General features: G+C 37.7%; 4 protein-coding genes and 2 pseudogenes across 4 annotated transcripts; 4 read left to right on the top strand and 2 right to left on the bottom strand.

Annotated features, from left to right (window-relative positions):
• The first annotated feature begins 724 nt into the window (after window positions 1-724).
• LOC150012896 (interferon omega-2-like) lies at window positions 725-1,312 on the top strand. Its single transcript, XM_090275808.1, has one exon. It carries the CDS (start codon window positions 725-727, stop codon window positions 1,310-1,312), a length of 588 nt encoding a protein of 195 aa, XP_090131934.1.
• A 10,445-nt stretch (window positions 1,313-11,757) lies between these two features.
• On the top strand, window positions 11,758-12,273 carry LOC150012895 (interferon omega-1-like). The gene has a single exon (XM_090275807.1). It carries the CDS (start codon window positions 11,758-11,760, stop codon window positions 12,271-12,273), a length of 516 nt encoding a protein of 171 aa, XP_090131933.1.
• Window positions 12,274-16,486: 4,213 nt separating this feature from the next.
• LOC150012894 (interferon alpha-1-like) lies at window positions 16,487-17,050 on the top strand. The gene has a single exon (XM_090275806.1). It carries the CDS (start codon window positions 16,487-16,489, stop codon window positions 17,048-17,050), a length of 564 nt encoding a protein of 187 aa, XP_090131932.1.
• Window positions 17,051-25,799: 8,749 nt separating this feature from the next.
• Window positions 25,800-26,361, top strand: LOC150012893 (interferon omega-1-like; annotated as a pseudogene).
• A 4,823-nt stretch (window positions 26,362-31,184) lies between these two features.
• LOC150012892 (cytochrome c oxidase subunit 7A2, mitochondrial pseudogene) lies at window positions 31,185-39,113 on the bottom strand (annotated as a pseudogene).
• A 5,176-nt stretch (window positions 39,114-44,289) lies between these two features.
• Window positions 44,290-44,871, bottom strand: IFNE (interferon epsilon). Its single transcript, XM_090275805.1, has one exon. It carries the CDS (start codon window positions 44,869-44,871, stop codon window positions 44,290-44,292), a length of 582 nt encoding a protein of 193 aa, XP_090131931.1.
• Between the last annotated feature and the right edge of the window lie 27,218 nt (window positions 44,872-72,089).

Raw genomic sequence — 72,089 nt, 5'->3', positions numbered from 1 at the left:
GGAGCCTGGGCCTCTATGTAAAATAAGAGGCTAAAAGTGTTGCTCGGAATCAAGGCCAAATTTTGTTTGTAATACAGAGAAGAGCAATATTTATGTAATAAAAAATATATGAACGTGCCTGTGTGACTATTGACATACCTACATATACTTCTGATTTTAGGATAATGAAGTTACTCATTTGACTGATAAGTATCCATTTGAACTAACACAACTCAAGTTTTTTGACTTTGTTTATTAATTTTCAGAAAGATTTTATTTACTTATTTTTGTTAGAGAGAGGGGAAGGGTGGGAGAAATAGCGTGAGAGAAACATCCATGTGAGAGATTAGTATCTATTGGTTGCCTCTCAGGAGCCCTGACCAGGGACTGAACCTGGAACCTAAGCATGTGCCCTGACTGGGAATCGAACCTGCAAACTTTCCCTCGCAGAACAACAACCAACCAACTCAGCCCACACTGGTCAGGGCAACACATCTGAAATAAGAGGGAAAATTAAACTCGCAAAATTAACAGTGTTGAGTGATGACATCTTAATCACATGGAGAACTCATAAATAAAAACCAAAAAAGGAAGTAAAAGTGTGAGGAATGGTTTAGAAAATGAAAACCATTCTGTTTCCCTATTTAATGGCCACGATTGGAAAGAGGGTGTGCAGAGAGCACAAGGTCCAAGGTTGTTCACCTGACGCCCAGCTCAGACAGGCCAGCAGCCTCCTCATTTGCCCATGGCCCTCCTGCTGCCTCTGCTCACGGCCCTGGTGCTGATCAGCTGTGGCCCCAGGGGATCGCTAGGCTGTGACCTACCTCAGAGCCATGTCCTGCTCAGCACGGAGAACTTGGCGCTTCTTGGACAAATGATGAGAATCTCCCCTTCCTCCTGCCTGAAACACGCAAAAGACTTCAGATTCCCCTGGGTGCTGGTCAAAGGCAGCCAGATCCAGAAGGCCCAGGCCATCTCTGTCCTCCACGAGATGCTCCGGCACATCTCCGACCTCTTGCTCAGCGAGCACGCCTCCGCTGCCTGGAACAACACCCTCCTGAACCAGCTGCGCTTGGGAATCCATCGGCAGCTGGACGACCTGGAAGCCTGTTTGGTGCAGGAGATGGAAGAGGAAGGAACTGCCCCGCCAGCTCAGGGAGCTCCACTGGCCGTGAGGAGGTACTTCGAGGGCATTTGTCTCTACCTGAAAGAGAAGAAATACAGTGACTGTGCCTGGGAGGTTGTCCGAGTGGAAATCTTGAGAGCCTTCTCTTCAATAAGAAGCTTGCAAGAAAAGTTAAGGAATAAGGACGGAGACCTGCGCGCACCTTGAAACCATTCTCACTGAGGACTGTGCGGTCACCCTTGCATGTAGCACTTAGGTCACATGAAAAGGCTCTTTTTTCTGCTTTAGTCACATAATTTATTGACTTCATGTGAGACAATCTTTTGTCAGACTGTTAAACAAGAACATGTTACAGAATTCAGCTCCTGGGACATCAGGTCCTAAGTGGTGACTGCCCTAGTGTTATTTATTTATTTATTGTTTGTGTGCTTATTCTTTATTTATTCCTTCACCTTACGATAGTTATAAATTTATATAACCAATGTTTACCCTTACCTTGTATTGCACTTTACAAAGCTTTTTTACTTTTTATGTTATTAATTATCATTTTCTTTTATTTATTAAATTATTATCAAAGAAAACTGCTTCAGTTCTCTTAATCTGAAAATGTAAGTACTTATTTTTCTCTATAAATTTATTTGAGAATAGTACCTGTCTATTAAGTCATATAGAATAGTTCCACAGCTAATCACAAATGCCTATCAAAAGGTGGAAATCTATGAACTTGAGAAGTGTCCTGGAAAATATTGAATTTTTTGTGTACTTTTGTCTGAGTTGTAATGGATTTACATTCAGTCAGTAAGTAGTGGTGGGTAGAAATATCTGAGAGGAGTGTTGTGTAGAGTGAAGTGGGAAAGACATATACTATTTATTGGCTGATCCTGGCACCTGGTGGTCTTGGTCCCACCCTCTCTGCAGTCCTGCTTTACTGATCGCATTCACTCCCTATACAATCCCTCTGCTGCCTCCACCTTGCTGCCCACCCCCATAGGCGCTCTGGTTCTGTTGTGAATTTAGCTTAGCACAACTTGAGTGGAAGCTCTTTGCTTTTCAAAACTGTTGTAGGCAGGTCTATCTGTCTGAGTGTCCTGATGTTTCTTTTCGGTCCCTGAGCTAATGCCATTGTTATCATGATGAAATAGGGGCTGACTTAAAAGGAATCAGCTGAATTCAGTTCACTGTGTCTGCGTTGTGCGAATTTCTCAGAAAGCAGGCCAGATATTGATGTGGGAGATTTTTTGAATCTTTGCCTCAGATGACCTAGCCCATGCTTTAGTTTAGTTAGAAATTGAACATAATATTGTAATGAATTTTTGTCCTTTCTCTTTCTCTTGTCTACTACTTCTTCATGGACCAGTTTAGCAGAAGGAGAAAGCCTGGCAATCTGGGCTTCTCTGTGTGTTTCTTTGATTGCCTAACACCTTTCAAATATTGTGATTCCTTATGTATGGGATCATACTCTATAAGGGAAATTTTGGTATACAGGTTCTTGGTTTTCAGATTGAATGGGTGTCAAGTATGTTAAATTTACGTTACAAATCTGTTATTTGTAAGGTCTGCCGGTTTAGACCTCAACCATGGGGGGGCTGCTACACTTAGGCTTCTCTACCTTCAGCTACATTTTAATGAAAATTTCAGAAGGGCTGGGTTTTGACCTAGACAAATTGATACATAAAATTAAACATCACAAAGACTTTCTTGGACAAAGAACGTTCAGTTTCTCAGCAGCTTCTTTGGTTCTTGTGAACAGCAAAATTGCTAGAATGTTAAGAGCTCAGATTATTCTTTCAGAAGGCCTAGGTTCTAAAATGTTGCTATGATCTGGTGAAAGTTAATGGTCCTGTGACTCTGTTTTCTTCTTTATAAAATAGGAATAATGTAAGAAACTACATCTCATTTTGTTAATTCATGTATAGTAAAGCAAGTAGAACAAGCCTGACTCAGGAAAGTGCTTGACAAACACTGTTTTTAAGATGCATGTGCTCTAAGGAGTGTTTAGAGGATTGAGTTGTGATTACCTAACGTGTTTAGCATAGTACCTAGACCATAGTAGGTGTTCAATAATGTCATTTTTATTATTCTCAGAATTTTCCAGTTGTATCATCTTTACTATTAATGACATGGGGGTAATTCAAGTTTTTGAATTGTTACATGAATCCTATGAAACGCACATTGAAAAAAATAACATTCCTTAGTTTGCCAGACAGAATTGCAAATTTGGTGATATTATGTAAAATAAGTCTTTTGTGAGTTGGTTGGTGTGATTCCACCTCAGTGTTCACAAATGATTCATTACACCTTGGGGGGAAAAGAAGAGAATAATCATGTGGCTGGTTTTGCAAAGCTGCAGATTGGCCATTGGACAAGAATTATTCTCCTTTAAGCCCCTGTCAGAGGATTCAGCTTGCATTCTTGTTATTTACTGTGCCCTTCATGCTGTGCTTTGCTGTAAGGCTTGTTGCAGTGAATTCAGCTAAATTATATTTTGTCATTTTGTCAGCCTTTTTGTTACATGAGGGCTACTCACATCAGGGAGGACAATTCGCTTACCCAGTCCATCCACTCATATGTCAGTCTCACCCCAAAGCACCCTCACAGACACACCCAGAACGTTTGACCAAGCATCTGGGCTCCTCATGGTCCAGTGAGACTGACACGTAAAATTAACCATCACAAGGACCTGATATAAAATATTTAAAGCCCAGTGGATTGCTAAACGTGTATTGCCATCATTGTTAAAGGGTATTTCTTAGATGTCCAGCCAGTAGGGTAATCAGCTGAACTTGGGTCCCGGACTCAGGACCCTCATGGTTGCATGCTTCAACCAAGCAGAACAAGGAACTTAACCTAACTGTTATTCCTCTGAGCAGTGACCTATTCCTTTGAACAATGACCTGGGGAATAGTGGAAAATTTTTGTCTATACAAGCTGTATTTCTGTCCAAGTTCCCACCTGCAGGAACAAGAATGCACCTGAAATGCTTTATAACCCCCCCAATCCTTAAGGTCGGGGCTGTCCATTTAAGTCCGGCTTGTCGATGGGTGGGCAGTCACTAGCCAGCTAATAAAGGCTCTTTAAATTTTAATTTGGTTGTCTCCGACCATTTGGTTCTCGCACTTGTTCCACAACAATCATTCCAGGCAGTGTGAATTGAATAACGTCATTTCAACCTGACATAAATCCATGTGTGAACATCTCTGGACACCACTGAGTGATTAAAGGGTTTAAAGTAAGTTTTGTTTTGCTCATAAGGTTTTTTCCCTTCTACAAAGATGAATAGCACAGTTTTGACACATAATTTTTTGACAGTTGACAACACCCAAGATACCTACATTATGTGAAATCATGTGAATCCATGTGGATACCATTTCCCCCTCCCTCAAGTTGGTTGTGTGTTGTCAGGACAGCCTCAAGTGCCCACAAATCACCCCACTGGAGTCCCCAAGTCATACAGAGCCTCTGCTCTGTTTACCATGAGCCTCACTCCTCCTCCCAATCTGCTTTATTTTTTCTAGAAAATAGGTCATAAATCTGCACCACAAGGACAATTCATACTCCAGGCTCCCCTCCCCCACATAATTTTATAGCTGTAGTAGCATCTAAACATTAACTCTGAAACATGGGCAGCTTGGACTTCTTTAAGCACTGAGCTAGGCCTGTGAGAGACAGGAGACTATAGCTCTTTCCACCCTCCTTGGCCTCAGGTTTGTTAGGTCCTGAGAAGAGGAGTGAAAAAGAATGGCTCCAAGTTTATTTTGTACTCAAATCTGACTCTTCCTTACCTGCCGTGGCCTTTGGACAAGTCTCTTCTATGAGACTCGGGTCTCTCCAATGTCTTTTGAGATACAATTTGGAAAACAAGGTATTTAAGAGTATGTATGAAACCAACTGAAAACTGCTCTGTGGAGGTTAGTGGTTATTCTTCAACACACCTAATTATGTTCAATTGGACTGCGCTTCCAGCTTGTATAGGGCACCCATCTCAAAATCAGCAAATGGAAAGTACATTCACTACTTAGTTGTGAAATTTTAATGCCATGATTCTATATTTCCTTTTATTTTCAAATTTGTGCAATGGCTGACATTGAATCAACAGCCATCACAAAATTTTCCAAGGAATCATGAGGAGAACTGAATGGCAACAATCCGTCGCAGTGTGCTATGGGTGTCCTTCATAGGCCTGGAAAGGGTCCTACTGGATTACTTTCTCTTAAAGCCCTATTTCCTCTGCCGGGATAATCCATGAAACAAGCTAATATCTTTATTGTTTTAACAATATATTCAGAAACACATGTATTTTTCAGAGAAGAGATACTTCAAAATATTTTATGAAACAATGAAATAAATAAAACATTTATATTCCTTTTGACTTTGAACACAGATTAAAGGTTTAAGGCCACTCTGTAACTCTTTAAATGGATGAGTAAGATCTAGGACAATACAAAGATTTTACACCCTCCAATGCAAATGAAAACAGAATGCAAAGTAGCCATAAATTAATATGAAGGATAAATTTTGTAAATATAACAATCATCATAGATAATTGAATTCTAGTGACTACAAATTAAAAATGCACTTTCTCTTGATTCAATATAGTTTCCTCTTTTCATTGAGAAACAGTCTGCCAAAAATGACTCAATACATTTTACAATGAATAAAATGTCTATGAATTGAGTGAATATTTACAAACTTGAGACTTATAAGCAGATAAGACATAAGTAGATAACATTGAATCCTGAAAATTGGGTCTAAGTCTCCTTTCCAACTTCCTGGGTTTTTGTGAGTTTGATGATACCGAGAAACCACTCATTAACTTTCATTTCTTTACTTCCAGTCTGATCATGTGACTGGCTCAGCAGATGTAGACTCTCTTTTCAGAGAGAGGCTGGCTCTTCAGATATACATCTTCACAGCCTGGCTGGTTCACTGACCAGGAAAAGAGTCTTTTCCTCCCCCACCTCCTGCACCCAACCGATCTCCAGATCTTCCCACCGCTGACCAGCTCCACTGAGGAGTTTCACACGTGTGTGCTGAAGAGGTTGAAGATCTTAAGGATCATCACACTCAGAAGGACACGGCCTGAGGTTTCTGGCACTGGCTACCTTCCAGCTGCCTCTGGGAGGACCTGAAATCATTCTTGTCCTCAAGGCAGAAAACTAAGTGCATTCTCCCTGCCTGGTGCAGAACCGTGAGGGCCTCCTGCTTTGGCAGGCGTGGTTCTGGACCAGGTCCTGGCTAAGGGCACACACAGAGCTGGAGAACGTCATTCCCTGTGCCATCAGTGAAGAGGTCGGCGGGCCCCTGAGTGAGACTGGCGATGCAGCTGTCTGCCTCTGGGAGCCTTTATCCAGCTGCTCTGAGCGCCTTCTCGCAAATGAGATTGCTGAATAAGCCACAATGATCGATCGTTTCCTGTCCTTATCCCAACTGTGTTCCCACTCCCCGCCCCTCATTTATCGGTTGTTTATGCACTTGTATAATGTCATAACTTCAATACTCTTTCATATCATTAGAGTGTAAAAGGACAGAAATCTCCTTCCATAAGATAGACTCACCTAAATGAGACGCAACGTTGAAATACCTGAACACTCCATCTCTCTCTCTCTCTCTCTCTCTCCTGCCATTCTATTAAGAGTACTTAGAGGCTTGATCTGGCCTCCATTTTAACACTTTTTAAATGGCACTGAAATAGAAGTTGCCTCACCTCTCCCCGTTTTCTGAATTGAAATTCTTCCACATTTTCTCACAGGAGCCACAGTTTATGTTACTGACAGTCTGCAGACAACAGCTGCATAAAACAAGCACCTAGGGTGAATTCATTAGTTCTCTCATTCTGTCACCCAAAATGTGGTGACTGCACACACGTGACACCCAATAGGGTTGGAATGTGGATTCAGGGAGTGTCAGACAGGCATGGAGACTGCCCTCAGGGAGCAGGGAGGACACACACTGAGGCGTGATGAGGATTCGCGAAGCACCCGCAGTCTCAGTACAGCTAGCGGCAAATACTAGGGACTGGGGATGGGGAGGAACTGGAAGGCAGTAGAAAGCTTCACTTTCTCACAAAGATCTGTCTGTGGCTCCTGAATTTAAATGACATCAGATTTTCATTCCTACTTCCAATAAGCTGAGACAATTTTAGTAGTGGTCACACAGGAAACCTTAAAGACTCAATAAAAGTTGCAAATGACAGACTGAGATCTGAACATGTGGAATGGTAGTTGCCATTAGTATCGATGTAACAAACAATACTCTTGTGTGGCCCCAGCATAGCCACGCCAAGAGAGGCTTCGATTGCAGCTTCTTTAACACTCTCTCGGTGGGTCCACGTTCAGGTCCTCCAGCAAATGGAAACTCTAGGAGAGGGGATTGTCTGGAGGATGTGAAGGACAGAGTTCCAATTTCCATCTACAATTCAGTGCCTGAACCATTGGCGAGAGAACTCACAGCTCACTTTGCAAGAATCAGCACAGAGGAAAGTTGTCTGACAAAAAATGCCTGTCTGTGAGTGATAGATGAGCTAAACACTCCCTTCTTTCATCATCAGGTCAGCCTACCTCTGGTGATATTATTTGAAGGCACAGAATAAATTAAAAAGTTTTAAGGATCAGGAAAAAGGAAAAAAATGGGGGGAGGGTGTGTAGGTCAATTGGAAATGAGACACCATAGACTTTCAGCATTTGGAGATCACAACACTAATTCAAAGATTATTTCTTGGGTTAGTGGTGAGGTAGAGTATTTCCCTCAAGCACAGAAGTCAAGAAGGCATCAAATCTAAGTAATCAAGATAAATAATACTTTCATCCATTAGTAAAAAATGAAAATTAGTGCCAAAACGTCCATGATGAACAAAATGTCAAAATGACTTTTCACTTGCAAGTCCCTGAGAGGCTTACAAAGGGAGAGGGCAGCAATCAAATGTAATTATTTAATATGATTTATTGTTTATGCTATTACAGTTGTCCCAATTTCTTTTCCCTTTGTTCCCCTCCACCCGGTGACACCTCTCCCTCCAATTGTCCCCCCTTAGTCCATGACCATTGGTTGTACATATAGTTCTTCTCAACATCTTTCTGTCTACTCCATTACCTCCTACTATGCTACTTAATTCCTGTACCATCTTCCTCCCTTTCCCCCTGTGCCCCTCCCCACTGACCTCCCCCCAAAATGTTCCCCATACCTATAATTCTTTTCCTACTCTCGTTGCCTACTTAGTCTGCCTTTGTTTTAATTTCCTAGCTTCTGTTGTTGGTTGTTGCAATACAGTTTTCATTTTAATGTTCATAGTTTTGATCCCCTTTCTCCTAAACAAGTCCCTTTAACATTTCATATAATGGTGGTTTGGATCTGATGAACTCCTTCAGTTTTACTTTGTCCTGGAAGCACTTTCTCCACCTTTCTATTCTGAATAACAGCTTCGCTGGATAGAGTAATCGTGGTTGTAGGTTTTTGCTTTTCAATTCTTTGAATAATTCTTGCCAGTCCCTTCTTGCCTGCAGTTTCTTTTGAGAAATCAGCTGATAGTTTTATTGGAACCCCTTTGTATGTAATTCTCTTCTCTCTTGCTGCTTTTAAGATTCTCTCTTTATCCTTTATTTTTGACATTTTGATTCTAATGTGTCTTGGTGTGGTTCTCCCTGAGTCCAGTTTTTTTGGAACTCTCTGTGCTTCCTAGACCTGTAAGTGTATTTCCTTCCCCAAGTCAGAGAAGTTCTGCTTCATTATTTTTTCACATAATTTTTCAGTTTCTAGTTCTTCTTCTTCACCTTCTGGCAGCCCTATGATTCGGATGTTAGCTTGCTTATTGCTGTCCAATAAGTTTCTGAGCCTTTCCTCATTTTCCTCACTTTTTGTTTCCTCTTTCTGCACTGGTTGACTGTTTGTTCCTTTTCTATTTTCTGACTTATTGATTTGATCCCTGGTTTTCTTTCCCTCACCACTAGTTTCACATGTGTTTTTGTTCATTTCAGCAGGACTAGCCTTTATTCCTTCACCATCTTGTTTAAGATCTGCTGATAGGTCCATAAGCATTTTTATAACCAAAGCTCTGAACTGATCCTCAGATAGATTTCCTATCTGCTGAGCCGTTAGATTAGATATTTGCTATCTGGTCAGCTGCGTCACCAGGATCTCTATCATGATCTGTGCCATCCTGACAGTTTTGTGTTTACCTTTGCTTCCTGGGCAGGACTGTCACACCTCCTATGCTATCGGGTGTGGAGCCCCACGCACTTGTCACAACCGGGCGACCTGTCTCACCATGCTGTGGTGTTTTCTGTGTGTGTAGGGGGGGTCCAAGGTGGATTCCTGCTGTTCACTCTCCGCTGAGAGGTCAGAAGCCTCCTCCTCCATCCCTACCCGCTCCAGGCCTCACAGTCCAAGGCAATGGAGGTCTGCCTTCCCCAGTTTTGGAATCGCAAGTTGATGGGTGTGGTCTGCAGCCACGGGTGCTCCCCAGGTGCTTCTCGCCTCTCCTTAAATACGGGTGTCTGTGTTTACCGCTGTCCTGCCTCCGTCGCTGCTGCTGCCATGGACAGCAGAGATTGAACTCTGCTCCCCAGCTTCACCCCTCCTACCTGTCCGGATGAGCACCACTTCTTTATAACTTCATATGTTGGACTTCCATTTTTTTTTTCTGGAACTTATGGTTATTTCTGGTTTTGCAGTAGTTGCAATCCTTCTTAGTTGTGGAGGGAGACAGAGCGTGTCAGTCTAGGCCTCCATCTTGGCCAGAAGTCTCCTGTGTTTGTTTTCTTCCATGTCCCAGGCAGAGCTGTCACTCCTACTATGTTGTAAGGGGCAGAGCCTTGGGTATTTTTTCCCGTAACGGGCGACCTGTTTCACCATGTTGTGGTGCTGGATGTGGGGGAGCAGTCTGAGAAGGAACAATGCCGCCTGCCCAGCACTCACCCCTTTTCCAAGCACCCATTCCACCTCCGCATTGGACCAGTGCCCCTCTAGCTGCTGCCCCGGTCATTGTTCCCAGAGTTGGTGGGTCTTTGGATGTTCCAGGTCCGTGGGGGCCCTTTAAACAAGCAGACTCTGCTGAGAGACTGGCAGCTTCTGCCTCCGTCCCAACCCCCACTGACTTGCACAGTCAAAAGCAACGAGGCTTGATTTTTTCTGGTGCTGGGACAGTGAGCTGCGCGGTCTGGTGAGGAGCTGGGAATGTTCCTCACATGTCCCTCCTGACCCTTTAAAACGTGTAACTGCGCTTTCTGCTAGCCTGCTGCTGTTGCTGCTGCTCCCACCACCACACCGTGTCCACTCCACCCCGGCTCCGCCCCTCCTACCTGTCTGGATGAGCATTTCTTCTTTATATCCTTGTTTGCCAGACTTCCACACACCTTGATCCTCTGGAACCTCTGGCCGTCCCCAGTTTTAAGGTAGTTGTATTCCTTCCTAGTTGTGGAGGGAGACACAGCATGTCTGTCTATGCTTCCATATTGGCCGGAAGTCTCTCAAATGTAATTTTGGTTAATTCCATAAGTCTACAAAATTCTAAGCTAAGAAAATTTAAAGGTCTAACCCTCTAAATGTCCTCAACTGCTTTTACACAACACTAATTTTTATTTTTAACACTACAGTCAAGGTGGAACCCTGTGAATACCTTTCAGTAATGTGAAGTTAAAGAAAAATTATTCACTCTTGTCATGGAGTCACAAGAAAGTGGTAATACTCTCATTTGATCCAAGAAAGTAACATTATATTAAATTCCCTTTTTGGCATAAATGAAATACAGTTTATAAAAGTTGAAATTCCATGTATGCCGTTTTAACAGAATGGATGTTAAAAATATTTAAATTTACATAGATATTTAATATTAACATATTTAAGTATTTTAGTGTTTAATAAAATGACATTTTAACGTTAAATTATTTTAAAATTATATTTGATATTTATATCTAATATTAAGATATTAATATTAGAAAATGCTGTTTTAATACTCCTATTTTTCAGTTTTCCTTCACTTTACTCCACTGATCTGTAATGTAGTAACATTGAAAAATCCCCGTAAAAGTCATGAAGGCAGTACAGTGGCCTCTTTTGGGTTCTGAACCCTCTGACGCTGCGCCCCGATTCACTTCCACATCGTCCCCAACACGGCCCAGTCGCGCACCATCCTTTACATGTTCTTGTCTCTGAACCAGCTCACATCTTGCGCAGAAACCATCTGGAATCTGTAAACACGGCCAAACAATCTCTGATTCCCATCCTCAAGTCTGTCACTAAATAGATTCTTTGTAAAAGAATCAGTGCGAAAGTAAAGCACAAAACTCGGGGGAAAGTGCGGAAAAGGCGAGGGTCTCTGCCAGGTACCTAAGAAAAATGTTCCCAGCAAGGCCTAGTCACTATCAGTCTTAAGCTGTCAGGGGTGCCGACAGGGAGGTTTTTTTCCTCACTATGAAATCAGCACGAAGTTGCTCTGTGGGGCCACGACGCCATGGTATTTTTGTGCTGTGACCCAATGGACTGAAAACTGAGGCTCTGAACTCTGCATTTTCCAAACTACAGCCTCAGAAAGCCACCTGCACGCCCTCGTGTAACCAGCTGGAGAAACATGCTTTCCAGGGAACTAATGAGGGAAACTTGGCGCTAATTGTGCCCGTGTTGCCCCCTGGCGTCCGTCCGCTGAATCACCGGAATTCTCAATGGCCCAGATCTGTTCCTGGCTAGTGGCAAGAGTGATGCTCTGCTCTCTCCCTGCTTGCTCTCTTCGAGGGGACGGACTTTGGATCCACAGCCCAGACAACCTCAAAATCTTGGCTCTTTTGAGACAGCTGAGCACTATCCCCACTCAGACATGCCCAAATGACAGAAACGACTTCAAATTTCCTTGGAAAAGAGGGACTACCACCCAAATGCAGAGGACGCAACGCACCCGCTTCCACCACCTCATGCTCCAGCAGATCTTCAAACTCTTCACAACAGAACTCAGCCTTGCGGCATGGAACCGCGCCGTCCTCTATCAACTACTCTCCAGCGTTCATCACGGCCTAGAACACCTGAAGCATACAGGCGAGGGACATCTGTCTTGTCCCGATTTGGGAATTCTTGTCCGGATTTACTTCCAAAGGATCCATAACTACCTGAAAGAAAAGAAATACAGCTTCTGTGCCTGGATGGTCGTCAGAGTTGAAATTGAAGTGCGCCTTCCCCTCATGTAACAATCCTCAAGGAAAAGTCAACAAATGAGGAAGAAATTGATACTCGTGAGTCTTTCTATTCAATTACATTGTTTGCTAAGCCTCAAATAATCTCCACTCACATTTCTGCACCAGCTGAGACATGCCTGAAACCAAAATCATAGGATCATTTAAAAAATATGTTGTACATGATGAATTTACAAAATTATGTTTAGGGAGAACAACATGATCTACTTTCATAAATAAATAATTTTATGACATATTTTTAAAAATCAGCTTATATTATTTTGGACAAGGGAGATGGGAGAAGCAGATCATAGTTTCTGTTTCCAAAGCATAAAGTTCCATTTTTGTGTGGAGAGGTTCTTCAGGATATTATTTTTAAAAGTGATTTGTCAATTAAATTAATGTTAGTTGTTCTAACTGATAAACCAAAAACAATTATACTTTGATCATTCTTAGAACTTTAACTTTGTATAAGAGCGCAATGCAAGCATTTCAGATTAGAAGACTTTTATTTGGCTCTTCTGCAGACAGTGACTGAGGTCATGGATGCCTTCTATTTTGTGACTTTGCCCTATTCAACATGTGACACCAAATTATATGAAGTGATTGAGTCTATTCCACTCAGTTGTAAAAGGAAAAGTTATGGTAGGTCACATGGATGTTTCAAAATCTGAATGTATACATTGCATTATCACTTATGCTCTCATTGGTTGGTCTGAATTTATTCTCATGGGATGCCTTAAGTTCAAAAAAGTTGGGAAATACACTCTAATCTGGTGATCAATAGAGGAGACAATTTTAATGAATATAACCAACCTTCATTTTTACCCTACTTGCACTAAAGATTTTTTGGTGAAAAAAGATAACCCATGTGTTTGCTGCAAACACTTTATCATAAACAACAACAACAAATGAAAGTTTGATTCCACAGGTGAAACTCTGGGGGAGAGAACATGAATGTCACTGGTTAGAGTTCATGGCATTATTGACTCTGAAAGAAGCATTCATGTTGATTCCCAGAGACAGGCTCAAAATGGAAAATGGCCACAAATGTTCGGTTGAGGTTTCAGATCACATTGCAAAGTTCAAGTTGTTTCCCGATCATCTGAGGAAGACAAGAAAATTATGATTTGGTAGCTCCTTGTAGGTACTTGAGGATCACTGAAGTAAAAGTGGAGATTGAGTCTTCCATTTATGACCAGGCCCATGATTCTTATTTTGACATTATAAATATTGAAAATACATACTTGAAGAAAATATCCTGGTAACCAATTTTTTAAAATACTACCTCACAGAATATTCAATTATAACTTTTCTTGTAAACCATGAAATACTTATAAAGTATCTTTAGCTCTATTGTGCTCTCTGTTCATATCTATGTAGTATATGTTGATATTATTCTTTCTCCTTTTAGTACCATGATCATGCTCCTTATGATTATTTACTGAGCTCCTGAAGTGACAGGGACTAGGCAAGACACATAGGAAACAAGGTTGGGTAAAATGATTTCTCTCTTCTTAAGTATTTTACAAAATCTTGCGAGGTGTCCTAAGAGAAAATAGGTCAGTCCATTTGGCTACGTGAACAAAAAGCATAGCCTAAGCAACTCATAAAGAACAGAAATATTTTGCTCACAGTTCTAGATGCTGAATTTAAATGAGGGCATCAAAAAGGTTGGGTTCTGATGAGAGCCTGTCTAGGCCGCACGTTGCTGACTTCTCCTTGTATCCTCATATGGCCGGATCGTGAGGGGTCTGTCTCAGGCCTCTTTTATGAGGGCTCTTATTCTGTTATTGAGGACTTTATTCTATGCCCTGAGTATTTCCGAAAGGCCCCACCATATAACACCATCACTTTGAGGATTAGGACTTCAGCATATGACTTTTCTGGGGACATAAACATTCAGACCATAGCAGGTAATGAAAGTCTACATGCTTGGCATGTAGAAGAGAGAATATAGCCATGTTTAGAAAATAAAGAAGAAAAATGAGCAGGTTAGGAGGCCAAACAGCAGTCGAGGGATTCAGTATCCAAACTCTTGCCTTTGCCCTGAAGTAGTGCTCCAATTATTACATGCCAAATGTTGCAAATCCAATGGAAACTGAATGACGATCCCTAGAAATGTATGGAGATCCAAGGAAGCACATGATCCGCCATCACTGTTTGTGAGGCATTGCCAGAGAAGTTCAGCATCATGGTAGGTGATTGCCACTTCGATAAGGATCCACCAAAAATAAGGTGGTAAATTGTCTGATTGCTGTAAGCTGTGTGAATCAAGGAGAGTTTCAGTTTAGATTTATGGTTCTGTATATGACACCAGGCTCCTTATTTCTCTATTATAATAAAGTAGAAAGCATACACATGAGTTTAATATAATGAAAGCAAAGGCTGAAAATTATTCTGTTGCTCTTGCAAGTTCAATGTCCAGAGCTGATGCACCTTAAAAAAATAATCCTAGTGATTTTAGCAATAAACTCAGTAGATGTTACTGACACCAGTATAATCCTAGTAAAATATGGCTGTGATGAAGCTAAATAACTTGGCCATTCATGGATGCCTTCCAGTAGGTGGAAAATATCTGAGAAACTGCTTCAGTAAAAATTACTTTAGGAATGATCACACTGGGTTTGGGGCTGAGGACAACACAGTAAGTAAGACAGAGTCCAGTTACTGAAGAGTTGATTTACCACGGATGTTCTATCTACCATTTAAAGAGTAGGATTCTGGAGAGATGAGGCAATATAAATTCTCAAGTCAAACAAAGAGAGTTTATGATCAAATCTGAGAGTTAATTCTTTATACACAAATAGTCAATAATAATTCAGTTCCATTTTTGCAAAGATAGTTTCCTTTTGTTTGAGAAGAATAAATTGATGGGAAACTCTGAAAATCCTTTGAGTATTTTGAGATATCATACAAAAATACAAAGGTGGATTAAAATTGATGTTGTTTAAATCATGTATCATCATTGTGGGTGATATTGCCCCCAAAGGTGTGCAAAAATTAGTTCTCATGAGTGTGGACACATCTCAGGCATTACAATAGTTTTTTGGTGCTCCAGAATTCAACTTTATCTAACAAAATCTCATTTCTTAGTGTTCATTTTTCTCTTTGACTTTTCTTGTGTATCAGATTTAAAGTTGGCCTTGAGTTTGGGAATGGTGCACAGAATACATGCAAGATCAGTGGTAGCTTGATGGCTCATTGGAAGACTGTCCTTCCTCCCTTTACTAGCTCTCACAGCCATATTCTGAGTGATGGCCTAGCCTTTGCTTACTCATGAGCTGCTGTCGACAGTCTTATGGGTGTTGCTTAGGTTTAAAGTTCAGTGTGACATAGGTTTTGAAAATTAAATGCAAATTATGGTATTATTTTAGTGATATTAAAGTTATTCAACAAATCAATAATTATGTCAAATGCTAAACAAAAAAATGTTGACAATATCTAGAAGTATATCTAGGAGCTGGTGAAGTTAAAAATTATTTTTTTGGTATGAAGCTAAATTAAAAATTAAGTACTGAAAAAATAAATGTTTAGAAAACAATTTAATTTTCAATGGTGTTTAGCAGCTTTTAATGATATAAAACTTTATCTATACATTGGTATTATTTAAAAGTTATATATATTTTTATTTGAACATATAATTGATACATTACTATTTATATAAATTAATAAATTACATTAAAATTTACTGTATAAAATTAGTTATAAAGTTACATTAAACTAACTTCAATTAAATTGAATAAAATGTCAATTAAGTTGACATTTTCATTTCATTAAATTAAGTGACAATAGCTTTTAAATGTAACTTGTATCATAACATTTATATTTATTCATCCTTAATCCTACACTGAATAAAATGAGTAAGCTTTACACCTTCTTCACTTATTTATAAAGCACTGATATAAATACACTACAGCTATATATGCTATATATCTGTGTTTTTAGTTTTCTTGGGGGGTTCAATGAGGAAAACATCTGAAAGTCTCTGTGGACGGGGGCAATAGTGAAAAAGAATATGGTCAAGAAACATTGATCACACTGCATGTAGAAAGTGCACAAAGGAAAACAAAAGCAGAAGTAGAAAGAAAAGGGAACATTCAGAAATTGAAAACTCATATGCTCTGTATATAAGACACCTGCACCAAGGAAGGTTTTACAGAGCCTAGAGCGCAAGATCAGACAGTCACTGAACTCAGCCAGGCCGGCAGCATCTGCAAGGTCCCCAATGGCCCTACCCTCCTCTTTCCTGGTGGCCTTGGTGGTCCTCAGCTGCAACTCCATCTGCTCTCTGGGCTGTGACCCACCTCAGCCCCTCACCCTGGTTAACAGGAGGGCCTTGATGCTCCTGGGGCAAATGAGAAGGACCGCCCCTTTCTTCTGCCTGAAGGACAGAAATGACTTTGGGTTTCCCCAGGAGGTGCTTAGGGGCAACCCGTTCCACAAGGCTGAAGCCATCTTTGTCATCCAGGAGATGGTCCGCCAGACCTTCCACCTCTTCAGCACAGAGGGCGCGTTTGCTGCTTGGGACAAGACCCTCCTAGACCAGTTCTGCAATGAACTTGATCAGCAGCTGAGTGAGCTGGAAGCCTGTCTGATGCAAGAGGAGGAAGTGGAAGAGACTCCCCTGATGGAATGGGACTCCTTCCTGGCTGTGAGGAAATACTTCCAGAGGATAACTCTCTACCTGCAAGAGAAGCAACACAGCCCTTGTGCCTGGGAGATTGTCAGAGTAGAAGTCATGCGGTCCTTGTCTTTATCAGCAAACTCGAAGGAGGACATTACACAGTAAATAATAACACCTGGCTCAACATGGACATGATTCTCACTGACTAATAATATCACACTTTTTCCTGTTCTGCCACGTCAAACTTCCTTTGGTTTCTTCTGTGATTGTGACATAAATGGAATTAATTTGTTAAAAGTTTTCAGGAATATTAAGTCAAATCCTTTTCAATCTTACAGACACCTGTGACCTACAGAGGCCCGTGTTGATACTTAATTTTTATTTATTTATTTATTTATTTATTACTTCCTTCCTTCATTTATTTAAATATTCAATTATTTATTTATTTGCAAGGTTTCAGTTGTTTTGGTTCATGTAGTATCAGTCATGTGCACCTTTATGTTGCATTATTATAATAAAATATATTCTTTATATATATTTGATTTATGATTATTTGTGTTTATTAAAATTTTACCATAGTAAACTTTTTGTATTTAATTATTAGAAAGGGAGCTACCAAACCAGATTCTGCAACTTGATTAAAAAATAGATGGCACAATTCTTTTTCCCATATTGTATTCAAATTGCAAGTACTTACTGACTTTTTGTAAGCCAGATTGTGTGTTGCCCTCAGGATAGACAGGTGATCATAACAAATACAGTTACTGTTCCCTTGAACTTTTGATTTTTGTTGGGAAGGAACACTAAACATGGTAATTAAAATTAATATCAGTTATGTTAAATGCTATATTGAGAAGAAGGAAAAACAAAGGAGTTCTCTCAAGAGCAACTAGAGTGGAGAATGCCAGGACATACAATTTAAAGCAGTAGATGTGGTCTTCAGTTGACTGGTAGACATCTAAGTGCAAATGTCCATTGTCAGTTGGAGATGAGCTTGCGATTCACAAGGGGTGTCATGGGTGGAGGTCCATGTGTGGCAAGCAGAAATTGGAAACATAGGTGTCATATGGGGAGACAGTGTAGAGTGGGAAAAATGCTTAACTAGATTCTGATGCCCTTCATCCTCTAATGGGAGAGGAGAGAAGAGCTACAAATAAAACAGAGGTACATTTGGCCATAGATTGGAAAGACAACAAGAGAGAAAGATGATAAGAGTGCATTTAAGAAAACAGATGTGCTTTCAAGAACATCAGTGGAATCATACTAGGAGAGGACTGAACTGCTCACTCCATCAGGAATAATAATGGCACCGGTGACATTCATGGTTAGGTGGAGTTAATAAGCAGAACCATATGAAAGTAGATGAAAGTGTAAATAAGAGAAGAGAAGCTAATGACTCTGAATTGGAGAAGGAAATACAATACTGTGGAATCAGGTAAAGAATATGGGTTAGTTTTTCTGTGAATAGTTTTTCTTTTTATGCAGTATAAACTTTTTCTGGATTATTTCATGTATTCAATGTAGTAGTAAATTACATTAATATGTGTCAGATCACATTTATTTTAAATCATGACTTATTTAATTATCTACAATAATTTCTCATGTCTTAGTAATACTAAGTTGTATATATATATTATATATATTTTATATATATATATTATATATATTTATATATATAAACTGCTCAGTTTTTGTTAACTTGTTAGGCAAGAATAAATAGCTAATTCAACCCTTCATCAAAATATCTAATTAGGACTGATAATCAAATGATTCCTGGAATATTGGCTTCATTAATTAAGTTAATTTACTCACATAATTGTCACACTGGTTTATAACACATTTCATTTTGTGGTAGAGTTAAATATGATATTTTTTAATATGATCCTTCTGTCATTTTTCTTAATTTTATGACTGTCACAATTGCATGTGAATCCCAATATAACAAAGCACCATGGGCATAAAAACTGACAGCTTCCTTCAAAAATGAAAGTGAGAAACTAGATTGTGCAATCTCTTTCTCAATACTGAGGGTTAATAAAAAGCTCAAACTCAGCTGAGAATATAATATGAACAGTCGCAATGCACAGAACAAGAGAAAGCTGTGTCTAATTCAAAAGCATAAAAAGATTGAACAATTATGGCAGAAATTCAGAATACAAAACTCACAAAAAGAATCATCCATAACTCACCATAAAGAATTTTGCATTGAAATTCCATTCTACTTGAACATTGTGTGATGATGAGCAACCCACTTTATTTATCTAGCCTCAGCTCTCCCGTGAATCAAATGAGTTCAAAATATTTATGTGTTTTGTGACTATTAGATGAACGTACCCATTTCAAGGCACTTAACATCATATCTTCCATGATATCAGAATTACAAATATGGTCGGTATTTTCCTGTTTTACTTGAGACTGCTGTGCATGAGATTATTTCTCTCCTTCTATAAAATTCTTAGGACCAGTGTCCTACCTTTCAGTAACTGACCTCCAAAGGAGGCAGCTAAAAAAATAGAATTCTGTTATTATCCTAGAGAATACTGAAAAACTGTCATTCCTCATTTCAGAGAGGTATCTTGTGGTTTAATGATGAGATGGTGGCTTGTATTGATATCAGAGGAAGGAGAGTAAACACCCAGATAAAAGGCAGAAGAATATAATATTTAGCAATTCTGGCACTTGCACATTACCCCCTCCCTCTCAGTATTTCAGAAGACTTGCTATCACACAAGTTTCCCTCCTCTCCGTGTAGAAATCCCCAGAGCACCCTTGTCATTCACTCTTTATCTCTCTACGCGATCACACAACTGCTTTCTGTTCCGTTGTGGTTTCAGCGTCAAGGTTTCCCTAAAGAGCAGCAGAACATCACAAGTAGAAAGCAAAAGTTAAATTACATTTCTAGGTTTGGCAGAAGCATCTGCAAGAGAGGCTTTTTTCAACGTCTGTCGAATATGATGTAGTAGTGCCTGAAGCTAAAAGGAAACAGAAAGCAAGATGCAGTTTGCGGGTGAGCAAATACAGCTCCCCAAAGGGAAGAGGGCCCCCTGGTGGTCAAGTGCAACAAGGGCAGCCACCAGAGGAGAGCAGACAAATTCTAAATGTCCCTAGGGATGTCCCTTCATGCTACAAAAGTACTAACTCTTGGAACAACAGATTTTAATGTCGTCACGAGCCTGTTTCGTTACCTTAGTTTACAAGACAAAGTCTCCAACTTCAGGCAGGGCATGGACTCTTGGGGACTGGGCAGTGAAAGAGAGAGAAAGATGTGTTCTCTGCCTACACCAATGTGCAGAACATAGCCTCCCTATGAAGTACCCTTCCACATACTATGGGACTCTAGGGGGTAAGTGGAGCTGCTAATTCAGGAAGGAACTCCATGGAAATCAGGAAAATCTCATTCAACATTAATTCAACAACTTTCAATAATGCAGTTTTAATTTCACAGATTTATTCCTAATATCAAGCAACAACTATTATTAAATCGAACATTTTTATAGTCACATTGAATAATGATCTTTCACGCAGTAGAAAATCTCTGCCCAGGTGCTGGAAGAATTTTCATATAAGCTAAAGAATGTAATTGAATAGTATCATTGCTACCTGGTGCTGGTGACATTTTATTTATTCAAATGTATCATGTTTGATATAACTTAAAGATTTTTTTTATTGTTGTTCTATTACAGTTGTCCCATTTTCCCCTGTTTCTCTCCCCTGCCCCTCCCACAGTCAATCCTCACCCTGCTGTCCATGTTCATGGGTTCCTTGACTAGACCCTTCTCCTTTCCCCCTTTCCCTCTCCCCTCTGGTCGCTGTCAGTTTGTTTCTTGTTTCCATGTCTCTGGTTCTATTTTGCTTGTTAGTTTATTTTGTTCATTAGATTCCTCTTGTAAATGAGATCATATGGTATTTATCTTTCACCGCCTGACTTATTTCACTAAGCATAACACTCTACAGTTCCATTCATGCTGTTGCAAAAGGTACTGTGTAGTACTCCACTGTGTAAATGTACTACAGTTTTTTTATCCATTCACCCACTGATGGGCACTTAGGCTGTTTCCAGCATTTGTCCATTGTAAATAGCACTGCTATGAACATAGGGGTACATAGGTTCTTTTGAATTGGTGTTCCAGGATTTTTCGTGTATAATTCCAGTAGTGGAATCGCTAGATCAAAAGGCAGCTCCATTTTTAGTTTTTTGAGGAGAAATTCCATACTGTTTTCCATAGTGGCTGCACCAGTCTGCATTCCTACCAACAGTGCACTAGGGTTCCCTTTTTTTCCACATCCTCATCTGCACTGTTGTTTGCTGATTTGTTCATGATGGCCATTCTGACCGGTGTGAGGTGGCATCTCATTGTGGTTTTAATTTGTATCTCTCTGATGGCTAGTGATGTTGAACATCCTTTCATATGCCTATGGGCCCTCTGTATCTCCTTCTTGGAGAAGTGTCTTTTCAGGTCCTTTGCCCACTTTTTAATTGATTGTCTTCCTGGTGTTGACTCATATAAGTTTTTTATATATTTTGGAGATCAAACTCTTGTCCAAAGTATCATTGGCAAATATGTTTTCCCACATGGTTGGTTCCCTTTTCATTTTGATGATGTTTTCTTTAGCTGAGGAGAAACTTTTTAGTTTGATGTAGTCCCATTTATTTATTCTTTCCTTTATTTCCCCAGCCTTAGTAGATATATCAGTAAAAATATCGCTGCATGGAATATCTGAAATTTTATTGTCTGTGTTTTCCTCTAGGACTTCTATGGTGTCACAGCTTACATTTAAGTCTTTGATCCATCTTGAGTTTTCTCAGGTGTATGGTCTAAGTTTGAAGTTTAGTTTCATTTTTTTTTGCATGTCCCTGTCGAGTTCTCCCAACACCATTTGTTGAAGAGGCTATTTTAACTCCATTTTATGCTCCTGCCCCCTTTTTCAAATATAGTTGACCACAGAGACCTGAGTTTATTTCTGGGCTCTCTATTCTGTTTCATTGATCTATATGTCTGTTCTTATGCCAGTACCAGACTGCTTCGGCGCGCTCTGCCTCCGGGATGCTGGTTGACCATCTTCTTCCGCTCCTTAGGCAAGGGTCCATAGTCTTTCCTGTGTCCTGAACATTGATGATTTTTTTTCTGATGCTTATGGGAAGTGTGAGTGTTCAAGGCCCTTTAAAAAAAGAATCCTCACCCAAGGGTATGTATTGACTTGAGAGAGAGAGAAACATGAATATAAGAATAAAAAACATAACTGTGGCCTCCCGTTGGTGACCTGAGGGGGATGGAACCTACGATGTAGGTATGTGCCTTGACCAGGGATTGATCCCATATCTTTTGGTGTAGGGTGGACACAGAATGCCCTGGCTGGTTTGGCTCAGTGGATTGAGCATCGGCCTGCGAGCTAAGTGTCGCTGGTTCAATCTTCCAGTCAGGGCACATCAGAGAAGGAAAACTCTGACTCCAAAAAACCTCCGCTGCCTTGCGGCATACCTCTTCAGGGGAAAGGCTAAGGGAGTAAACTCCGACAGAAAATCTGGAGCCGGAGTCCCTAAGGCGGTTTGACGTTGTAGTCAACACCGGCAACTCCTGCGGCGCACCTGAAGCCAAGCTGTATCGACTCCGTCTTTCCCTTGGACTCTTCAGCTGCGAAGAGAGGGGGGGTCTGCTGCATGGGCAACAGCAGACCCTCCATATTACCCTGCCCAGGCTCTGTAGCTTCAGCGTCATCACAAGATGTCGATTCAACACGGGAGGAGACAGATACCATGTCACTCCCGAGTCGGACTGCACAGCCATTCTCGGCGGTGCAGATAGACTCTTAAGGAGCTACACCATCGTCTCTCGAGACGGACGGCTGCCGACGATGACCAGACTGTTTTGATTACAGTGGCCTTGTAATATAGTTTAATATCAGGTATTGTGATTCCTCCTACTTTGTTCTTCTTTCTCAAATGGCTGAGGCTATTCAGGGTCATTTTTGGTTCCATATAAATTTTTGAAGTATTTGTTCTAGGTATGTGAAATATGCCATTGGTATTTTAATAAAGATTTCATTGAATTTATAAACTGCTTTGGGTAGTATGAATATTTTAATAATGTTAATTCTTATAATCCATGAACATGGTATATGCTTCCTTTCACTTGTATCTTCCAATTTTCTTTCTTCCGTGTTCTGCAGTTTTCTGAGTACAGGTCTTTTACCTCCTTGTTTAAGTTTATTCCTAATTACTTAATTTTTCTTGTTACTATAGTAAATGGGATTTTTTCTAGTTTCTATCTCTGATATTTCATTGCAGGTGTAGAGAAGTGCCTTTGATTTCTGAATATTGACTTTGTATATGCCTATTTTGCCGAATTCACTTATTCTGTTGAGTATTTTTTTGGTGGAGCCTATATGGTTTTCTATGTACACTATCATGTCATCTGCAAATAATGACAGTTTTACTTCCTCTTTTGAAGTTGGAAGACTTTTATTTCTTTTTCTTGTCTGATTGCTGTGGCTAGAACTTCCAAAACTATGTCGAACAGTAAAGGAGATTTCTTTAATCAGCAAAATATTTTCATTGCAAAGTTTCACCAGGAAGCATGTGTGAAATGCTAAGGTAGCAGAAAGGTCTTACAACTGTAGAGGTGTCTCGCATCTGTTCCTATGTAACATACTTAACATTTGGGTTTATTGCTCTTCATCTTGAGGTTGCCCAGGCCCTTGCTGTCTTGTACTATCATCTTCTGGAGGGGAGGACAGAAGAATTTAGGAAATGGACAATTCTTTGAAACAATCGGTGTCCCATACTATATTAGTCAACATTTTCCAAAAAGAGAGTCTAGAAGTTTGAAACCCTAGAAAGAGTTACATTTCAAGTCCAATGTCAGTCTGTTGGCAGAATTTCTTATTATCTTGGGAGGTCAGCCTTTTCCTGCTAAAGTTTTCAACAAATAGGATGGAGCCCACCTACATTATGAAGGGTAATATACTTTACTCAAAATCTACTCACTTAAAAGTTAATACCTTTAATCTCTTGCTAAACTTACCTTCACAGGAATATTTAGAATAATGTTTGTTCAAATATCTGCTGACTATGGCCTAGCTATGTTGACGTGTAAAATGAAGAATCATGCTGGTACTCCCTCACTGATGTCCTAACACTTTTCAAATGTCACTCCTCTTCCACTCTCTGATGGATGCTTATGTATTTTATATATTTTACTTAGTTTTCCTTATTTTGTTGGTCTGTGGGTGAGAAAATCCTGAGGCCAGGTTCCATTCAGCCACCTTGCCTGAGAAGTCTCTGTGGCTATGTCTTGTTTTATATGAAAAAGTTAGGATATTGTATAAGTTTAAAAATAATCAGCATTTCTTTTGTAGGTTAGCTATTTCTTCTGCACTTGCAATGTTACTCTGAGTCTCCCTTCTCTTTTTAAAATTCGAATCTTACTGTCAATTTTCCATTCCATCAAGATTTTTTTATGGTCTATTGTATAAAAGAAAATTTCACATAGATTTCTACTTAGATTGCTGATTATCCTAGAACTATTTAATAAAAACTTCTTTCCACCATATTAATATCATATATATTTTTTTCTTAAATCTAACTAATACAGATAATACAAATTTCAGAGATTATGTGCTTCAATAACTTGTTTCCTTATTTCTCCTTTTATCACACTGTTTTTAGTATCATTACTATAATCTCCCTTCATTTTCTAGATGAGATAGATATGCCAAGAATTTTTCTGTTCTTTAACATTATTTGCATTCTTCCTGATAAATTGATATTTCAGCTACAATATAGACAACATCAATTTCATGAAAATTACAAGCTTTTTGAGATGCACAGATAACTAAATTGCATTGAGTATGATAGCCTGGGACAATTCCATCATAAGGTTGAAAAATGAAAGTAAATCAAGGACTTATCTCTCACATATCTAAGGTAAAGAATAGGTAAAAGTCAGCAAAACAAAACAAAAACAATAGCATGTGCCAATAAAAGGAATACAAGGGAATTTATTTTGGGGATCAAAGCATATTTTAAAACTTAATGGAATTCTAAAATATGAAATGTTTCCATTGCCTATTTTATAAGTCCTGACCTAGTGGCCCCAGTGAAGGCTAACCACATGGACCTGTATGAATGGGTCAAGGAGGAGAAAACTCCCAGAACCTCATAGACTAAAAATCTCAGACTCTGCTGTGAATGAAACTATAAACAAAACTCAGTCCTTGGTTATAAAGAGCTTATTTACCGTACATGGTCTGGTAAGTACCTAACAAAATACATGAACCCACAGGGCTGAGGGAGTCTGGGCCCCTGTGTAAAGTAAGGAGGGCAAAATTGTTGTCCAGATTCAAGGCCAAATTTTGTTTCTAATATAGGGAAGAGCAATATTTATATAATAAAAAATGTATGTATGTTCTTGTGTGCTAGTACAGTCAAACCTCGGTTCTTGAATATCTCCAATCTTAAACAATTTGGTTCTCATCTAAGTTGTTCACAGAAAAAATGTCTTGATTGTCAAACAGAACCTTGGTTCTCAACCCCAGAACCCTCTGATGTTAATAATATTTACACACCTACGCACACTTCTAAGTTTAGAACAATATCATTTGTAATTTGACAGATGGGTGTCCATTTGGACTAACACATCTGAAGTTAATGAGACGATTAAAACTGCAAAATTAATAATGTAGATTAATGATATATTCTCAGACCACATGGAGAACTCACAAATGAAAGCAAAAAAGGAAGTAAAAGTATAAAGAAATGTTTAGATAATGAAAACTGTGTTCCTTATTTAATAGTCATGCTTAGAAAGAAGGTCATCAGAGAACATAGGATCCAAGGTTGTTCACCAGATACCCAGCTCAGCCAGGCCAGCAGCCCCCTCGTTTGCCTATGGCCCTCCCACTATCCTGACTTACATTCCTGGTGGTGATCAGCTGTGGCCCCAGTGGATCTCTGGGCTGAGGCCTACCTAAGAACCATGTCCTACTCAAAAGGGGAAACTTGGTGCTTCTGGATCAAATGAAGAGAATGTTCCCTATGTTCTGTCTGAAGGACAGAAAAGACTTCAGATTCCCCCAGGGGATGTTGGATTGCAGCCAGGCCCAGAAGGACCAGGCCATCTCTGTCCTCCACGAGATGCTCCGGCACATCTCTGACCTCTTGTTCACAGGGCACGCCTCTGCTGCCTGGAACATGACCCTCCTGAACCAGCTACACACGGGACTCTTTTGGCAGCTGGATGACCTGGAACCTCTTTGGTCCCAAAGATGGAAGGGGAAGGAACTGCACCTCCAATTCAAGGCCCTATACTGGCTGAAAAGAGATACTTTAAGGGCATTTGTCTCTGCCTGAAAGAGAAGAAATATAATGACTGTGCTTGGGAGGTTGTCAGAGTGGAAATCATGAGATCCTTGTCTTCAAAACAAGAACCTTGCAAGAAAAGCTAAAAAATAAGGACAGAGACCTGCAGTCACGTTGATACAATGTACATATGACTTAGGTCATATCAAAAAGCTCTTATTTCTGCTTTAGTCCTAGAATTTATTTAATTTAATTCAGTAAATCATTTTTCAGTACTGTTGAGCAAGATATGTTAAAAAATTCAGTTCCAGGTTAATCAGTGTCTAAGAGGTGACTGCCCTAGTGTTTGCTGTTTGTTTATCTATATATTGTTTGTTTATTTAACCTATTCCTTCTTGTACCTATCACATTTATAATATTTAAAAATCATATGTAATTACACATTCATTTTTACATTGTATCTAACTTTATAAAACATGTTTATCTTTCCATGTAATTAAGTTTGCTTTTTGTTTTATTCATTTAATTCTTAACAAAGAAAACTTCTTGATTTTATTATAAAATCAAAATCAAAACACTCATTGTGTAAATTATGTTGAAGAATGAATAGTAAGATTTATTTACTTATCATTCTATTTACATTTTATGCATAAATTGAGTATCTAAATGACATTGTGTAACTGCAGTCAAGAAGTATAGGTTAACAAAATAATATGTATAGTTCCTGTTATGTTGAAACTTTGTCTTACAGGAAAGGAGACATTAAAACAATACAAATGTCTGATTTATTTCTATTAAACACTACAAAGAGAAGGATAGGAGAGTGATGTTCTCATACCGTAAGTTTTAGATAAAAATTAGGCTGGAAAGAAAAAAATAATGTTAGATTTTGTTTCTAAAATGTCTGAGAAACATAGAAGTGTAGAAGACTTATTGGCAGGTGGAAAGTGGGTCTAGAATTTACAAAAATCCCACGGGGAGGTATTAAGTTGGGATTCCTTATTTCATATCTGGTAATAAGGGCATCGGAATGGATATGGTCACTTATGGAGTGAACAATGAGAAGGAGAGCTAAACCTCATCCGGAAACCCCTCAACATGTAAAGGTTGGGCAGAGGAGAGTCTGCAAAGGGCACTGAGGCAGAGTGTCCAGTGAAGTTAGAAGGATAAGTAGGGAAGAGTGGAAGAAGTGTGTTTAAAAGGCAGAATGTTGTTTGTAGGGCAGGTGTGGATGAACTATTCCTGTAGACCTGAAAGCAGATGCCATTGGTGATCTTAGGATAGTTTGGTTTAGTAGAATTAGTGGGACTTAGGTTAAAAAAGAAACACAAGAATGAGAATTAGAGAAATTGTGCATAGAAAATTATTTGTAATCTTGTTTGTAAAGTAGAGGAGTGAAATAGACAGTACCTGGAGGAGAATGTGGGTTAACATGCCCTTTCATATTTTCCTTCATATTTTCTGAGAATCATTTTCAAAGAATAGATGAACTGGCACAAAACATAAACATTTTTAATATTTGAGATATTTGATTTAAACATTGCTTATTTAGGTATTTTATTTAATACATTGCTTATTTGGCTAAAGAGTAATTTATCATTGTTCTAATTATTATCACTTTGTAGTGAATTTCAGTGGTAACCCATTTGCTCGCTAGCTGTAGATTCTTTCTTCAATCAACTTTTACAATCAAGATTCATTTTCTTTAATCTGATATTTCACTTACTCTAGTTTTATGTTTGTCATTTACATTATTTATCATTTTTTAATTTTTAATCTTTGATATGAACGTTTTCTATAAATTTTAGCCATATTCTTTTGATGTACACTTGTTTTTTAATTTCACCTATATATAAAGAGCTGGAAATTTCCTTATATATTTCTCCAAGGCATTAGGACATAGACCCAAGCCTCCTGCTAGTCACATTCTTCTTTTGATTTTACATATGTTCAAATCCCTTTCTTATTAATCCATTTTTACATTAAATTCAGTATTCCGTCAGTAGTTTTTAAATCTATGATATGAGATGATAATCTAAATTACTTTCTGTTAGAGTGCTAATTTTCCTTAAATGCAATATTGAAATGTTAATTCTTTCTTTATTGCAATACATACATTTTTACCTTAAATTGAATTAATTCTGATAATACAACTATTTTTAGATTGGTTGCTTTATTAATGTGGTTACTGAACTTTACTCATTGCTATACTTCTTTTACTATGGGTACTCAACTCATTTAAAGTGGAAGTAGCTAAGGTAAAAAATTCCTTTTTATTTATAATATTATTGTTTGCATTATTTCTTGTTTAACTTTAGAGTTGTTCTAAGGTCAAGAGCATTGGCTTCATAAAAACCATAAACATTTGTGAAACCCAAAATGTTATTTTTAACAAAGAATAATATCCAATAAAAATGAATGAAAGAAACTGTATCAGAGGTTCTTTCTCCCCCAAAACCAAAGGCAAAAAACAATTATTAAGTAACATTCAGAAAAAATTAACAATGTTAGCCACAAAAAAAAAAGAACATGGAGCAAGAGAGAGTTTAGTGATTGCATAAATTTAAAATTTAAAAATGTTGACAGAAATCCATAATATGAAACTTAGGGAGTCATTCATACTTCATAATATAGGACTTGGGATTTATTTACACATTGGACTATTGATATATACACACATGCTACACATAAACATTTTTCTTTTTGTTCATTTTGTTATTAACTTGTATGTTCCTAAGTGTTGGAGAACCAAGACGTGGGGCTGGCAAAGCAGGGCTGAAGATGAGTGAGCATTGCCGTTCTTAGCTATTGCCCAGTCACGCACAGGTCCTGGGTAGACTCTGGACTTTAGCTACCCAAGACACATGCAGTCATCTGGGGTAGAGAACTAAGGGAGACAGGGTTGTGTTGCAGTGTCATTGAGAGGTAGCTGAGTTTTGTTGGCTACAGGAGAGAGGGTATGAATGTTGCCAAGCCTGGGCCTTCCCCACCTGCCAAGCCCTCCTCTGCAGAGGTCAAAGTGCCCCGATATTCAGCCAGGCACAGAAACACAGCACCACCACTGCCCATACATCTATACTACATAAACTGATTAAGAATCCAGGCACTCATTGTAACTGTGTTTAGGTGCTTTTAAGTTCTGATTCCACCAGGACACTGCATTAGTCATATGATGCACATTTTCTCAATAAACAAAACATCAAAAACTTTGAGAAGGTTGTAAGACCCAGCAGCAGCTCAAGAATTTGAAATGTAAGAAACATGGCAAATTCTGGTATATCAAGCTCTTGATTGCAGGTTAAAATAGAAAATGTCAAGTTTTTTCACTTTAGTTGATTTGGTAAGTTGAAAGTCTGCTGTTCTACTCTGTGGAAGACCTTGGTGGGCTGTTATACTGATGGTTCTCTACTTCCAGCTACATTTTAAGGCAAGTTGCAAGATGGTTGGCTGTTGGAAGAGGCAATCAGAACTTCACATTGGAAATTCAATAAAGGCTGAAAATCATCACTTTATATAACACAACATGTATATACCACCTAAGTTCAATTCTTAGAAAACCTTTCCAGTCAAACTTAGAAGGAACCATCCTCAGGATGACAAGGCTGGTTTGTAACCAGTATAAGTAAAGTGATGACTAAATTAGTTGTATCATAAATTGTCACAAAGCAATTGTGCCTGTCATTACTGGGACAAATGGGAATTGGGGAGGAAAAATGTATTATTTATTTATTTAAGACTGTTCTGGAGACAAGATCAGATTCTTAGCAATCTCTGGTGCTTGTGGGCAGTAATATTTCCAATTGGTAAAGGATGTGCAGTCAGAGGGTCTGACTTCCAAATGAGGTCATGACCTTGGGAAAATTACTTAATCTCTCTGACTCTGTTTTCTTCTCTATAAAATGAGGAAAATGAAAGAACCTACATCAGCCTGTTCTGTCAACTGATACAAAAATATGAGAAGGTTGGGATCTAAAGACCATAGGAGAAGAGAACAACACATTTTAACACATTAATATTTTAGAAAGTCTGTCCAGCAAAAAAAAGTCATAAATTTTAAATTATGAGGTTAAAAAACTTTATAACATAATAGAATATTAAATTTTTCAAGAAAATTTAATAGTTCAATAAAATATGAGCAAAATAATATAATGAGACAATTTATAGAAGCAAAATAAACGAGCAGAAAATATGGATGTGTCAGATAATCAGTCTTCCTTGTGATCATGGATTTTGTGAATAATCAGCCTCCTTAGTGGATTTTGTAGACAAGTGAAATTTCAAATGACACAGTTAATAAACATAAAAAGCTTACTTATAGATAGCTGTACACTTACATAGACTTGGTAGAAGTGCAAAAATTTCAAACATTGGTGATTAGTAATATCTATCAAAAATTTTAAGTCATTAGACTCAGTGAATATAAGATTAGGTGTCTCTCTTACAGAAATACTAAATAATACTCAGATTTGATCATTGTGTATCATTATCTATATGAAACTTAACTGAAGTCAACTTAATGTTCCAGAGCAGGTGAATAGTTAAGTAAACTATGGTTCTTTTATATTATATTGTTCAACCACATTAAATTAAATGATGCAGATCAATATTCACCAGCATTCAAGGGTGATCATGTAATTATGAGTGTTTTATTGAGTAAAAAAGCAAGTTAAAGAAAAAGAATGATCACATTGGTGAAAATTGATATCTAATTATATCTAAATATTAAGATTTGAAGAAATAAGAGTAGAAATAGAATCATTTGACTTTCTTGTGTTTTTCTGGAACTTATTATAGAAATCTCTCTCTGTGTACTGTAAAAAGTGGCTATATGCTTATTTTTAAGTGTTTTTTATGATGAAGATTTTTTTTTTATTAGTGGCAGTTAGTACAAGTCAATAAATATTGATCCCCAGAGAAGAACTCAGTTATTTTTCAGCTTACTGGCTGATAGAGAGCTGAATGAAATTGAAACATTTTGATTGCTGAGAGCATAAACTGAAGTCAATTCCATTTCTTGGGAACTGAAGGCAGAGCCGGCTGATAGATTGCATATGCCAACTGTGAGAATCATGGCAGCTCTATACAGGAGGGCATAAGTACCCCCCACCTCCTCAGTTTAGTTGTGCTGGAATTCCATCATCCTCCACAAATAGATTTTGCTTCTCTGGAACTTTATTTTGAATCTGCCTGCATGAAGCAGTACTTACAGTCCTCTCTGCAATTTGCCGCAGAGCCAGAGGACTCTGTGGCACGTTGGCTCAGTACTGGCCACTAACCGCGACAACTTGGGAATGAATATCGCCACACCAGAACCAGAACTACAATCTCAAAAATTAGCTATATGGTTAAAACTGGTTTTTAAATATATTTCCAACATTTCTACTAGAGTGAAGCAAGGGATGTTCATCTTAGCTCAGTATTCCACATGTTTGGAACTGGGAAAAGAGCACCGTCTTTGTATCACCAGGAGAGAACTTGGGGAGGAATGTTTCACTGGACTTTTTGAGAGCTAGAGGTGGAGCAGACAGCATGGATCACTTAAAATTTTAGATAGCAGTCAGAATTTTCTACCAAAACAGAAATAAGAAAATGATAATAATATTTCTCATTTAATAAATAAAAATTTAAGATAACTTAATATAAAACTAATGTTTCAAAACCTGAAGTTTGTATCTTCTGTAATATAGGAGTTCTATTTGTAGTAGAATGAATAAAAAGCATATTTTTTTTCTCGACTCTTCTAGGTCTTGGAGCTATGTTACTACTCCTGTTAGTAATGATTTGTTTCCTTATAGAGCCTCAGTTTGCGCCAAACAGAATTCCTCTCATTCAATTTACTGTTCTGAATTTATCCTTGGCTGTTCCATCAGCTAAGAAATCCTTCACAGTCTCTAGTACAGTCAGGAAGGACACTCCTGGATGAAAATAACATGGATGGTGTGCTGGAACATGTTTTATGGAAGAAGGTATTGACAAGGTCTTCTGGTACAGATGTAGCAAAGATCTACTACCTGCAGAGAATATAAACTTAAATATAAATAATATATAGCCATAAAACCATTACAACAGTCAAGATAGTGAAGATACCTGCCACCCAACTTTCTTCATGCACCTTTGTATTCCCTTTTTCTGTCCCTATAGATGAGTTTGCATTTTCTAGAATTTTATGTGGGTGGGAAAATACAGTATGCACTTTTTTTCTTCTTCAATTCAGCTTCAAAGTATTAAGATCCATCTATATTTTATATTTCAAGAGTTGATTATTTAATTGCTGAATATATTCCATTTTATGGATCTATGATAATTTTCATTTCACTTGTTCATAAAGTTCTTTCCCCCCAGGGTTTTATAATACAAATAAAGTGACTCTAAGCATTTGAGTATGTCTTTATGAGGACATATGTTTTCATTTATCTTAGGTAAATATCTAAGGGTGGAATGGCTAAGTCATATTGAAGTTATATGTTTTGCATTTCAGGAAGCTGCCAAACCATTTTCCAAGTAGTTGTACCATTTGACATTTCCACCAGCAATGGAGAGTTTCAGTTGCCCTGTATTTTCTTTAGCACTACCTACGGGCAATTTTTAAATTTTAGCCATTCCCACATACAGAAAGTGGTATTTATTTATTTATTTTATTATTTTTTTCCAGGAGTCGAATCCACAAACCTTTTGGTTCGCAGGCCAGCACTCAACCCACTGAGCCATACCAGCCAGGGCTAAATGACTTCCTTTTTACATTTGCATGCAATAAGTTTCATACTTCATTCTGTAAATTCTATGGTTATTGACAAATGAATAGTCAGTTATCCACAATTATAGTATCACACAGAATAGTTTTAGTGGCCTAAATAATTCCCTGTGTTTCACCTCAGAAAGTGTCATTTAAATGTGCTTTAAATGTGCCTTTTCTTAATGACTAGTGTTGATAATCTTTTCATGTCTTTATTTGACATTCACATGTCTTCTTTGGTAAAGTGCTTGTACAAATCTATAAAATTTGTCCAAAAATATTTTACATAAAAAATTTAAAGAATTTAACTTTCATTGTCAGCCCCAATCTTTTCTGAGTTGTGATGGGCCTCAGATCATAATCTAGACAAGAGGCACATCTTAATGCTTCTCCAACAAAAAATAAATATTTCTAGGGGCTCCTGGCCAAGATGGAGGCCTAGACAGACATGCTGCATCTTCCTCCACAACTAAAAAGGGATACAACTACCTCAAAATTAGAGACAACAAGAAGTTCCAGAAAATTGAGCTGCATGTAAGTCTAATAAACAAAGATATAAAGAAGAAATACTCATCCAGACAGGAAGGAGGGGTGGAGATGGGTGGAGAGATCATAGTGCAGTGGCAGCAGTGGCTGTGGCAGCAGCAGTGGTGGTAGTAGCAGGCCAGCAGAAAGCGCAGCCATACATTTTAACCCTTTGAGTGCCAATGTTGCTGTGAACAATGTTGTCAAATTTTTCCAAAAGTGCCAGCGTTGTTCCCCAAGACTTTTTTTGATGGCTACAAATGTAAATAACAATGGAATAATTCATATTTTATGTTTTGTTCTCTTTTTTTGTACCTCAGGTTATATATTCACATAATGTTTTCTCATATTGATCCAAATTTTGAATTATGCATGACACTCAGAGGGTTAAAAAGTAGGGAGGGACACCTGGGGAGCACTCCCAGCACCACACCAGACCACAGAGTTCATGTTTCCAGCGCTGGGGAAAATAAAACCTCATTGCTTCTGACTGTGCAAACTAGTGGGGGTTGGGGCAGAGAAAGAAACTTCTGGTTTCTCAGTAGAGTCTGCTTGTTTAAAGGGCCCCCACGGTTCTAGAACATCTGCAGACCCACCCACTCTGGGAACAATAGCCAGAGCAACAGTCAGAGAAGGGCCAGTCCCATACAAAGTGGGAAAAGTGTCTGGAAAAGGCACGAGTGCTGAGCAAGCACCATTGTTCCCTCTCAGACCCCTCCCCGACATACAGCGCCACAACTTGGTGAAATGGGTCATCTGTACTAATACCTAAGGCTCCACCCCTTACAATGTAACAAGTGCGACAGCTCTATCTAAGACACAGAGGCAAACAAACACAGGGGCCTGTCAAGATGAGAAGACAGAGAAATATGGCCCAGAAGAGGGAACAAATCAAGGTTCCAGTGGGAGAACTAAGAGAGAAGGAGATAGCCAACCTAACAGATGTAGAGTTCAAAACACTGGTGATAAAGATGCTCACAGGTTTGACAGATATGCTTCAGTATGGCAAATACATAGGAAAAGAAGTGAAGGCTATGCTAAGTGAAACGAAAGAAAATCCACACAAAACCGATAGTGAAGGGAAGCACACTGAAGTTCAAATCAATGGTTTGGAACATAAGGAAGAAAAAAACAGTCAACCAGTACAGAATGAGGAAACAAGAATTGAAAAAAATGAGGAGAGTCTTAGGAACCTCTGGGAAAATTTTAAACATGTCAACATCCGAATAATAGGGGTGCCAGTAGGAGAAGAAGAAGGGCAAGAAATTGAAAGCTTATATAAAAAAATAATAAAGGAAAACGTTCCTAATTTGGCAAAAGAAATATATATGCATGTTCAGGAAGCACAGAGTCCCAAACAAGCTAGACCCAAAGTGGACCACACCAAGACACATCATAATTAAAATGCCAAAGGTTCAAGATAAAGAGAGAATCTTAAAAGCAGCAGGAGAAAAGCAGAGAGTTCCCTACAAAGGGGTGCCTCTAAGACTATCAGCTGATTTCTCAAAAGAAATTTTGCAGGCAAAAAGGGATTGGCAAGAAGTATTCAATGCGATGAAAAGCAAGGACCTACAACCAAGATTACTCTATCTCGCAAAGCTATCATTTAGAATGGAAGGGCAGATAAAGTCCTTCCCAGACAAGGTAAAGCTAAAGGAGTTCATCATCACCAAACCATTATTATATAAAATGTCAAGGGGGCTTACTTAAGAAAAATATCAAAATTATAAATACTAAAAGGAAAACAAACTCACAACTATCAACAAGTAAATCTAAAAAATAAAAACAAAATCCAACTAAACAAACCAGAATAGGAATAGAATCGTAGGTATGAGGATCATTTGGAGGGTTATCAGTTGGGAGGGGGAAGAACTCTGGAGAAATAGGGAAATGATGCAGGGACTAAGAAGCATAATTGGTTGGTAGAAAATAGGTAGGGTGAAGTTAGGAATAATATAGGAAAGGGTGAAGCCAAAGAACATATATGCATGACCCATGGATATGAACTAAGGGGTGTGGGATTGCTTGAGGGAAGGGGGATACTGGGTGGAGGGGAGCAAAAGGGGAAAATTGGGACTACTGTAACAACATAATCAATAAAATATACTTAAAAATAAATATTTCTCATCTGTCAACGTAGACTAGTCAATAACTAGAATCCCCTTCTTTCAGCCTCTTTGTTCATATCCCAATGCTGTTGACTGGTCCTAAAATAATTCTAAGAATGAAAAGCTTCCATGTTTATATTAACAGGTTTGAGGAATGAGCCTGTAAAGAGTTGGACATGCTTTTATGGACAAGAGCTAGGAACGGAGGTTATGTATAACATAACAGCAGGACTTGAGTTATAGACCTGGGGAGCTCTCACTGTTCTACATCACCCCTGTTTTAATATTGCTTCTTACTTAAAGTTATTTCTTTTGTTATATCTATAAAAGCAATATGGAACTATATTTAGACAAGCCGAAGTTTTAGGGAGAATCATTAAATAGCTCATGCATTTATAGCCACATTCATCCTAAGTAAAAAAATGCTTAGTGTAGGAAAATATCCATCAGAAAGAATGGGCTGGGGAATGGTATGTATTTCAACATGTGTGAGAACTGTGAGAATTTGGGATAGCTGGTCAAAAAACCATTCTGTATCACTCATACACAGGTGACTGTATGTGTGTGTTTTGGGGGTTCATGTGTATGTGCTTTGTTCTTGTGTGTGTGGGTGTGCATGTAGGTAAAAACTATTGGACTATTGCAGCAAAAATCCTAGTGCCTACACAGAAATAGTGTATTATAAAGCACTTAGAATATCAAGGCTTTGAAGCTTTACTTGTCTGAATATGTTGCATGTTTTCTGCCTTTGAAAAACATTACTTTAATGGGAAACCATTGTTGAACTCTACAGTTGGTTGTGAATGTTTAAAATCAAGTTGAAGTGCTGCAGTTTTGAAAGCTTTTGAATGATGTAATGGGCTAAACAATGTAAATCTGAAATATAAGAGGATCAAAATAATTTTGATTATTTAACGATGTATATGCATCGTTTTTCATGCTGTTTTATTTGTTTTTGAACTCTTTTTATAAAGATTTTACCTTAAAGCTATTTTTCCTGTAATATATCAAAGTGGGATTTCAGTTTGAACCAGTAGAAGGCAGAATAATGTTAGCAGAATATGTTTGCTCTGTGTGTCAACAGTAAGCAAATGAAATAAACTGGTATTCATGTCTTCATGTATTTTGCTATGTTATGTTCATCCTTAATGAACACAGCTAAAGATTTTTTTAAAACCAGCACTCAAACATTCAAATATGCTTCTCAGAGAAGAGACACCAGAGAACAAAGCCAAATTACTAAAATCAGGATTAAAAAAATTCCAAAAATTCCCTTAAAAAACCCCAATTTTATTGAATCATGAATGGTCTGATGCAATCAAGTTAGATAATAAATGACATAGTACTATTAGGCTGACATCACAATTGTGAATCTTACCTTTTGACCTTTATTTTGCATTGTTTAGTTATTCTAGATTCCCATAAATATATTTGCTGTTTAAATAAAGGACTCTTAAAAAAATTTTGTGCCAGTGGTTTCTAAGATGACCACAATGTATAATGCAATCAGTAACATGGATTTTTGATCCAATGACGGAAAACAATTCAAAACAATCTATTCATTAGTATTTAACATGAAAAAAAGAAACTGTCATTGCAAATATTTTGATGTTATGTTTGTAAAAAAAACTTATATACATTATAACTTTTAAGACTCCAGATTAAGAAGGAATAAACACATACATGCAAATAATACCAAACGTTTTATTTTAAACAAGCAAAATTTTAAAACAGAATATTCTTAAAATTTAGGTAAAAGGTAATGATACCTATTTTCCCCTCTAGTTTTTAATGTTGTGGTATGATAATAGCAAATTAATAAGCTATAAGACAAGAGAAATCAAAATTATTATATGTGGATAATATGGTTCTTTAAAAAGTGAGGCTCCCTTTGTGCCCTCTTAACAACACCGCCATAAATCTAACCACTCTTATATCCTCTCCCACTCTAGATTGGTTTCTAGGCAGTCTGAACTTTCTATAAATGAAAACACTCTCCAGGTACATTTTGAGTCCAGCTTTTTTACTCAATGTTATGTCTGAAAAATCATTTATACTGTTTTGTATATCAATAGTTCATTATTTCCATTGCTATGTACTATTGCAGTTTGAATAGATGTGCCAATTCGAGATTTATATACTTTTGCTTTGGTTCTTTGGCATGTGTGGGGGATACTATATTAAGTCTTCTGTGACTCTAACTGGACATTTCTTTTGGTGGACCTAAGCAATCATTTCTGTTGAATATACACCCGTGAGTGAACTGACTTTATCACAGGGTATGTATACATGTTTATCTTTATAAGTACTGCCAAATATTTTCAAAGTGTAAAAAATTTATAGTTCCACCATCAACGATTGTATGTCATTCATTTTGATTTTTTAATTTAATCTCTATAGTTCTAGCCATTCTGGTAAGTGTTCTGTAGGATAACATTTTGGTTTTAATTTACATTCCATGAGCAGTAATGGTGTTGAACACTTTTTTCAAGGTTTGTTGATCATTTGGATATCTTTTTTTGTGAAGCACCTGTTCAAATTGAACACTTTCTCATTGATAGTAAAATATATATTTTTAGAAAATAAGCAAAAAAGCTACAGCTTCTTCCAAGGAGTAATAATAGATTAGAAGCAGTTACTAAAGAAAGAAAAAAAAAGTCTGCTATACTGAATAATACACCAGCTAAGAATTCTATTATTAATTCTCTTAAATTAACTCCATATTGTTCAGATTTATAACCACCTTACTTATATGATATGAATTTCTATTTGAAATTATTAAATTTCTTTCCAAGGACCTATACCTTAATTAGTGTAAGGCTTATACTGAAATTTAACTTGGACTAGATTCACTGAAAACAATGTGCACTTAGCTCTTTTACAAAGGAAAAGTTACATGATTCATGGGTCAAGAGAACCCTGCCTTTTGTTCTAGTCAAACTTTGCTCCACCCTTCCCAAGAGGTATCTTATGGCAGAGGTGCCACATACACCCTAGGCTCGGTTGGAAGTTGCTCTGTCCAGCAGAGGCTTCGTGACCACAGCAGAACAAACTTTTACCCAGGACACTTTATTATGTCTAGGGGAAGGAAGGTGACTGCCTCTCTAGTGGAGATCAGCAGCCAAACCTTCATCCCTCATGCCTTTTATTGAGGAAGGTATATATGAGAGATACAAGGCTAAAATTCATAAATCGTCAACAGTCATTAGGCATTTGACAGTAACAGATTACACATACCAGTATAGGGGTCGCAGTGACCAGTCTGTGTCAAGGTCCATAAAACATCTGGACCAGGTGCAAGGTTTCATATACTCCTTGCTAGAGATAGCTTACACTACATTGCTGATAAGGAAATCAGAGCAAGTTCTAAAGCATAATGAGCATAATGAGCATCCTTTGATCCAATTCCCATGGCAACCCTCTGAGTGGTTGTCAGTCATGTTCCACACACAGCCTTATGTTGAGACTTAGAGGCAAGTGCGGCCAGAAAGCTGGCAGCTCGCCATGCTCAGGCCGGGTCTACAAATCCTTAAACCACGAGGAGTGGTTGCCCACAGTACCCATGTCCACCTTCAGTGACAAAAACTCAGTTGAACAGGTTCCCACACTTCTAAGAAGCTGGATTCTTTTTGCATTTCAGGTAAACCCACAGGACCATTTCTGCATTAAGATCCCTTCTCTGCATGCCTGCAACATGACTCTGGCTATTAAACACTCGCTACATGCTGGCTACCTTCTGCCTACCCACAATATTTCAAGTATATCAGCGAAAGAAAAGAAGAAAATTGTCATCATTTTACTAATAACTGGTAGAAAAATTAATCCAGCAGCCACCCATTTTGGACAATAACAAGGCAAGGGCCTTTTGAAGAGAAGAGTGGGAAGAGAGTTGCACTTTGTACTATTGAACCATTTACTCTATTTGCATGTATTGTTTTAATAATTTCTAATATATTGTGCTTTTAATAAACAGAACCAAAAATAGATCCCATTGGAATTATTCAAGTTGGTGCCAGTGGTTTCTGTTACTACTTGGCAGTGAAAAGCATGACTAACCATCATAAGGCTGACAACGACCAGAGACCCATGAGAAAAGCATTTTTTAATATGCTTAGAATAGTCAGGAGAAAAGCTCCCACCTGGACTTCTGCCCTACATATCATGTCCTGATTATATGGTGCCTCTACCATACAAGGGTAAAAACCACCCTTTCATCAGAGAAAGATACTTTATTTTTTACTCAATGAGTAGGTTATTCAAATGGCCCAGCCAGGACAAGCAGAGAAACTGAGAAACAAAAATAGGAACTTAACTTCTTAGTAGACACATATAGGAAACAAGATATCCTCAACTCTACACAGAGAGTCTCCTCACATATATAACTGACCATGACAATATGATACTGATATATCCCTTCTTTCTTTTAATGCTACATTTTAAATTTCTTCATTCAATATTTAGACTGTCCCTATTATGAGTTGAAGAAAGTGCTAAAGAGTTAAGAAGCCATTAGTAGGTCATGCTGTCGTTGGAAGAAAGAGACGTATAATGTATTTCGTGATATGAAGAGTTGTGCTCCTGAGGGGACAAATAGATTCAGACAAATCAGGCTATAAGGGCTTTCTGTGATGGGAAAATTTTTAAGTGAGTCACGAATAGCAAGAATGATAACACATATTAGAAAGATAATATATGCTTGGCCAAGGAAATAGCATGTGAGCTGGGTGTTTTCATTGCCTCTAAATGGAAGATCTGTATGCTATGCCACTGGAGGTCAGGTACCAAGGAAGCAGACGCTGAGATAAAAATACCATGCACAGTGTTGACGGGGGACTGCCATGGGATCAACACTTGTAGAAGGAGAAGGCAGGAGGACTGAGCTGAGGGGATACTGAGCTGCAGTGCAGTTATGCTGTGGCCTTGGCCAATTATAGGCTATGGAGGACTCTCTGAAGCCAGGATGACCCTTTGGGGGTAAAATGAGAAGTTTTAGCCTTTATATGTCCACACCAACCAGTCATTGGACCCCAGGATGGGGAAGAAAACTTGGGCTAGATGACTAATTTCAACAATTTCAAGAATGACCCTAAAACCTCTACTTATCAAACATTTATACTTCTCAGTAGAGGAGATGACAGCTTCTTTAAGAAGGACAAAGTCCATTGAATTGGCTGCTGTGAAAAGGTAGTGATAGAAAAGAAACTATCCTTACCAATTCTCTCCTATCTAGGAGGCTAGCTTCCCTCCATTTATTGTGAGAAAATAAGAGATCAGTATTCTCAAGGAACCATGCCTTCATCTGTTTAAAGTATACTAAGGCTACCAATAAATAAGGGTGTGGTTTATAATATGTAGTCGCAGGACCAACATCATCGTCATCTAGAAATTGTTCAAAATGCAAATACTCAGGCCCCACCACAGACCTGGTGGGTCAGAAAAACTGGGGCTGAAGCCATTCAATCTGTTTGTTTGTTTGTTTGTTTTGGATTTTATTTATTTATTTTTAGAGAAAGAGGAAGGGAGGGAGAGAAACATCGGTGTGAGAGAGAAACTGATCAGTTGCCCCTCACATGTGCCCCAGTGGGGACCAAACCCACAACCCAGGCATGTGCCCTGACCAATCAGTGATCCTTCGCTTTGCAGAACAATGCCCAACAATGCCCAACCAAGTGAGCCATGCTGGTCAGGGTGTCATTTAATCCGCTCTAATAAGCCTTTCAGGTGATTCTGATGCATGGGGCTTAATTTACTGCAGGTGATAAGTACCCTAAGTCAAATTTCTATAAGGGGCCATATTTTCTGTTCATTTTTAAAATTCCATAAATAAATATTTTTTTCCGGTTCTAAGTGATTTCATATACATGGAGGAAATATTTAATCCAAAAAGTGTAAGAGAATGAAAATTCTATTTCATGTATAGTACTACTATAAACATTTTAGTGCATTTCTTTTCAGATATTTTTCATGCATGTTTTGTTTATAGAAAATATGATACTATATTTCTTTTGTAATCCACTTGTTGATTTAATAATTTATTTAGCCAAGTTACAAGGATAACTCAGATGATGCAGCCTATGACTACAAATGAAATTAATTACCTTTACCCTGAACCCACCCGCATATGATTTCTATTAGGGAGTCTGGTCTTTTAAAGTATTTCCCTTCCTTAATATCTATAAGTTTAGAACTCTGGTTTTAAACTTTTAAAAGGACACATACTTAAAAGCAAGCAAATTTTATTTTGTATGAAGCAGTTAAAACAGTTATACCAGCAGAATGTCCACTTAATAAAGCTAAATGTGTGGGGACACAATAGCATGTAAAACATTGGTTTTAGCTTCTACTTATGAGTATTATCTGCTATAACTTTTCACTTGGCAGCTCCTCCATCCTGTTCTCCTAAGTTATTAGAAAAGAAATGTCCAGGGAGACAAAATGTCCTTTCTTTTATGCATGACTGCAGAGGGTGTGTGAACTTGAATAATAAAAGACAGAAGCAAATTATTAACATCAATGTTACCATTATTTTGCAGAGATACTGTACGATGTCAACAGGTTAGGGATGTCTAGCTCACGGTGCTTTCTAATCAGGCAGACTTGGGAGGGAATCTTTGTTCTGGCATTTGCTAGGTCTGTGGCTTGCAGTGTTACTTAGAGCAAGTTACTTAACCTTTAAAGTCTTCTTCTCTTCACCTGAGAAAAAAGATAATAATGTAACTATCTTGCAAGGTTAATTTGAGAATTGAATAACATGTTAAATGAAGTATTTAATTTTATTAAAAAAAACAACAAAATTTCTGTAGACAAGAGAAGCAAGTGACCTGTGTTTACAGTAGAGTGTTGGTAAATATTTCTGTTCTTTCCACTTCCCTACCTCTGTGTAAACTTGAGGTAACTCTCAATAGGTCAACTCTCAGGTTGAAATGTGAACTTGACAAAGACTTCCTCCTGACTGCCCAGTCTCTGCTTCCCTGCCCCCTTTGCTATTGCAGATGACCCTGCCTCACTCTCAGGATCCTATTTTGTTCCTCTTCCTCCCATTTAAGCCAAATCTGGAAGCAGGTGCCACGAGCTAATACACTTACACCAATTAAACTGAAATGGAATATGTTTTGTTCTTCAGCAAGTTTTACATTCAGTGATAATGTTTATCTCAAATTATACTATGAATCCGAAGCAGAATGTGACAAAGTAGTAGAACTAGTTTCAATTTTTGGGACCATGGCTCTACTTTTTACAGTGGGCAAAAGTCACTATGACTGTGGGAAAGTCACCAAGGCTCAGTGAATTTCTTTCCCTGGCCCTGCATTTGTTCCTTAGTGATTTCTGGGAACTCCTAGCTGGAAGAGCTCGACTCTTTCATAATGGTCTGTCCCAAGAACATGGGTGCTCTTCTCTCTGTCCAGCCCTCCTCCTTCTGCCCACCCCAACCAAGGGCAGGATGGCTCAGCCCCGTTTCTTCTAACCTGCACCTAACACTTCCTTTTACCAGCAAGTATCCATCCATATTTCTGATAACTGTGACTTGTTAGATACATTTCAATTTATTATTTTAGTTGGTAAAATTCACATAATTAAAAATTTAAATATAGAAACATGTAAAACCTCTCCCTCTGTCTTCCTCCCTCAGTCTCTCTTCCTCTCCCCCAATACAAGTAATCATTGCAATTTATTCCTTATATATTCTTAATTTATTCATACATAAATAAGGTCAAATATAAATTTTATGTTGTAATCTCAAATATAAAATTTTATACACACTTCTGCAACTCGCTTGCTTTTTTATGGAAAGAGCAACCCTCATGCTTTACTCCAGTTCAATGTGTTCCTCTGTGTCACTACACTTTACCGGTCTCTAATTAGAAGAACGTGGGTGGTTTCCTGCCTTTTGATATTATAAATAATGTTGCAATTAATATTATTATATGTATGTAAGTCATTTCACACATGTGCAAGTGTTTTTTATAGGATACATTTACAAACCTAGAATTGATGGATCACAGACTATATGCATCTGCAATTTTGACAGACACCAAACTGCCTCTACAGCAATCATATCAATTTCCAGTGCTCTGGAAAATTTTAGGAGCATTGCTCCCAAAGTCTCTGCAAGAATTTTCTTTTAATCAAACTTTAGACTTTTACCTACCTGACAGGTTATAAATATCATGTTATTCACTTACAATTTGTACTTTCATTATTATAAATGAGGTTGAACTGCTTTTCATTTTTCCCTCTGAAAATGCTTTGCTCATATATTTTAGTTATATTTCTATTGTGTAACCTATAAGAAATGTTCAGTGTGTAATGATATTTTCAAACCTTGCAGTGCAAATTCCTCCTAGTATTTCTCATTGTTCCTATCAATTTCTGGTAAATAAGAAAATCATTGGAATGATGTCCTATTGTCTAGAAAAGTATTATTACAGTGGAAACATATTTTATTATTTTACCCAGCCAACATTTATGAAAAATACCCATTTGAAGACAAATTATGAAATATTAATGACTATATTTCAACTCATAAAAATTTAAGATGGATAGAAAATATAAAGTGACATTACATAATAAGATTTGTCAATGTCCATAATCTTAAGGTACAGATATATGTATACACACAAAAGCAAAACTATGCTACCATTTCATGACCCAAAGAGCTAATTATGTCTGGAGAAGTCCTTCCACATCTTCACCTACCTTATGCTTTTAAAGCCTGCCGTTGCCTCTTGCTTCACATGGTTTAAGGGTCCATTTCTTGTTTGCTCAGCTTTCCTGTGAGTCGGAACACAAAGAATAGACACCGGTTGATTTCCACTTGGACAATGGTCCAGGCACAGCTGCTGTGTTCTTGGTTTTCCAGGTAACCACGGATCCTTCGGAAGTACATTTTAACCTGTAACCTAAGGTTCTCACTACCTATGATGCCACTTTTCTGATCTGCTAGCAGTTCCATGAGCGTGTCTAGGTATTCTAGCTGTTGATGAAGTTCAATGAGGAATTTCTCCATCTGACTTTCCTCCCAACCATCCAGAGAAATATTTTCCCCATAGAGGTTGAAGATCTGCTGAAGCATCTCGTGAAGAACGGTCAGTGCATATCCTTTCTCGTACTGGTGAGGATTTATAGCCTTCTGGGGAAGCAGGAAGTTTTTCCTGTGTAGTAGGCACTGCTGAATTGATGAGGTTTGCAAATGACTCAAAAGTTTTAAACCTTCTCTGTTCACTCTTATTTGTTGGAAGAGAATCAGTTTCAGTTCTAGAGAGAAGATAGTGGAAGAGGCCAGCAGCAGCAACACAATTTCAAAGAGGTGCTTGTTAATCATGGTGAAGGTCAAGTATGCCACTTATCTCTGCCAACTTAGTAAAGCTCCAACTCTAGTGAATGTACGCCTTTCATGCATTTCAGATTGTTCTGAAAGGTGTTCTCTTTTGTTGGTTTTACTTTCTAAAGCTGTCATTCCTCCAAATTTACACTTTAAGCTTTTTGATTCTCTATTCGTAGTGTTCATGGAACACTTACTCCACGTTCTCCATTGTGTGGGCTGTTTGAGGAAGTACCGAAAGAACTTGTTTCGTTGTATGCTTTCCTTGAGACAATTACAGGCTAGTCATCCAATAAGATTTTTTATTATTCTCATTATTTAATACCAATAAAGAACACAATATGCTTTCTAAATATTTAGTTAAGCTTATTAAACTTCCTTTATTGAGAGTAATATTTTTTAAAGGGGTAGTTTTTCAGAGAGTAATGTTTATCAGAGGCTTAGCAGCATCTATATGGCACTTGGGAGCAAAAATTAAAATCCACACAGACTAACTAAATTTAAAACTTCAAGTAGAACTATAAATTTGCACAAATGTTTGAACAAATTAACCTTAAAATGTGTTCCAGCAATCTTAAGTTGTTTTATCTTATCCAAGCAATTTAGTATATAAGATTCTAGTCTATGGAAGTAATGGGAAAGATAAAAATGAAAAAAAGAAGGTCATTACAAAATTATCACAATTGCAGAATATTAGAGAAAGACTATAGCAGGCTCTGACCTCTGGGCCGTGGACAGCTACCAGTCCAGGCCTGTTAGGAACCAGGCCGCACAGCAGGAGATAAGCTTGAATGTAATGTGCTTGAGTCATCCTGAAACCATCCTCCCCCCACCTCCCCTTACATGGAAGAACTGTCTTCCACAAAACCAATCCTTGGTGCCAAAAAGTTTGGGGACCACTAGCCTATAGGTTCAACAACAGGAGAATGCTTAAATAAGTGTCGGTAAATCCATATAATGAAATGCTATGTAACCATTATAAATGATAAACTTATGTGTGAGAAGACATTGGGGGCACTTGGTTAGTCTATATTCCCTAGGGTACCAATAACTATGGTAAATCAAACTGACTCTTTCCATCGATAATGTCTCTTGAATTACAAATACCCAGTTCCATAGTCTAAGTCCTCCTAAATAAGACCTAAAACTACCTTTTCAACCTTATCTCCCATTGTTGCTCTAAATGCAGTGTAAGAGAAGCTGACTTCCAGATAAATTAAGGACTCACTCTTTCCTTAATACAACTAGCACTTGTGTGTGTTTATTGATGATGCTTTCTCTCTCAGAAATATCACCTATTGCCTCCTTTACCACTAGTACCTGTCTGTCTAAGGACTAAGGACTAATTTTCCTTTAGCACCTCTATCTTCTTTCCCAAAAGATATATCAATAATATCTCCCCTGGATTTTCACAGCCCTTTGTATCTCTTTTAATATACCTTTCTTGCTCTTTCTTATATATTATTCATTTACCTGTCTTACAATCTTCCAACATAAAAATTTCTTAAGACTGTGGAGTAAACAATAATTTATTTTTTTACTGTCTATGCAAACAAGTAGGAGCTCAATACACAGTGATGACTTGGAGTATATTGATGTGCTCTAGCACAAAGTAATACAACATGTAACATCCTACCTTTGGCTATTTCTCTTCAGGCAGTTGGTGCATAAAATTTTAAGTGTTGAAAAGAGACCTCCTGAAAACATGTAGTCTCATCATCTATAAGCTCAGCTCTATGTCATTGTCACTTAGTCAGTTTGGTATTAATAAGCTGAAATTAGCTGAGCCAGCATGCTATATGGAGGAGACTTTTCTTGTACAAAAGTTCAATTGCATTCATCAAAAGGTTTCTAACTCTTTGGGTGTGGTGGAATTTCAACTTTCAGAGATCCATGAGAGTCAAACGACAGAAATTTCTTACTTAAGCTAACAAGGTAAATAGATTTTAACTTCATGTCAAGGAGTGGGAGTTGGAAAGAAAAGAAAACTCCACACCTAATTGAACATAGTGATAATTCTGTTCAAAGGTAGGTTATATTTACAGTAGCCAAGACTTGGAATCTGCCCAATTGTCCGTCAGTAGGTGAGTGGATAAAATAACTGTGGGGGGAGACCCAAGATGGCGGAGGAGTAAGTGGAAGCTGCACTAACCTCCTCCCAGGACCAATCTGGAATTACAGCTCAATTGTGGAGAAATCATCTGGAATAACCAACTGAACACTAGCCGGAGGGAAGCCTTATTATAACCACAGACCATCAGAAAATGCTGCTTCATCACAACGTGACTGGTAGGAAGTGTGGAGACATGAAAGGGCTGGTTGGGCTCCCACAGGTGGCAGCTGAAGGGACAGTGAAACAGCTCAGCAGCTAAGGGTTTCCCCTGAGAAGGGCAGGGTCTAAACCCCCAGCTGGGCTTCCCAGCCTACAGCAACAGAGCAGAAAGAAAGACACCATCCAGATTTAAAAAGTGAAAAGCTGCAGGTTTTTTTTCTTTTTTCTTTCTTTCTTTCTTTCTTTTTTTTTTTTTTTTTTTGCTGGCCTGAAAGAAACAAAGAGCTCTTAAAGAGATCACACACAAAAATATTTTGGCACCCACTTACCCTGGGCTCAAGCAGAGAGAGGGCAGAGAGGACTAGAGATGCTTAAGGAGATTTTGGGATGGTGGCTTTGAGGAGAGAACTGAGGGAACAGCCAACTGGACCCCAGTGCTGACTCATCCCCCATACTGTAGGCAGATCAGTCCCCTCCAAGTAGCCTCAGCTGAGGGGAAGCAATAGCCCCACCCACAGGAATTAATCTGCCCCACCTTTAGTGCTTAAACCTGATGGCTGATCACAGATTAAATAGACTAACAACTAAAGGAGACAAAGGCAATAGATCTCTGGAAGTCTCCAACAGGCTACCGTAGGCCCAGACTGGGACATGATCTGATGCCACCAGGGGGATCCAGGAAGTGCAGATCAATCTAAGAAACAGAAACAAACAAGAAGAGTCATAAAAATGGGGAGACAGATAAACAACCCCCCATCAAAAGGAAAGGAGGAATCCCCAGAAAGAGTGCTAAATGAAATAGAAGAAAGCAAACTATCAGACATGGAATTCAAAACATGGATTATAGGGAAGCTCAATGAGCGCAGTGAGCTCAAAGAAAACTAAAGAACTCCAGGGAAACTGGAACTCCAGGGGCATATATGAGAAACCTGAAGCCAACATCATACTCAATGGGCAAAAACTGAAAGTATTCTCCCTAAGATCAGGAACAAGACAAGGATGTCCACTCTCTCCACTCCTATTAAACATAGTCTTGGAAGTTCTAGCCACAGCAATCAGACAAGAAAAAGAAATAAAAGGCATCCAAATTGGAAAAGAGGAGTAAAACTGTCATTATTTGCAGATGACATGATAGTGTACACAGAAAACCCTATAGACTCCACAAAAAAACTACTCAACCTAAAAGTAATTTGGTAAAATAGCGGGGTACAAAGTCAATATTCAGAAATCGAACGCATTTCTGTACACCAACAATAAAATCTCAGAGATAGAAACTAGAAAAAAAAAATCCCATTTACTGTAGCAACAAGTACTTAGAAATAAACTTAACCAAAGAGGTAAAAAGTCTGTACTCAGAAAACACCAGAACACAGAAGAAAGAAAATAAGAAAGATACAAATAAATGGAATTATATACCATATTCATGGATGGGAAGAATCAACATATTAAAATGTTCATACTACCCAAAGCAATTTATAGACTCAATGCAATCCCTATTAAAATACCAATGACATATTTCATAGACCTAGAACAAATACTTCAAAAATTTATATGGAACCAATAAAGACCCTGAATAGCCACATCAATCTTGAGGAAGAAGAACAGAGTAGGAGAAATCACAATACCTGATATCAAACTATACTACAAGGCAACTGTGATCAAAACAGTCTGGTACTGGCATATAGATCAATGGAACAGAATAGAGAGCCCAGAAATAAACCCAGGTCTATATGGTCAACTAATATTTGACAAAGGGGGAAGGAACATCAAATGGAGTGAAAAAAGCCTCTTCAACAAATGGTGTTGGGAGAACTGGACAGGGACATGCAAAAAAATGAAACTAGACCACCAACTTACACCATACACCAGAATAAACTCAAGATGAATCAAAGACTTAAATGTAAGCCGTGACACTATAAAATCAAAGAGGAAAACATAGGCAGGGAAATTTCAGATATCCCACATAGCAATATTTTTACCAATATATCTCCTAAGGCAAGGGAAATAAAGGAAAGAATAAACAAATGAGACTACATCCAACTAAAGAGTTTCTGCTCAGCAGTACAAAACATCAGCGAGATGAAAAGGGGACCAACTGTATGGGAAAACATATTTGCCAATGATACATCAGGCAAGGGATTGATCTCCAAAATATATAAAGAATTTAGACATCTCAACACCAAGAAGACAGCCCACCCAATTAAAAAATGGGCAAAAGACCTAAACAAACACTTCTCCAAGGAGGACATAAAAAGGGTCCATATATGAAAGAATGAATGCTCAACATGACTAGTTATCAGAGATACAAATAAAAACCACAATGAGATACCACTTCACACTGGTCAGAATGGCCATCATCGACAAATTAACAGTCAAGTGCTGGTGAGGATGTAGAGAAAAGGGACCCCTAGTGCACTATTGGTGGAAATGCAGACTGGTGCAGACACTACAGAAAACAGTATGGAATTTCCTCAAAAAACTAAATATGGAACTGTCTTTTGATCCAGCAATTGCATTGCTAGATTTATACCTGAAGAATCCTGAAACACCAATTCAAAAGAACCTATGTTTATAGCAAAGCTATTTACAATAGCAAAGTGCTGAAAACAGCCTAGGTGCCCATCTGTAGATGAGTGGATTAAAAAAACTGGTACTTTTACACAATGGAGTACTATGCAGCAGAGAGAAAGAAGGAACTCCTACCATTTGTGACAACATGGATGGAACTAGAGAGAATTATGCTTCGTGAAATAAGCCAGCAATGAAAGGCAAATACCATATGATATCACCTAATACAGGAAAGTAATGAACACCACAAACAAATGAGCAAAATTGAAGCAGAACATGTAAAAAAGGAGCAGACTAACAGTGACAGGGGGAGGGGGAGAGAGAGAAGGGGAGTAAAAAGAGGAAGGGTCTAGTCAAGGAACATGTACAAATAACTCATAGACATGGACAATGAGGTGGGGACTGACTGTGGGAGAAGGAGTGGGCAGAGTAGGGGGAAGCGATGGGGGAAAATGTGTCAGGTGCAATAGAAATACAATTAAAAAATAATAATAAAAAGAAAACCAGCTGTGGGTCATTTACATGATAGAATACTACTCAGCTGTAAAAAAGAAGAAAATTTTACCTTTTGCAACAGCATGAATGGACCTGGAGAACAATATTCTAAGTGATATAAACCAGTCAGAGAAAGACAAATACCATATGATTTCACTCATATGTGGAATCTAACAAACAAACTGAACTAACAAGTAAAATAGACAGACTCAGACAGAAAACAGATAATAGCTCTTGGGAGGGTTTTGGGGGTGGAGGGATCAAGCAAACAATAAAAAAGGACTCATGGACATGTACAATAGTGTGGCGATTGCAGATGGGAGGGGCGTGGGTGGAGGTGGAAGAAGGTATAAGGGGGTTAAATGGTAAAGTAAACAATACAATAATAAATAACCTATTAAAATGCTTTAGAGGATTAGCAGATAAATAATTACAAAATCTACTCTGATGTAAGCTAATACATAACTAATGCATATTAGTTCACTTCTACTTAATAAATGACTAAATCAGTAATATTATTCCTGGGTATTCATAGATAGGTAAAATGTTTTTACAGAGAAAATTTATGAATAAAACTTGGATATTTTTATTTTCTGGTGACTCTTGAGGATGAATTGTTCTGGCCTTCTGGAAGGGTATGATCTCTTTGTATCTGAATAGTTTTTATTGTGGCAGCAACTCCAATAATAATTTTGAAATCTCTCCCCCACTCTCCTCCCTGTCTCTCCCCTCTCCTTCCTTCTCTTTACCTCTCATCCTCTCCTTCCCTCTGAAGAGACCTATGGTCATTTTTAATATACAAAAGAATAACACTGTTTTGATAACACTTTGCTTAATCTATTTGGGTAACAAAATTTTGACCCGATCTAAACAAAAAATCTGTAAACATTTAATGCGGAGCTTTCAAAAAACTCTATAAGGATAAATAAAAAGAATCCCTAATCTGAAGTTAAGACTTTCATATCATTTTCATCCAATTTGCAAAACTAATTCAAAAGTGTGCTGTTTAATTTCAAAATATCTGGAGATTTTTCAAAATGTCTTTCTGTTATTGTTTTCTAATTTGAATCTGTTGTGTTCAAAGAATATAGTTTTAATTTATTGAGGTATTTTATGCCTCAGAATACGGTCTATTTTGGTTACTTACTGTTCCGTGTAAACTCAAAAGAATTATATTGTTTTTGTTGATTGGACTATTTTATAAATATTAATTAGGCCAAGTTGGTTGACAGTGTTGTTGAAATTTTCTATATTCTTTCTAGATTTCTTTTTGTTCTATCAACCACCAAGAGAGAAGCATTGAAATCAGCAATTATAATTTTGGATTCGTCCATCTTCCTTTTCAGTTTTATCAGTTATTGCTTCATGTGTTTTAAAACTCAGTTATTAGATGCATCAGTTTCAGGATTATTATGTCCCCTTAATGGTTTGACCCTTTTATTTTAAAATGCCATTCTTTATCTCTGAAAATATTCCTCAGTCTGAAATCAACCTGTACTATATACTGATATTTCCTTTTGATTAATGTTGCATGGTATACCTTGTTGCATCCTTTTACTTTCAACTTATACATGATTTTTATATTAAAAGCGAGTTTCTTGTATATAGCATTTGGTTGGATCTTGTATTTTTTCTCCAATCTGAAAATCTTTGCTTTGTATTGGAGTGGTTACACCATTTACACTAATGTGATTATCAAGATGGCTTAATTTACATTTGTCATTTTGCTAATTGTTTCCTAATTGCCCATATGTTCTTTTTTCTTCTTTTGGGTTGATTTTTAAAGTTATTGCACTTTATTTCAATGATTGATTTATTAGCTATACTTTTTATTTTATTTTTACAGTAGTTTCTCTAAAGTTTAAGACATATCTTTAGCATATTACAGTTTATTTTTAAATATAGTGTAAAGATATTTCAACAATATACTTTATCTCCACTTCCTTTAATATTTCTTGTATCTCATGTCGGCTGGCAATGAATTCTCTTGGCTTTTGTTTATCTCAAAAAGTATTTTGCCTTCTTTTAATTTTTTATTGTATTTTTCCCATTGCCATTTAATCCCCTTAAACCCCCCTCCAGCATCTACCACACTGTTGTCCATGTTGGTGAGTCCTTTTAATTTTATTTTTAATCCCTCAACCCCCTAACCTCTGCCCCCACCTTAGCTGTCATCCTGCTCTCTATCTCTATTTTTCTTGTTAGTTCAGTTTGTTCATTAAATTTCACATATAAGTGAAATCATACGGTATTTTTCTCTCTTATTATCTTTTTCACTTAGCATAATGTTTCCCAGGTCCATTTGTACTGTCTCAAAGGGTAAAGTTTTCTTTTTTGTAGCTGTGTAGTATTCCATCATGTGAATGTCCCATAGCTGTTTTATCTAGTCATCTACTGATAAGACACTTGGGTTGCTTCTATATCTTGGCTATTGTAAATAATGATGCAATAAACACAGGAGTGCTTATGTTCTTTCAAATTAGTGTTTTGGGTTTCTTTGGATATATTCCCAGAAGTGAGATCACTGGGTCAAAAAGAAGACCTCATTTTAATTTTTTTGAGGTATCTTCATACTGCTTTCCACAGTGGCTGCACCAATCTGCGTTCCCACCAGTCGTGCAAAAGGGTTCCCCTTTCTCTAGATCCTCACCAACACTTGTTCGTTTATTTATTGATAACCATTCTGACAGGTGTAAGGTGATATCTCATTCGGGTTTTAATTTGCTTTTCTCTGATGATTAGTGACATTGAGCATCTTTTCATATGTCTATTTGCCATCTGTCCTCTTTGGAGAACTGTCTATTAAGGTCCTTTGTCCATTTTTTAATTGGATTTTTTTAAGTGTTGAGTTTTATAAGTTCTTTATAAATTTTGGATATTAAACCCTTAGCCAATGTATCAGCGAATATGTTCTCCCATTCTGTGGGTTGTCTTTTTATTTAGTTAATGGTTTCTTTTGCTTTGCAAAAACTTTTTAGTTTGAAGTAGTCCCATTTGTTTATTTTTTCTTTTGTTTCCCTTGCCTTGGGAGATACATCTTATAAAATATTGCTACAAGCAATGTCTGAGATTTTGCTCCCTGTGTTTTCACCTATAAGTTTTATGATTTCAGGTCTAACATTTAAGTCTTTAATACATTTTGAATTCATTCTTGGGTGTGGTGTAACAAGGTGATCTAGTTTTATTTTTTTCTGCACCTACCTGTCCAATTTTCCTAACACTACTGATTGAATAAACTGTCTTTAACCCATTCTATGTGCTTGCTTCTTCTGTTGAATATTAATTGACTATAAAGGTGTGTGTTTATTTCTGTATTCTATTTTATTTCATTGATCTATGTGTCTGTTTATATGCCAGTATCATGCTGTTTTGATTGCTATGGCCTTATAGTATAGTTTCATAATAGGTAGAGTGATTTATCCAACATTGTTCTTCTTTCTCAGGATTGTTGTTGCTATGTAGGGCCTTTTGTGGTTCCATATAAAATTATGAAATATTTGTCCTAAATCTGTGGAATACATCATTGGAAACTTGATAGGCATTACATTGAATGTAGAGATTGTTTTGGGTAGTATGGATATTTTAATGATGTTATTCTTGCTATCCATGAACATTTGTATCTTCTTCAATTTCTTTCTTCAGTGTCTATAATTTTCTGAGTACAGGTCTTTTACATACTTGGGTAGGTTTATTCCTAGGTATTTGATATATTTTTGAAGCAATCATGAGTGGGATTGTTTTCTTAATTTCCCTTTTTGTTAGTTCATTATTGGCATGTAAAAATGCAACTGATTTCAGGATATTAATTTTTATCCTGCATTTTACTGTATTCACTAATCAGTTCCAATAGTTTCTTGGTGGAATCTTTGGGCTTTTCTATATACAGTATTACGTCATCTGCAAATAAAGACAGTTTTACTTCTTCTTTTACAATTTTGGATGCCTTTTATTTCTTCTTCTTTTCTGCATGCTATGGCTAGGACTTTCAGTACTATGTTGACTTAAGAGACGTGAAAGCAGATATCCCTGTCTTGTTTCCTATCTTAAGGGAAATGCTTGTAGGCTTTGCCTGTTGAGTATGAAGTTGGCAGAAGTTTCGTCGTATGTGGCCTTTATTATGTTTAGGTATGTTCCCTCTATTCCCACTTTGCTGAGAGTTTTGATCATAAATGGGTGCTGGATTTTTTTCAAGTGCTTTTTCTGCATCTATTGATATGATCATGTGGCTTTTATCCTTCATGTTTTTTATGTGGTGAATCACATTTATTGATTTGTGAATGTTGTACCAACCTAGCATTTTTGGGATAAATCCCACTTGATCATGGTGTATGATCTTTTTTGACGCATTGCTCTATTCAATTTGAGTATTTTCTTGAGGATTTTAGCATCTATGTTCATCAGGGATATTGGCCTATAATTTTCTGTCTTTGTAGTGTCTTTATCTGGTTTTAGAATTAGGATAATGTTAGCTTTGTAAAATGAGGTTGAGAGCCTTCCTTCCTCTTGAATTTTTTGAAATAATTTGAGGAGAGGTTTTAGTTACTTTTGGAATGTTTGGTAAAATTCACCTGTGAAGCCATCAGGTACAGGGCTTTCGCTTCTTGGGAGTTTTCTGATTACTGCTTCAGTTTCACTAGGTGTAACCTGTCTATTCAGATTCTTTGACTCTACCTGATTTAGCTTATGAAGATTGTATGTTTCTAGAAATGTATCCATTTCATGCAGGTTATCCTGTTTTTTGGCATAGAGTTGTTCATAATATTTTCTTATGATCCTTTGTATTTCTTTGGTGTCAGTTATTAAGTCCCTTCTTTCATTTCTGATTTTATTTATTTGGGTCCTCTCTTTTCTCTTGATGAGTATGGTTAAAGGTTTGTCAATCTTGTTTATCTTTTCAAAGAACCATTTCTTGGATTCATCAATCATTTGTATCTTTTCATTTTTTACTCTATTTCATTTTTTTTCTCTTTTTGCTCTGATCTTTATTATTTCCTTCCTTTCCTGACTTTGGGCTTTGTTTATTGTTCTTTTTCAAGTTCCTTTAAATGTAAATTTTGATTGTTTATTTGAGCTTTTTTATGTGTGTGTTTGTGTGTGTGTGTGTGTGTGTGTGTGTTTCTGAGACAGGCCTGTAATGCTATAAATTTCTCTCTTAGGATTGCTTTCCCTGTGTCCTACAGGTTTGGGGTTGTTGTGTTCACATTTTCATTTGTTTCAAGGTACAGTATCTTTTGATTTCTTCTTTGATCTCTTTGCTGACCAATTCGTTATTTAATAACACGTTATTTAGCTTCCACATGTTTGTGTGTATTTTAGTATTCTCCATGTGATTGATTTCCAGTTTCATAGCTTTGTGGTTAGAAAAGATGCTTGACATAATTACAACCTTCTTAAATTTATTGATTCTTGTTTTGTGTCCTGACACATGGTCTATCCTCAAAAATGTCTCATGTGCACTTGAAAAGTATGTATGTGGTGCTGTTTTGGGGTGAAATACTCTGAAGATACCTGTTAAATCCATTGGATCTAGTGTGTCATTTAAGGCCACTGTCTCCTTGTTGATTTTCTGTTTGGAAGCTCTATCCATTGAAGTCAATGGTATGTTAAAATCCCTGACTATTACTGTATTTCTATTGATCTCTCTCTTTATGTCCATCAAGATTTGCTTCACGTATTTTGGTGCTCCTATGTTGGGAGCATAATGTTTAGTAGGGTTATAACCTCTTGTTGGATTGTTCCCTTTATCATTATGGAGTGTGCTTCTTTGTCTCTTACTATAGCCTTGGATTCAAAGTCTATTTTGTCAGATATAAGAACTGCTACCCTTGCTTTTTTTATATTTCCATTTGCATGAAATATCCTTCTCTATCCCTTTACTTTTAGTCTGCGCGTATTTTTCAATTGGTGATGGGTCTATTGGAGGCAGTATATATATGGGTCTTGTTTTCTTATCCATTCCACTACCTTATGCCTTTTGGTAGGAACATTTATGCCATTTACATTTAAGGTAATTATTGATAGATATGTATTTAGTGCCATTTTATTGTTACACTATTTTCCTCTGTTTTTTTTTTCTTTCTTTTTTATTCTTCTTAAAGCGACCCCTTTACTTTTGTTGCAGTACTTATTTAGTTTTAACAAATTCCTTTAGCTTTTTCTTGTCTGGGAAGCTCCTTATTTCTACTTTCATTTTAAATGATAACCTTGCTGGGTAAATTAGCCCTGGTTTTAGGTCCTTGCTTTTCATAACCTTGGATATTTCAAGCCACCCCCTTCTATCCTGAAATGTTTCTGTTGAGAAATCAGATGACAATCTAATTGGTGCTTCCTTGTATGTAACTACCTGCTTTTCTCTAAGGCTTCTAGGATTCTTTCCTTGTCTTTAAGCCTTTTCATTTTAATTACGATTTGTCTTAGTGTAGGTCTCATCCGATCCAACTTATTTTGGACTCTCTGAGCTTCTTGGACTGTGTATCTTTTTCCTTCACTGTGTTAGGAAAGTTGGTCATTATTTCTTCAAATAGGTTCTCGATTGCTTGCTAGCTCTCTTCTCCTTCAGGTATTCCCATGATGCAGATGTTGCTATGCTTCATGTTGTCCAAAATGTTTCTTAAGCTTTCCTCATTAAAAAAAATTCTTTCTTCTTTTGCTGCTCTGCCTGGGTGTTTTTTCTACCTTGTCTTCCAAAACACTGATTTGATCCTCTGCTTCATCTAACCTACTGTTCATTCCCTTCCAGTGTATTATTTATTTCAGATATTGCATTCTTTAGTTATGACTGGTTCTTTTTTATGGTTTCTGAGTCTTTTTTCATGCTGTTGAGTATTATAATCATTACTTAAACTCTCTACCTGATAAATTGCTTGCCTCTATTTCATTTAGCTCTACTTTTAGAGAATTCTCTTGTTTTTTCATTTGGAGTCTTTTTTTTTTTTTTGCCTTTCCATTTTGGCTGCTTCTTTGTTTTGCTTCTATGTATTAGATAGATCTGCAAAGAGTCTGGTGTAGGTCTTTATCAGATGCTGTTTGTCATTGGCCCTTGTCAAACTGTTTGGAGCTATCAGAGCTCTATAGCTTATGGTTTCCTCTGTTGGGCCTGTGTGTGTACAGAAACAACCAGGCTACACACCGAGGCTGACTTTTATCAGCACCAAAGCTGGAGATGCATCAGGTGATATATTTGACCCTTCAGAGATTGGCCTTAATTATTAAACTAATTAGTTATATAGTTTCAAGCTGTACTCAGCAGCCTGGCTTAAGATCCATAGGGTGGGGCAGAGTAATTACTGTCAGTGGGGCTATTGCTTCTCCTCAGGCTGATGCCACTTGGAGGAGAGTGCTCTGCCTGAGAAAGATGTCTTTTGCAGTATGGGGAATGACTCAGCATAAGGATCCTGGTGGCTGATCATTCAGTTCTCTCCCCAGAGCCTCCAGCCCTCAACTCTCCTCATGTGTCCCTTGTCCACTCTGCCACCCCTCTGCTGGAGCCCAGTGTAAGTGGCTGAAAACAGAATTTTGTGCTGTGGCCATTTAAAGAGGGTTTTCTGAGTATCCAGCTGTCTCTCTCCACAGCTTATTATAGCTGGATTTTATCTGAGTTCCTTTTCTCTCTGGTGCTGTAGGCTAGGGAGCCCAGCTTGGAGTCTATACCCTTGGCAGCTGAAATATCCCTCCAACACTTCAGTTGCTGCCTTTCAGAGCCCAACTAGCCCTCTCATGTCTCTTCTGCCCTTCCTACCAGTCTTGTTGTGGTGAAGTGGTTTCCTCTGTCTGTCTGTGGTTATAAGTCTTGACTCCAGCTAGTGTTCAGTTGGTTATTCAGGATGATTTCTCTACAATTTAGTTGTAATCCCAGATTGTTCCTGGGAGGAGGTTAGTGCAGCTTCCAGTTACTTCTCCACCATTTTGGATTCTCCTTGCCTTCATTTAAAAAATATATTTTAATGGGTATAGAATTATAAGTTGATATATTTTTTCTTTCAGTTCTGTAAAGATGTTGCTCCACTGCCTCACATTATTTCTGAAAGGAAGACTGTTGTCATTCTTAATTTTATTGCTCTGTGCAAAATGTGTCTTCTTTTTCTCTGACTGCTTTTTAAAGGATTTTCTATCATCATTGTTCAGTGATTTGATTATGATATCTCTTGGTGTGATTTTCTTCTTGTATATTTTATAGGAGTTTCTTGAATTTGTGATTTTATAATTTTCATCAAATTTGGAAAAGTTTTAGACCTTATTTTTTTAATATTTTTCATCTTCTCAGATTCTAAAATAAACATGTCAGATTATTCAATAGTATCACACAGGTCACTGATGCTGTCTTCAAGATCATTGACATTTTCTTCTGCAATGTCTTCTCTAATGCTAATCCTACCCAATATATTTATCACTTTAAATATTATATTATGTTTTTCATTTCAGTCCACAAGCAAGTGCTCAATCCACTGAGCCACACCAGCCAGAAAAATTAAAAATGGATCTGCCTTTTGACCTAGTGATCCCAGTTCTGGGAATATATCCAAAGGAACCCAAAACATAATTCAAAATAAAATAATCACCCCTATGTTCACTGCAGCATTACTTACAATTGCCAAGATATGGAAGCAGCCCAAGTGTCCCTCAGTAGATGAGTGGATAAAACAACTATGGGACATTTACATTATGGAATTCTACTTGGCTATAAATAAGAAGAAAACTTTACCCTTTGCAACAGTATGCATGGACCTGGAGAACATTATGCTAAGTGAGATAAGCCAGTTAGAGAAGGACAAATACCATATGATTTCACTCATATGTGAAATCTAATGATCTAATTGAACTAACAAGCAACATAGAGACAGACTCATAGATAGAGAGCAAGATGACAGCTAAAGAAGGGGAGGTTAGGGAATGGAGGGACTGAGCAAAAAGGAAAAATGTTTCATGGACATGGGCAAGAGTGTGGTGTTTGCAGGGGTGGGAGGGGCCTTCAATTTTGAAAAAGTGCTTTTGGCTGGAGGGTTTTGATACACAATCCAATTGTCTTTTGTATAATGAAGTTTAGAATTGTGGAATTCAGAGGACATGTAGAGCTTTCTGAAGTCAGCACAAGGCCTCTTGGGTTGCCTTTCCAGCTGCTTTCAGATGTAGGAGGATGTCACATGCACTCTGTGCCTTTCTGGCTGTTTTCCTGTAGGTGTTACTTTTTTAAAATAGAATTTCCTTCTTGTTCAAATGAAAAAAAAATGTAACACCATAATTAAAACCTGGATCACTTTTGTGTGTTAAAAATATACCAAAATAGTTTATTAGTAAGGAAGGATTTTTAAATTCAACCAAAGGAGGGCAGCATAACATCAACTAGTTAGAGTCTGGTATCAACTTGTATAGTTGGCAGGAGAAATAAAAAAGTTCATGGCATCTATTGGTCAAATAATATGTGGTAAAAAAATACATTATTGCTTTGACTAAATAAATTGTTCCCATAATGCTTAAGATTACTAATCCAGTCTAACTCATTATGCTACTTGCTGTTTAGTGTTTTTAAATATTTTCCTTTTTGCCTTGTGTACTCTAATGGACATTTGCTGCTCTCTGACCATCTACTATAATCACCCTTCTCTTTTCTGGGGGCAATGGGTAAACATACATTGACTGACTACTTTGCCTTCTCATGGATCTTGACCTTTGAATGATACATTTAGCCCTAGTCCAAGCTACCCAGTGCCTCACTTTGCCCTGGCCTCAGTGATTATTCAGGTATGGTCATTTCCCCAATGATGTCAACACACTTCTCTTATTTTCTGAGGATAAACTTGAAATACTTAACCATATTAAGTAATCTATCATAAAATGCTGGAGTTTGAAGTGATTTTTAGTGGTATTTAATTTCTGCTTCCCCTTTCATTCCTGAAAAATTTAGTTCTAAAGCCAATAGATTGGCAGAAAAACATAAGCATTGTGCTGGAAGAAGCAGGGACCCACAGTAGTTCAAGGAGTTTAAGGAGAATTAAGCAAGCATCCATATAGCATCTCATTAAGCAAGCCATGTCATGAGATGTTGGAGTCAGAGAAGAATAAGGAGAGTATCTTGGGGTGTGGGGGTGAGCAGGCTGGAGCAGCTACTGTGAAGAGTCACAGATTGTTAAAACTACAGTTACATACCACCTCACACCAGTCAGAATGTCCATGATTAACAAATCAAAAAACAACAAGTGCTGGTCAGGACATGGAGAAAAGGGAACCTTAGCGCACTGTTGGTGGGAATGCCAACTGGTGCAGCCACTATGGAAAACAGTATGGAATTTCTTAAAAAAACTAAAAATGGAACTGCTTTTTGAACCAGTGATTCCACTGCTGGGATTATGCCCAAAGAATCCTGAAACACCAATTCAAAAGAACCTATGCACCCCTATTTCATAGCAGCGTTATTTACAACAACCAAATGCTGGAAACAGTCTAAGTGCCCATCTGTGATGAGTGGATCAAAAGACTGTGGTATATTTACACAATGGAGTACTATTCAGCAGAAAGAAAAAAGGAACTCCTACCTTTCACAACAGTGTGGATGGAACTGGATAATGTTATGCTAAGTGATATAAGCCAGGCAGCAAAACACAAATACTATATGATCTCACCTATAAGAGGAATCTAATGAACAAAACAAGCAAAATAGAACCAGAGGCATGGAAACAAGGAATAGACTGACAGCCACCAGAGAGGCAGGAGCAGAGTATAAGGGTGGAAAGAAGGGGAAGGACTAGTCAAGGAACATGTATGAATGATCCATGGACATTGACAACAGGGTTGGGATTTACTGGAAGCCGAATGTGGGCTGGGTGGAGAAGAGCAAAGGGGGAAAAATTTGGACAACTGTAACAGAGCAACAATAAAGTATTTAATTTAAAAAGTAAACAAAGTGCAGCTGGCTACAATATCGTTCAAATATAATTTTACCTTAAAGAAAAAAAAAAGTCATAACCTGAGTGGGGTAAGAAGAGCAAAGTTTCCTTTGGACAAAGTTTCAAAGTCCTGCCCTATAAAATACTTGAAAAATGTATTACTTAATTATAAAAGCTGTATATATTTGAGGTATACAATGTGCTGTTTCAATATACATGTATATCATGAAATAATTTCTACCATCAAGCTAATTAAAATATCTATCACCTCACATTTCCTAAATACTTTTCCTTTCTTTCTTTTTTTCAAATATTTTATTTATTTATTTTTAGAGAGGAGAAGGGAGGGAGGAAAATGAGGGAAAGAAACATCAATATGTGGTTGCCTCTGGCACGCCCCCAGCTGGGGATCTGATCTGCAAGCCAAGCATGTGCCCTGACTGGGAATTGAACCAGCAACCCTTTGGTTTGCAGGCTGGCAATCAATTCACTGAGCCACACCAGACAGGGCTAAATACTTAGTTTTCAAGATGAAAAGAGTAACTTTACAATGAACGAGTCCAACAGCCACAATCTATTCAAGGGATCAAAGTGGACCTCATCAATAATGGGACAAACTGAAATCATGGGCCACCAGGTAAGATGCAACTCAAAAAATGCATCATTCCTTGAGTGCTATTCCTGGAAAATGTAAATATGTTGAATCTAATCATGAGGAACCATTACCAGAACCCAAATTGAGCAACATTCTACCAAACAATTGTTCTGTAATATTAGAGGTTGTGAAAGTTAAAGATCAAGGAACTCTTCCAGATTAAAAGAGATTAAAAGGACTTCTGGTTTCTGGTTCTGCACGCAGGTAGTCTGGAAGTAGTCACTCTGTCCTAACAACAAGTAAGTAGCTGAACAGGCTGAAATATCAACAATTCTTTTTAGATCCACAAAGAAGGGGAGACCCAGGGCAATCCACTGTCCCTAAAACTGGAGAGAGAAGCAGTGGATTACAAGGAGTAACAGTTTACCAGAGCAGAGACTCATGAGAGGAAACCACTGTGGAAACTAGTGCTGGTGTAGAAAAACCTTAATTGGTGAATTGCTAGAGACTAAAGGATATGCCAACTGAATACAGAGTATGATTCTGAAATGTCTATTTACTATTAAGCATATTATTGGTATAACATATTTAGACAAATTTAAAGATGAAGGCTTAGTATTATATGGTGCTAATGTAATAACGTTAACTTCTCAGTTCTGATGATGGTGTTGTGGTTGTGTGGAAGAAATGTTCCCATTTTTAGAAAACACATATTAAAATATTTGAGAATTCTAGCATCTTTTTGGCAGTTTACTCTGAATTGATTCTAAAAACAACATTCTCCCCTATATTGGAAATGGTTGTAATTATTTTAAAAGGAAAATATAGTGTATGTGTAAATTTTTAAAAAATTAAGTAACCCAGTTTTTGAGTTGTGAGAACTGAGGCCTCATAGGGCAGAGTGCCCTACTTACATATTGTCATCACCTATGTATTCTTGTAACAGAACCCCTGGGCTGCTCTGATTTGAAACAAAACCCACAGGCTGTTTAGTTAGGGGCCCGATTGCCCGCTGCCAGAATTATAACTCTCAGTACTAGAGTCTAGTGAAAAGAAAAAGAATTGTTTATTTAATAGTTATATAGATTTAGATTATTTGCAGATTTCTGCCGTTAAGTCTTATGTTCTTTAAAACACCCACAAACACATAGTTCTGCCTTCCCCTACCAAACCAGGCTAGTTTTAGAAAAGTTGGAGATACCATTTCCCTACTTCATAGACACAGTTCAGCTTTACCAGTAGCTGCCAATCATTCAATTCTGATTGGGGAGATCTTTCTGTGTTGTGGTGCCTGCCAGCTTTCAATCCAAAACCGGGTGGATTCTCAGCCTCCTTGTAAACTGCCTTCTCAAAGCTGCATGGTGTTTCCCTCTCAAAACAGCATGAAGAACCGTCTCAAAACCACATAGAGAGAGCCCCTTCACCAAGCTGCATGGAGAGAGCTCCGCTAAAATATCTGCAGCTCCTTTTTAAATCCCTGACTTTGTCCTCTGACACAGTGGGTGTGGTAACCAGTTCTGACCATTCACAGAACCTTATGCAGGCTCTGTAAGCTCTTTCAGTACCATTCCATGGTCCAAGACCCCTCCCATCTTCTTGGGCCTTGGAAGTATCAAAGCCATTTGCGTAACAAAGACACTAGCCATGAGCCCCAGGCATGCAAAGGCATCTTAAAAGCTGCTTCCTCTTCCCCATCCCACAGCCAAAAGCTCTGGGGGTTTTTGGATACCCCCATTCTGTAACATTCTCTTCTTTCTTTGAATCTTCATAGTTTAATTTAGGTCAAGAATAGTAAAAATGCAGGGAAAAAAGGCCCCCACTCTATTGTGAGTATAGCATGTGCTTAAAACCATGGCCTCTAAAGTGTGACAGATCAGATTTAAATCCTCACTCTACCTAATTTGTTTGCTGTGTGGTCTTGGACAAGCTATTAATGCCTCTGTGACTCAATCACATTAATGTAAAGACAAAGATAATAATGGTATCTCACAGAGCTGTTGTGAGATCTAATTCAAATAATCCAGTGAATGTGCTTATCACAGTGGATGACACATGGTCGTGCTCAATGAAGATATTGTGTTATTTGTATTAGGCATGCCGGCACTAATAGATTATAGCACTTTTCTCTACTGATCTCAGGGTAAGTATTTTCAACACAGATCTCCAAACAGACCCCAATTAATGAATCACAGCTGGAAATAAGATGAAACCTATCTTTCATCAATGGTTTTTCAGTAAATGTCCATGAAGTCAAAGACAGAAGGACAAACTCGTGTGTGCTCTAGAAGCACTCACACAACATGTACTGGTCCTCATAATATTAATTCACATTCAATACATCTTTGCCCTGGCTGGTTTAGCTCAGTGGATTGAGCGTCGGCCTGTGAGCTAAGTGTCGCTGGTTCGATCTTCCAGTCAGGGTACATCAGAGAAGGAAAACTCTGACTCCAAAAAACCTCCGCTGCCTTGCGGCATACCTCTTCAGGGGAAAGGCTAAGGGAGTAAACCCCGACAGAAAATCCGGAGCCGGAGTCCCTAAGGCGGTTTGACGTTGTAGTCAACACCGGCAACTCCTGCGGCGCACCTGAACCCAAGCTGTATTGACTCCGTCTTTCCCTTGGATCCTTCAGCTGCGAAGAGAGGGGGGGTCTGCTGCATGGGCAACAGCAGACCCTCCATATTACCCTGCCCAGGCTCTGTAGCTTCAGCGTCATCGCAAGATGTCGATTCAACACGGGAGGAGACAGATACTACCATGTCACTCCCGAGTCGGACTGCACAGCCATTCTCGGCGGTGCAGATAGACTCTTAAGAAGCTACACCATCGTCTCTCGAGACGGACGGCTGCCGACGACAATACATCTTTATTGATTACTCATTATCCTCCTATCACTGCTTTAGGCCTTTTCAGGGAGCCAGAGATAAACGTCTCTGGAATGCGGTTTAAGTGGATTAAGTAGGGTGAGAAGGGAGAAAAATAGTAAAATATAAGCAAATTATATAGCATAAAATAAAATAAAAATAAATTAGAATAAGATCAGTTGGGAGCATCTTTCCTTACTATTTTTTAAATTAAATTTTTTAATTAAAAATTATTTATTGATTGACTCAGAGAGAGAGCAAGAGACAGAGAGATTGATTTGTTGTTACACCCATTTATTAATCCATTGGTTGCTTCCTGTATGTGTCCTGACCAGGGATGGAACTCACAATTTTGGCACATTGGGACAACAGTCTAAGTAACTGAATCACCCAGCTGGGGTTTTTTGGTTTTGTTTCTAATTTTTAATTGAATTTATTGGGATGACATTGGTTCACAAAACCATACAGGTTTCAAGTGTAGAACTCAATAAAACATCATCTCCGCACTGCATTGTGCGCCCTTCCCCCAAAAGTCTCTTTCCATCCTCATTTCTCCCCTTTGCCCACCCTCAGCTACCCCCACCCCTTACTATTTATTGACCTCTGGCTGTAGAACTTTCATATATATATAGAGAGAGAGAGAGAAGAGCAAGTAGCCTAAGATCAAACCCTGAGGAATACCAGTATTTAAGGAATGAGTAAACAAGAACAGCACAAAGAGAAATAAAAGTCTTTAGATCAGTAAAAGAAAAGCCAGTTTCCAGGAAAAGAAGGATAGTTTAACAGTGTCCAATGTTTTTAAGTGGATAAGCTAATGGGTCAGATGATGTGGGTGAACATATTTCTCCCAGAATAGCATACAAAGACTTAATGGACACTAATCTTTTGACCTAAAAAAAAATTAACAGGAATTCTAGATGAAAATCACTATAAAAAATGACCTGCCAAAATACATATTTTAGGAAATGTGCCAGTCAACTTCATATTGTAATGAACCCTGTCTTTTACCCTTGGAACAAAAAGATGTATTTGAAAAAATCTGTGCTTTACACTGAGCTAGTACTGGCTGTGAAACTCAACTTGGAGAGTTAGTTAACCTTAGTAAGTGTCCATGTTTTGTAAAATAAGCATGCTAATAATAACCTTGCAGAATAGTTATTAGGATTAAGTAAAGTAACATATATAAATTGCCTTGTATTAGTAATTTAATATTTATGCCCTGCCCTTTGGAGTCCTTTTTCTCCTCTGATTTAAATTTATTTTAATTGATATTATGAAATCCTCCTTCTATGGGAACTGAGCTAAGATTCCACACTGTTGGTCTCTGATGTTAACTCTCTCAGTTTAGCTTTGCCACTTCTTCCTTTCTTGAAGAAACATTTGAGGCTTTGTCACATTTGGGATTCATTCATCTCTGAGTTTTGAGAAGAACTCAGGTGGCTTTATTGCTTGGTAGAGCAAAGAAAAAAATAATAAACTGCAAGATTCTAAAATTTAGAGAGATAAAACATTTTCTCTTTGCCTTCTCAATCTGGCCTACATTTTTCAAGGCTCTAAACAATTATCAAGTGACAGAGTTGTCTAAACTCAATACTGCTACCTTGTGTAAACCACCAGAAAGCAGATACGAAGGCTAGTGCCTGACCTGGCCCAGAGATTAATGAGTTTGCTGAGTAACATAGTCTGACTACCTGGTTACACATTTCTCTTGGCACAGCCAACAACCAGAACTGGAAGGATGAGGAGGCTATGGCCTGAAGTGGTTCCAGGAAATGCTCAGATCGGTGCGAATATTATCACAAGACCAGTGAGGTGGGAGAAGATCCAAACGACACACAGACTGTCATGCCAAGAGCCTATGTTTACCTGAATTTCAGATTAAAATGCTCTTGTGGGCTAGGTAAGATTTGTTGTCTCAAATAAGTACGCTGTTCTTCTAAATAAAGAAACTAAAACCAAGACAAGGTATTGTTACATTAGAAAAATCGTATTAAAGGTAGATTTGTAAAGTCTTTATAAAGACTGAAAATCTACTCTTGGGGAGGACTATTGAACAGATTTACTTCATTTCAACTTTTTGGGGCTTAATTACACTTATTAACATTGGGTTAATTTATCCTCATAATCAACTTCCTGAGGGCAACTTAGTTTGACCCCATGTATCAGTGTCAAACTTCAGTCTGAGGAACCTAGGAAGCCAGGAAACACAATCTGTGCTGCTTCAGGTCACGTGTAAATTCAAGATGAGGGAGGTCATTCTGAAGATGTAAAGCAGGAGACTGCTGCCCAGAGTGGCCCCTCTTGAGATTCAACAGAAGATGGCTTGGAAATGGTAACACACACCCAACAACAGGTAGCAACTGGGGCATGGGTGGAGCAAGCTGGAATGATGACAGCGTCTTTGATAAGCATCCTGTGTATCACCACACACAGGACGCTTTTCAAAGTTCTCTTTGGGGCAGGAATAAAGGTTTTTTTTCTTTTTCTTTTTTTAAAATCTTTCAACACAGAAACAAATGTCCTCTTTGTCACTGTGACTGGGCAGCAGATACAGTCAGGTCATATAAAGAAACCATTCATTAGCCTCGGGAATATAAACTGAGCCTCTTCCTACTCATCTCACCCATCCTGAAGGTCAGGACAGATTCAGATCACCTGAAATGAATTGACTCTCTTGCTGGTGGTGTACTGATACTTTCAAGATGATTTAGTTAGCATCAGCTTCTGCAGCCCTCAGAATTGTTGTTCTTTTTGAACGATCAGCATGCATAATATTTATGTACAAACCAAGCAAATAACATTTTAAAAAACAAACAACTTATATAGTAGGAAGGGGAAAATAGACACTATGCAATGTTGCCAAGCTGCTATTGTTTGGGATTGAATGCTGAACACAGTCTTATAGTGCTACAGAACTTTGAGGTTACTTTTTGGAATTTCAGAGACCAAGGAGATAAATCATTTTAAATTCATCAGGTGGACTTTTATGAAATGTATAATTTTAAATCACAGCTCATGGCCACAGCCTTTGTACTTTGACATTACTATTCCAGACAGTTTAAGAAGGACAATGATTTTTTTAATAACTTGTTTGTTTGTTTATTTTATTTTTATAGAGAGGAGAAAGGAGAAAGAGAGGGAGAGAAACATCACTGTGTGGTTGCCTCTCACTCGTGCCCCCAACTGGGGACCTGACGTGCAACCTAGTAATGTGCCCTTGCTGGGAATCGAACCAGCGGCACTTGGCTCGCAGGCCGACGCTCAATCCACTGAGCCACAGCAGCCAGGTTAGGACAGTGATTTTTTTTAAAAGGAGAGTATGAACCTGAACACTGTAGTGTTTAATTTTAGACTTTAGGAAAATTGAACTTTTCCATATCTAATTCATGTTTATTCAGTGATAATTAGAAAATCACACACTGATGTGAAAAGAAAAAAATGCATATACGCATGTGGGGGAGCTGGATGGTAGGAAGCTGAGGGTATTAATGACAGGCAATAGGTACAAAGCACTTTGGAATTTATCAAAATGTAAGTGCAGGCACAACCACTTTAAATTAAACTTTATATTAGATTGATCTGTTATTTTTTAAATTATCAAGAGATAAATAACTAAGACCATTAGTTCTCAGACTCAACCAAGTAAAGATTTTGCAAGTTGAAGCTGGATATCTACTACTAAATCAAATAACAGCAAGCATTTCCTAGTGTATATACAAATAAGTTAATAGAGCTCTCTCAATTGTGTTTTCCTCATAAGTTGGTCTTAAACCATTAGTGTGGGCAATAATTTATTTTGACTTCTCAAGGTGGTATTTGATTTGCTCATAACATACAATTAAGGTTGTCGTAGCAATTTATGGTGTTCTCTTAATAACACTATGACTACTAGATGCTCTTTCCCTTAAAGACATTAAAAAACAATAGACCAAGATCATTGATTTACTGGCAGATAAGCGAATTTAAGCTTAAATAAATAAAGGGAAAGGAGTTAAGGCATGCTTCTGGGCCCCAAACAAAAATGAGGACACTGGATGTAGTCTGTGGAAAAGAACAGCACTGCACATAAGGCCGTGTGGGTATCTCTGGCCGTGTTTTCAAAGGATGAAGTTCCAGCAAGTGCTGCAGTTAATTCTGGGACTTTTCTGGAGGGCAGTGCTGTCATTAATTACTTTTTGTGGCCCACTAAAGGAAATATGATTTTTTAAGTACCCGCTACTCCTTTAAAATCTAGGTAGTAAGTTTGAAATGACCATACGCTTTATTTAAACAGTGAAAATTCTGTCAGTCCTTTTAACAAGCATTTAGTGAGTGCCTATCAATGATAGCAGTGAAATCTAGATATGCCTCTTTTAAATCTTTAGAGATTGGTTTTGAATGCTGTATTTACACTGTTTTTCTAAATTATAACTCCTCCTGGCCTTTCTGAGAGAAAGAATATGTTGCTAGCTTTTAGATTCTCTTGTAATTCTGTGGTCCTCTAAGAAAAGCTGGAGAATAAACCCACATACCAAAACACATTAACAAGGAATTACAAATATTAGCTAAAGGCAAGAAAAATGCCATGAAAGACTGCATATCAGCACTTTACTTGGTCACTACTTTAAAAAATTTAGCCCATTAATGCTTAAAAATTAAAGAAGGCCAAAGTAAAAGAATGTTTACCCCTAATTCTGGCCCAAACCATAAAAGGATGTTTCCAGGAGCACATGAAGAAAAGTATGGAATGAGGTTACATTAGAAACCCAGGTTATTTATTCTGTGGGCTTAAATGTTATTTCATGAGTTATTCGATATTGTATAACTATGAATTTAAATCAAAGTTCAAATATCTTGAAAATTTCACAAGATATAAAACTTCATTCCTTTAATCTAGAAAGACCTTTTTTCCTCATGACTTCTCTAGCTTATTCACTCAGCATATCACTGTACATCAAATTCATTTTGGGGGAAACGTGTTAAAAAAAAATAGAACATGAAATGAAGAAAACCAGCCTCACATCCTCCAAACAGAGTTTATCCAAAACTTTCAGAAACAATATGATAAGGGTGGTATAAGAAAGAGTGAATGCCAGACATTGGGAATCTATGTGGGCTCTGTTATGAAAAGCTGAGACAGAGGAGAGACAAGAAATCTCTGAGGTTTAAGGCTTTCTGGAACATCGTCCTACTTACATCTTTTAAGTACATGAGAAAGTCCTATGAATGAATGATTTGAAGGACAAAGTACATTATGAATAAGGGGAAAAACAAGAACTTGGGGTTATGGTGTTTTTTAATCAATAAAATTCTTAGTGTTTGTGGAAGTTTGGTTAGGATATATGATAGGAGAATAATATTTTTAAGTGTGTGTGGATATATAAATGATATTCACTGATGGCTATTGATAACTCTAGGCAGATTGCTTACATCACTTACAAAGCGAGACCCCTGTCCACAATTCCTATCCACTAGGCAGGCATGTGGTGTAGCAGACGAGGTAATCAGACCAGAAGTGGTTTGGCACAAAAGGAGAAATGGACCCATCAGGTTCTCACTCTTGGGAATTAAAATTGGGACACAAGGCACAATTAATCGTGGGAGGTGAAGCTGAAAGGTAGTGATGCAGAGACAGAGTCCATTCAAGGAGGTAGTGGTATCCCTAAAAGCCTTTCTAAGTCAAGACTATAAGAGAAAAATGAATAAAAATAGAAAAGTGAACTAAACAATATGAAGTGACTCTCAGAGGGGAGTAGGGAAGCAATGAGCAAGAGATACATAGGAAATGGCCAGTGGAGAGAGAAGCATAGTCTTAGAGCTGTTTTGGTTCTTCACATCTTCTTCCAGTCATGAATTCATACACAATAGAAATTAATCACAGCAGCTATACATAAAAGAAAGCACTCCTGGAAATGAGCCCTCGCTTACTGAAAGGACTGTAGTTAACTGCAGCATTTCATCTGTGTGTGCATGTGTGCGTGTGTGTGTGTGTGTGTGTGTGACCCCTTGGCAGTACTTTGTCCATAAAACAGAACAATTAAACCATCATAACAGATATTCATCAAACATATGCGCAAGGTTTTGTGTTAGGTACTGTGAAGATATACAAAGAAGACCTGTACTCTCCTCTCACAAACCACTCATTGGATTTGACTAAACTTAAAACACCTCTTTCTTGGAATGGTTTTCCTTTACCATTTCCTATTTAAATTAGGTGCTTTTGTTGTTTCCACACACAAAAAAGTACTTTCCTATCATAATCAAACTTGCAACGCCTATCTTCTGTAGGATGATATGAACTACATACCCGCTACATGGCATGTACCTAATAAATATTGAAAATATTGGGGAAAATCTAGGCCATGAAAAACAGTTGAGTAAAGAATTTCTGTAATTCTCAAAAAACTGATGGAGCTTTTAATTCAGTGAAAGTAATGATGCAAATAAGTCGTATAATTCAAAATTGTAAGTACTATGTAATTATTTGAATGCATTAAATTTAGGGAAATATTTATCTAAATACTCCAATCATTTTAAAACCATGTTTTGTCCGATTTTTCAGTTTGTGGCCTTGCCACCAATTACATTTGCTTTGTTCATTTCCCCCTCTTTTTCATTCTCAAGTGCTGATACTTCCTTCAAGTAGATTAGGCCTTAATTGTCCCAAGATAACCTCTCTCTCTCTTCCCTGTCCCCCACCACCACACAATCCAGCAATAGACCAAACCTAATTTTTTTTACGAGCAGTCTCCAAAGTCCAGTATATAGGTCCATCACACAGTTTTAGAAATCAGGAAATATCTGTGAGTGGAAAGGCAGGTGAGAAAACCTGGGCAGCAGATTCTTAGGCATACAAATTCTGTGAGTGCTCTTTTGTAAATTCTTTCGATGTCAGGTACTTAATTAGGAATCGGCAAGTCAAATTACTCATTTTTCTAGAAAGTTTAAGCAATTAGATAGAACGTATTTCCAAAGTATGCAAACTATGAGGTGGCCACTTCCCAGAACCTACCTCATCTTCCTATAATGCCATTCCAGTTGTGTTCCCTTGTGCATGCTTGATGAGTCTCCTCAGTACAGATCTTTGTGGGCTTCTAGATTTTGAATTCCAAATTTGGCAAATTATCTTTGCTGATATTTTTCTAATTTGCTTTACTCGTAGTATTACATAGGCATTTCAAGGCAAATGCTCCTGCCGTCTTTTGAGATCAGCTGAGGCTTCGAAGGTTCTTTAGGCTACCTGAGAGTAACTGCTTTTGTTGCATACGTATAGTTTATGTGCCTGCTCTGTCAATGGAAACTCTACAGTCTGGCACTGAGGACCCTGTTATCTCCAAAAAAGGGCACACGTTTATCCTCAAATACTTGCTCAGACTGGTTAATCAACTTATAAATGGACTTCATAATTAACCAACTGAGCTTTGCTTTCAGACATAAATGTAAAGACACTGGGAAATATAATTCTTGAGAGCAATTAAATATATGACCACATATGCAATGCATAAAGTCCATTAATCCTCACTTAAAACATTTAAAAACTTCCTTTATCCAAGTGTAATATACTATA

Source organism: Furipterus horrens, unplaced genomic scaffold (assembly GCF_987537825.1).
Source record: "Furipterus horrens unplaced genomic scaffold, mFurHor1.1.pri manual_scaffold_4, whole genome shotgun sequence".
NCBI classification, from domain to species: Eukaryota; Metazoa; Chordata; class Mammalia; order Chiroptera; family Furipteridae; genus Furipterus; species Furipterus horrens.
This window is presented reverse-complemented; position numbering and strand designations above follow the sequence as displayed.

Coding starts and splice junctions, on each gene's coding strand:
- LOC150012895 (XM_090275807.1), top strand. CDS start 11,758: ATGGCCCAGATCTGTTCCTGGCTAGTGGCAAGAGTGATGCTCTGCTCT.
- LOC150012894 (XM_090275806.1), top strand. CDS start 16,487: ATGGCCCTACCCTCCTCTTTCCTGGTGGCCTTGGTGGTCCTCAGCTGC.
- LOC150012896 (XM_090275808.1), top strand. CDS start 725: ATGGCCCTCCTGCTGCCTCTGCTCACGGCCCTGGTGCTGATCAGCTGT.
- IFNE (XM_090275805.1), bottom strand. CDS start 44,871: ATGATTAACAAGCACCTCTTTGAAATTGTGTTGCTGCTGCTGGCCTCT.